This window comes from Thermobia domestica, chromosome 6 (assembly GCF_964235325.1).
Source record: "Thermobia domestica chromosome 6, izTheDome1.hap1.1, whole genome shotgun sequence".
In the NCBI taxonomy this organism is placed as follows: Eukaryota; Metazoa; Arthropoda; class Insecta; order Zygentoma; family Lepismatidae; genus Thermobia; species Thermobia domestica.
The window spans coordinates 276,607,393-276,679,481 of NC_137459.1; the positions used below are offsets into that span (position 1 = coordinate 276,607,393).

Here is a 72,089-nt window from a genome sequence, read left to right on the forward strand (position 1 = left end):
ATTTTGAAGTACAAAATATTCAATATTTTATTCTAATTTAATTTATTTACTAACGACAAAATATCATATAAATAATAATTATTATATTTATTTGGAATATAATATTCAGGCTGTGAAACGATTGTAATCGAGTTCTTGATATACCTTAGGGGGTCCGTGAAGGTAAACTAAAAGGTAACAAATGGAATCGAAGTTAATAAACAGGTTGGGCTAGGTTGTACCATTTGAATCACTTTCTTTGATGTCCCCCCAAATTTTACATGCCAGAGATACCAGTGCGTGAGATGGTGTCAAACATAATACGAATATATTTTCCAAGCATCTAGCCTACAAACGTGTTTATATTTCTTCAAGAATTGAACACTACACTACGCATACACACACACACACATGTCTTAATCGTTATGACTTATTGAAAATCCAGCGTTCACATGCATAGATGGGTCACATCACCAGGAGTTCCTTCTGACTATTTACCTAATCACATAGAATACAAGCTAGACACTGATAAGAAGGAAAGTGATGGGAACTCCTGTTTCTCCTTCATAAATACCGGATTAGTCATGTCACGAGCCAACGAGAAGTGAGAGGATCAGATCGCATTGAAACGGGGAATTATCATATATCAAGACCATGTGGGGATAATACCAAGTGGTAGATAAGCACTAATAATCTTGGAGGGAGAAAGCGTGTTTGTGAGCATATATTATTTGTAAAGCAACATGGAAAAAGAGGCGAAATAAATAAATAAAGGAATTGAAAATAAGATAAATGAAACAAAAACGAATCAATGAAAAGACGCATCATCATATGTTTACATGAAGAATGTAAAAAAGAAAAAAAAAAGAAAATAATAATAATAATAAAAAATACTTGAACGCAGAATTTCGACTAGTCATTGACAATAATTAAGAAAGTGGAAGAACAAACTGTTGATTTAGTTGGCAGCTTGTGCAAACAATCACAAGTTCAAAAGATGTCACGTATATGCAAGAACAGAAACATCAAAAATACACAGTTATACCAATATTCAACCTGTGCCTGTCCTATGCAGCAATTTTCAATCAAATGAGACATGTTGTGATTTTTGTCATCTGTCTACGAGGGACAGGAAAGTTAAATATAAAAGGACATGAGGGAGTAGGGTCCAGAAGAGAAGAGCAGGAGATATTTGAATGCATTTAAATTCAAAGGGCAAACACCGATAGCTGCACAAAGCCTTCTGTTCGTCGTCTGCTCTCTTTGGTCACTCGTGATGAGAGGAAACTACCGGCACGTTGCTGCGAGAGTTGATCCAATTTGGGGGCCAACCCATCACCACCCAAACCCCTCACTCACCATGATGTTTGAGGGAGAGATTTGTTAAGTTAGACAGCTGCCAGCTCAAAAAAAAAAAAAAAAAAAAAAAAACTCAAAGAAAAATTGAATCAAGGATGTTGTCGAATCGAAGTGCTACATTCGTTAGCCATCGAACATACTCGGCTTTGTCATGGTGAGGTCCAGCACTTGCTGACCATCTTGACACGTGACTCGGAAATTCAACAGTCCCTATACCGAGTTCATTTTTGCTCCACTTATTTCTATCCCTTCAGCAATCATTTCTTGACTTTTTTTTTTCATTTGTTTCTCCCTTTGTCTCTAGGTTAAATGACTTTTCCAGCAGAACGTGAGTTAAATTGTTGTAGAAAACAAACTGCTTTCAACCACCCCACCATTAAACCTCAAGGACTCGACATTGAGAGTCTTAAACTGTCAGCTGTTGGCATATTATATTATTCTTTGTTTTTAGTGGCATTTTTTATTAGTACTTCATTTTGTTTGGACAATAAAAGAATTTAAAACTGGCTGCAAAATAAATACAAGATTCAAGTATTTGAATTTTGTTATAACACGAATCAAGTAAAGATAAAGAAAATTGTTTGATCTTTTTATTGCTCTTTCTCTGTCAAGATTAGTACCTTTAAGGAAGTGCCATGTCAGCATTACCAGTTCTGTTAAGACTTTTTCTCCCTACCAGATCACTCTTCAAGCAGAATAAATAATTACAAACCGTATCGAGGTTCTTTGCTGTGACACGCAGTACTGGTTGAAAGCTCTGTGTACGAGGTATTTAACAGTGCCACCGCACTACTTTATTTATACTCTTGTTCCGCTATCAAGCATGTCACTGTGCTAAAAGCTCTTGAAAAGTTCGGTATTTTACTTTCTTTCATTACATTATTAAAGTAGTCGTTTAATTGCTTTTCAATGTTTAATGGGATTTAGTATCTTTTCTGTCGACATTTCTTCACGATATTATGCGAGAATGAAGTTGCAAATTTTTATGTGAAATTTTTAGACATCAGCCTAGCTGGGAGCTAACTCTAAGACAAAATATTAAGAAACTAAATAGAACGGTATCTAATACTGACATTGTCTGAGAATATCATATGCATCACAAATGTCTCACTAAGCGATATTTAATCTTTTCAATGCCTATTAAAAAGTTTCCATCTTTTATCAATATAATATCGTGGTAACTTTTCATAGTTGTCTTACGCACGACAGCTATACGTGATGATTTTATTTTTCAAAATATACTGTAGGTAGTGTTTAATTTTTATTCATGCAACGTTTTGGGAGGGCATGCAAAACTTATATATATATATATATATATATATATATATATATATATATATATATATATATATATATATATATATATATACAGGGTGCGAATTACCGGGGGATGAGGGGGATTTTCCCTCTCAATCACATCATGTTCCCCCCAAAGAAGTCAGCTGAAGTATCCCCACCGGGGATGCTCGCTTTCCCCAAAAAAACTATTTTTAGTATAACGTTAAATTTCACTGATTTTTGTCATTTCTTGTAAGTTTAATCTTCTATCTGTATTTCGAAATGAGCATGTAAACTATTCAGTTTTCGTCATTTCTAATATCCCCACTATTTTCACCGTTGTTTAGTTGAACTATATTATTATGTCTACGGCTGTTACTTGCAACCGCACCTTCGTACTCTTCAGTTCGTCATCGTTTTAAATTTGAATGTACTAATTGCTCATAACAAAGTCACATATGGATTTATAAATGCTCTTAGTGGTTGGCCAAGAAGTAAACAAATAACTTCTTCCACCATATTGGCGATGGTCGGACGTGTCATATTCATCCTCTACATTTGTATCGATTATCATCTTATTTATTTATTTATTTTTATATTGCATTCTCCAGTATATCATTTGTTAGTGCATGGTCCTAATTCCCTAATAGTTTGCGTGGATGCAACTCGAAATTTGCATTTAATTTGTGGTAGTTAGCATAGTAATCACTGCCTTTTACACTTTACGGAAATGAATTTTGAAACTGTACTCAAAATGTGAGATATATTCAGGGCCAGCGAGAGGGAGGAAAGGAGGGGCTAGAACTCTGGGGCCCGGGATCCCAAAGGGGGCCCGGCGGCCGAAGATAAAGAATTACTAAATGTTGTATATTCTTACTCTTGTTTTCTTATGGTTCTTTAAATTCTTTAATTAACGATAATTTGGAATTTCAATATTGGTCTATGTCTAGTGTCAGTCTTAGACGGGAAACGTTTTAATTTGTAATTGAATCTTATAATATTTTGAGTGACTTGAAATAATATCGTTTCCATTCTGATCCCTGAACTCTTATGTATTCTTACGAACGGATATATTTACTTTATTTATGAAGCTTTCCGTGTGTTAGTTATTCCTCGCTGTCTCGCATAGAAAATGATAACATAAAGACACGAAGTTTGGCACAGAAGTACTTTAGGACATGAGCTGGTGCACCTCAAAGCCGGATTTTCAATTTTTGTTTTGAGTCATTAATGAAAACATAATTACAACAATGTCGCGTATCCTACTGTATGTGTTGAAAATTAAAGACAATGGATTTAACGAACAAGAATGGATTTAACGACTAAACAACGTGTGGACGTGGTGAAAAGCCGCTCTTGTGTGTCTCATGTTTGACAGTGGTTTTACTCAACCAAACACGTATAATTGTATATCGGCGATTCAGTGACTGCTCAGAGTATGTTTCTGAATTAAGTGTTGTCTAAATGAACATATGTGTGATGAGGAAATTAGTGATTTTTGTCCCTTGCCTTGGTGCGTTTGAGTAAAGCACCTTCGTAATGGCAGCACCTTCGTAAATAGTGACCGACTCATAAAATAGTGATTTGGTATTGTGTGTCCTTGGTTCCTGTATATACATGGAATAGTTCTACCGAAGTGTCATCAGCTAACAACTACACATTCAATCACTTTTATATTTTAAAATTTATATGGTCTCCTAATGAAAAGATTTCACGTTTACTGGTCGGCCATTGCACGCTGCTAATTGGTAGATCTAACTTTGAGTTCTCCTACGACGGACATCATGGCTGCCACTTGTTGCAACCTTAGCATTACCCAGTTTTAGGAATAACACTGTCCCAGAATCATTTTACATGCTTATACGGGACACTCCATATTTTTGTAAGACATTATAATGTTCATCTTTCATGTAGCTACACACAACAGTTTAGCAATAAACTGTTTTCTTTAGTAGTTTCAGGGACGCAAGGGACGCTAGTTCGCCGCCATTTTTTTTTTTTACTTTCCCCATAGGAAGCACGCTCCTCTCGCATCACAGAATGCGGTTCTACAGTCATCGCACTTCTTGCATCGCCAGTATGGCCGGACCGCTTTACACTTAAAGTCTTTCCAGCCTTAGAACAAAGTAGACGTAAACAAAGCGAATCGTATTACTCCGCGGCTCACACGTGCTTCGGTAGTGAGAGAGACATGAAGAGCAAGATCGTCTGCTTACTGTCGTCGCATAATTTTCAAAGTGTAAGGCTACAGTTGGTTTAATTAACGCACTGACACTGACTACTGCTATGTTGGAAATATGTATGCTCTTAAATCCTTATATAACGAGATTGCCTCTGTTCCTGTTGTCCTCTTTTGTGTTTTATAACACGAGACGAAAATGGATTATTGTCACACATCATCGCCATGAAACTCTGCACTCTACAATAATTTTAAATGAGTGGGGTAGGCGCGCGAACGCATACGCATGTGCTGTAAATACCGTATGTCCAAATACGGGTGAGGTTGAAATAAAGCTACATCTGTTGTTAAATATTATATTTTATATATTGCGTTTATTATCACAAAATGCAGGACAAATTCAGATATCTTTATTTGAAATTATTATTTTAGTAGGGATTATATTGCGGTAGGATACTAGTGCAGTGAGACCAACAACCAACCACTGGTCATCGACCCACTGGTAGTCAAGTGGGTTTGTTTACATCTACTTTTTTCTAAGGCTGGAAATAGAATATTAAAACATGCCGTCTTCTACAGTATATGGTCCCTATGATTTCATAGTAAGTGAAGTGATTATAATTGAGCTGGTTGATATGGTGTTTGTTGGATAGACTCTCCAAAAACCCTGTTCTGTTGATGTGTGTAATATTAAATTACTATAAGTGAAAGGCCTTGCGCATATTTAAGTTCTTTATTAGCAGATTTGAAGATGATTCGTAATGAAGAATGGAATCCGATATTTAGTGAAGCTCTGGTAGTAGCTGAAAACATAGGTTAGCCCTAACATCTTCAAGAAGAACAGAAGAGAGGAAGGAAACGAAAGAGACTAGCTGATGAAGAAGAGGGCGATAATGCAGATGATGATCCTGATCCAAAACCAGTTTTTAAGCGTGAAATGTTTAATGTTATCCTGGACAGTGTCATAGGAGATATGCCAGTTCGCTTCCAATCAGTGCGCTCTTTGTGTAACAATTTTTGTGTACTGTGGTCTTTCAAAGAAATGACAGGTGACCAGATCCAAGAACAAGGAGCTGCACTAGTCCAGCGATACCCAAAAGATTTAGGAGATGATCTTTCTGATGAACTGCATAGACTGAAATTGATATATTCGGCCAATCTTGGTGAGAAAACGCTTTAACCAAACGCTCCTAAATAACATCAAAACTTTGAATCTAGAAACTTTATTTCCAAATCTGACAGTGGCCCTTCATATATTTGCCACAATCTCTGTTACCGTTGCTAGTGCAGAGCGCTCTTTCTCTGTGTTAAATAGATTTAAAAAATGTTTTACGTTCTACAATGTGTCAAGACAGATTACCAAGCTTATGAGTGTTGGCAGTGGAGACAGAAGTTGTCAAGTGTACCAATCTGGATGCTATCAATGATGAATTCGCCCTGAAAAAGGCCAGAAAATTAATTTTGTTGTAACTATACGTAGAAAAGGATTCATTATAACTTGTAAAAGTTGTCTAGTATTAATACACATAATAAATTCCTCTTACAGACAATTACTATTAATATCACATTATGAATCACACTATAATTACTTTTTGCAATAGACCCTATTTCATTGAAATAACTAAATTAGAGCTAATGCCTCATGTCTCTAGTTAAGGAAGACTAACTGCATAGCTTACTTCTATATAATTATTTATAGCAATAATTGTGCAAAGATATTCATAGTACAGGATAGGTTGGATGGTTGAGAACATTTACTTTCTCAACTTTTAATAACTATTTAATGCGTTCTTTCTGTATTTCATTCACAAATTATTTGATTGAGCATTGGAGGAGAACGTTTGCTATTACAAATATATAAGTTACTTTTTTCTGTATTTTGATACCATTGTTTTAAATATATTATTTTTTATTCATTTTAGTTTTGAAGCCTTCAAAAATCTTAGAACCAACAAATATAGGGTCTAAACAATGTCATAAATATAAAATTAATGAGTTTTTTTTTTTCAGCGAACAGTGAACATAGGCTAGGTTCAGAGTTCTTATTATTCACTTATTTGGAGATATAGCAATACTGTTTAACATGTAAATTAAACGCATTAACGGTCTAATAAAGAGTCTAAAATAAGCCTTAATGTTCATTTTAGTTTACCTCTGTCCTAAGTGGTAAGTACGTAAAAAGTCATAAGGGAACATGTAAGGGGCCCGGGATTGCTCAGCCCCGAGGCCCGCGACCGCTCTCGCCGGCCCTGGATATATTCTCTCGTGGCTATATGTGAACGTACATGCTGGGGATGCGTCACTAGTTAGCAGACATGTTAGTGAACGTGAGAAAGCGCATAATTCAAGCTTTGTTTCAGCGTTTGCTAATACGACTAGTTCTCCGTGTCATTGTCTGTCTGTGGAAGCATTTCAACTTTAGCGGGCTTTCTAAAGTTGACCCTTCATTTTTCCATCTTTTTTTTTAGCTGTACAGTTTGCTGTCCATGCCAATAATGTTGTCTGGAAAACTTCAATATTATGTTTATATTTCATTTGATAACGTAACACATAGTGAATCAACTCAGCTGTAACCTAACAGTAAAGTAATTGTAAATGTTGACTTCCTGAGCTCCCTCACGGAATAGATATTTGTAAAAACAATAGATGTGAACGCAGCATTAGCGAGGAGTAGAAGCGCAAGGTCGAAATTTGAGTTTTTTTTTTTTTTTTTTTTTTTAATATTTGGCCTTCGATTTTACTTTCATGTCAGATATTGGAAACAGCAACAATCCATTTCTCGTATGATAAATTAATACGTAGATTAAAAAAAAAAAGTGTAAGTCCGCTTTAACTAGGGGCGGATCCAGGCACAAGAGTGAGTACAACATTTAGACACATTCAGAAATGTTAGGTATGATGTGTGCATATCAGACAATACGGTATATACGTAGATAGTTGTTGTCGGTAGATTTGTTGAATTAATAAATCCCTTATTTATTACAGATGTCATATTTGTGTGTGGGGGGAGGGTAAGGCATTATTGTCTCATTTTGAATTATTACACCTTCAGACTTTACACCCTGTTGGCCTAATTTTATCCCCCCAATATATACAGATAACTTCAATGCATTAAAATTGACGTACAAAGTTGGTCGGAAGAAGACACTGTAACACTGTACTTTGGTCCCTGTTCGGTTGCGCCATTTCTTGTTACACTGGGGGTTCCGGTATTGGAAGCCAAGTTTTATAACGATTGAAAATTACTAACAATGAAAGGAAAATTTCTGCTCGGGCTGCCAAATAGAATTACTGCGTGATATTACGAATAAGCAGATCTTACGTATTCGGGCGACGAGGAATATGAAACGTATTGTTTTCGGAATTCGATTCCTTATCTCTAATTTGCATATTTAATCTGAACTAGAACGAATAATTAAGGCACTCACGGATGAGCCTAATATGCATCAGAGAAATGAATACCTGACCTTGTACTTGAAAAGTGAATGGTATTGATGAGCGACAACTCATCTGCCTATTACACAAATAAAAAAAAATGAATGAGAGTTTGGAGAATTGAAGTTGACTCCACGGGGCTCGAACTTCAGTTCTCCAAGGTAAAGATACAGTTTTGCTAAGATGGTTAGGAATTAAAAAAAATGATATATATAACGAAAGATGACCTAAGTCTAATCGATCCTGTTTTCCCCATAACGGTGTCTCCAAGGCGCTAGGAAAACAGGTGCGTAGTTAATGGTTAAGTGATTTAAACATGCGGAGCAAAAATCTCACAAGCTGCAAAGCTGAAAGAAAGATTTTTCGCTAATGGCTTGTTCAGTTGGCTACACTGACTATCACTCTGTCACCGAAGTGTGTGGAGATAGCAAAAATAGTTAAAAAAAAAGCAACAAATAAGGAAAGTTTAATTTAAAGTAAAAAAAAAATGAGTTAATTTAGATAAGAAATTTCTGATGGTCAATGTAACCGTATTTCAACTTTTTCAGTTCTTCTAGGTATGCTAATACCGGTTAAAGAAATAGGCATATCTTTGAAATAATAACCACATAAATGCTTTGGTTCTAACGTCAAATAGACTTTTAATAAATTTAACGAGAAAGAAGGTTATATTTACAAAAATCAATAAGAAAGTTAATTTGGATTTACAAAAAAATGAATTAATTGACTTTACTGAAAATGAATCAGACTTTTGACTGTTTTGACCAAATAATATGATTTCTCTTAACACATTCTTCACTGTACAACGTAATATTCAAATTATTTAATCTTGACTGTAAAATTTAGCAACAATCTATTTCTACTCAACTAAACTGACGATATTCGATTCTTTATAATTACCATGACGTAGTTATACAAACAAAAATTTCTATTAAACTGAATATTAATTAACAAAATGATTTATTGTTTTTCCCCTAGGCATAAACGACTATTAAGTAATTCGCCCACAGTTACTACCTCTTTTTATTAATAAAAGAAATGGAAATAAGTTTAAGAATCGGATTGCGGAATGAAAGAATTAATGATTTAGGTTGCTTGCAAGACTTACTGGAGAAATAGTTTAGAAGCGATAGTATGCTTTTGAGAAAATTTAGTGCACTGTTTCTAATGAACTCTACTGAATTTTCAATATTAAAAAAATTGCATAAACCAAACATAGCTTTGTATACATATTATATCAGTTGGAAAATAATACCATTCACAATAAAAATCGTTACACAACACTAACTACACAAATATTTCATATCCAAATGCACTACACAGAAATATATATATATATATAGTACTGCTATTATTATAATTTGGCCAATTGATCAAAATAATTACATTGTCGACGCTTTCTGATTTTCTCACTGATTCCTTATTTTGCGAATAAACGTTTCTCCATAGCTATGGACCCTATCTGCGTTCGTTGCTCAGATAGGTACCTCCGAAGGGATTTACTCGAGTATCTTAAATTTGTTTACCTTATTTACGAGACTCTAACGATATTACGGGATAAGAGTGTTTACACTTATTTGTCTGAAACTTACTCAACATAGCACGTCTTTGGAACCTTTATCTTGATTGTTTCTTTTAAGAATGAGTATAATAAAAATTGACAAGTTACAATAAAATCATATTAAGCCTGTTTACCGCTCTGACACATATTTCCCTAACACAACCTATACAAATGTTAAAATTTGAAAAACTAGACTTTGACGCTAAATCATAGTTTACTCAAAACAGAAATTACATTACATTCACACATCTTAAACGCGATTTATGTTTAAAAGAGAAATAATCCATACTTGATATAAATAAATACTGGATTGCATATAAATGATTATAATGACGGCTTCAAGGATCTAAATATTGACACATTACGATTACAAATAAATGCATGATTGAAGATCAAATCAAAGTATACAAATTTCACTAGTAAAATAATCAAAAATTTTATGGTACTTATTCAAGAATGAAATTAACAGTTCCTATATCAGTGAATTAATTTTGGAAATGCAACCAAGGCATTAGGCTATTTGTTTACTTCTTTTAAAAAGAAAGAAAAAAAAAATGCTCTAAATGTTTACGGACAGTTCCGTATGAATAAACAATGTCCCGAAGTTTCTAGGAAAAGGTGAGTATGGAGATCACGAATCACGGAAATATTGGCCATAGTCCTTCTTCAATAAAGAAAATAGCAGAATACTTTGTCCTACCTTAATAAGTCCTTCCGCTTATATTTCCACACTTCAGAAGAAAACTGCACTGTACTTAACTGACCGTCACAATGCTTCCTAATGTCCCTTCTCAGACCCCGCTGTCCTCTGGATTCAACTCCCGGAGAAGAGGTCCACGTTTGTCTGAAGCGTCTGGGTCTTCGTGTGGCAAGGCATCTGTTCCAAGTATCGGGGATCGAACCCGTGTCTCCGTCCTTCATCTCCATGTTGTTGAAATGCAACGATGCGTCACTTATCAAATCCATCTGCACTTAAATTTCACTCGCACAGTTTATATATATATCCGCCATACATCGCACTACTTTTCCTGTCTTTGCACTTTATGCGGGAAATCAACGTATATAGAATCACAGACTCACTTCAACATCACCATTTATGTAGCGTTACCGTAAGATGATAAGAATTATCTGTCGATGTTTTAAATATTTGTATAAATAATCTTGTAACGACGAAGTTGCTGTGGATAACGCGTGATTTAAGTAACTGGCTGCTAACGGGTGTCTAGCTAGCCATTTTTCTGAAATTTAAACACTTAAATATATATATATATATATGTACATATGAGTTGACGTACGCTTATGAATCGCGTGTTGGTGATGTTTTCACGATGAAGTGTCGACTTAGAGTAACATCCTTTCCGTGTAGGCGTTCTCCCAGCTTTCTTTATTTTTTTAAAAAAATAGACGCTTCATTCTTCTCTTTGTGAATTTTGAATTTCGGATTCTGATTCGCCGCTTTAAGTTCGTGACACCATTTCCCAAAAATCGGTTGATAATTTGGCTTGGGTTTCTAGCGTCTGTTCTGGGCTCGTACGTGATGTTAAAGCGTTTCATAAGCACTTGCGAAGATTGTAGATAAAAAATTTTGGTTCCTGTGTGTCTGTGACGTGATATTTGCGATATCGAGGTACTTAGGTAGTGCGACAGTATGGCTGGAGTAACAATACCATCGACTGGCGAGGTAGAAAAGTGGGTGGTCAATTAGTGCGGTTACCGTCTTATGTTTTTTTTTCTTTCTGAAAAGCAGAGAAACTTCTTTACCTGGGACAAATGAAAGAGGTTCGCTTGGCTGCTAAATGAAACAAAATAAAATTTTCCTTGACTTTTTAAAATAAATTGAATTTACATATAACGATGTTTTAATTTGAATATATGAACAATTAATTAAGTGTGTGAGCGTAATTGTCACAATACCCCCCTCCCAAGATGTAGCAAGTGCTGCAACAGAGTGAGGCACGGCTGCATCTAAGGAGAAGTAACATTTGATAAATATAAAAGTTCAAATTTTGACAAAAAGTACAAATACATGAAAATCCTAACCCTAATCTATGTTGAAGAAGAAAATTTATAAATTCACCAAAAATCCGAACCCTAATGTTAAAATTTCGTGCAAGCTGAGAGAGATAATCTCAATCTAGATGAGAGGTCTCAGGTATTGAGTTGTTGGTCAGTTCAAGCTGCTGGACACAAGCTTATGAGGCATGTTTTAAATAATATGACCTTATTCTTAATTGTCTCTTGGAGTTCTTCTTTATTTTCTATGCGCGGGATACGACTTCTTATATTTCTTCCAAAGTGCTGGCTGCCCTAGGTAATAAAACAACAAAACAACAATATTATATAATCTTCAGCGTCTTTTGTATCATCGGGAAAGAGAGCATTGGTTACAGAGGGTGGCATGGAGCTTCAATTCCTCCATGTGCGAGGGCAGAGCCACTGCTCGCACTTTTGCTTTTATTCTTCGGCCATGATTCATCTTCAGTACCATAACTTTAAAATATAAGGAGAGTAAAATTATTAAGGCAAAGTTCCATGTCGCGAACATCCAATTGTTGGAACTTGCAAACATCTTGGTGGAATTGTCATCTGCTCGCAGCTCGTAGCTCACTATTCTTAGGCTCGGCGCGTTCTCGCAGGTATCATCACCAAGGGGAATGGGTGCGTTGAGTCTCTGCTCTAAACGCAAAACTCCACTTCAGAGAGCTCAAATCGGGAATCCATCTCTACCGATTGCTCCGTATACAGGCACTTCTTCGTGCATAACAAAAATTACATCTCCTGGGCCGGTTTCAATGCTGGGTTGCGCACATTGGTGAACATCTTTTTCCAATCTTCCTCTGTAATTTTGATTGCCTCACATCCGATATCTGAAATAAAGTTAAAACAAATGCTGGTAAACAAGTTCATTTCTGGGCATTATGCTTCCATATAGTAGATATTCTTATTCTTTATGTTTAACTTCTAGGGTTAGCCGCTTGGATAGGAGATGCAGGTACATTCAACTGAGCTATAGACACAATTCTCTTATATTTCTTTCATCAGTTTCCTGCTAAGTTTTCTTTCTTCGCGCTAGTACTTTATTCTTGACTTATACTTTTCTTGCAGTATCTTCTTGCAATTTTTCTTTACTTCTTGCCTACAATCATTCTATTTCTGTGCTTCCATTAGTTTTCATGCCATTGTGTATCTTAGTCTGTTTTCCAGCAAGCTGTCACGTAACCTCGACTCGACCCTGGACCGTTGGAGTCAATTTTTAGTATGCAACTGTCATGGCCGGGTGAATGGTGACAATGCCGATACCATTCTTGTCATTTTCCAGGCTTTCCTTGGTACAATGTGAGTACTGCCAATTGTCATTGCTCATTTCCTGAGTGCTCACCACTTTCCTATTGGCAATCAATGTATCCTGTTGGCCACTTTTACATTCTGCTTCTGACTTGTGGTCTTCTTCTCTGGTGCCTTCATCATGAAAATAACTTCTTGGCGGATTTGCTTCGTTCTGCCAGTTGTCGTCACTTATCTCCTGTGTCTCTACTGCTCTGGCCTGACTGTGTATATCTTGCCGGTCACATGGACTTCTCTGGCCGTTGTAAGTTCTCCATGAATCTGGGTCCTCGAACTCAAGTACTCCTTTTCCTTCTTCATTTCTGGAGTCTTCTGCCCATTTTCTCCGTGTCTTCGGGTGATTATTCCTCCTGACATAGTTATGGCTGCGTTGCCATCCAGCACGTTTGTCGTGGAAACCTTTCATTCTTGTATTTTTGTTTCGTCTTGGTTGTATTCTTGTCCTCCCAGGGATCATTCTTCCACGCAGTTTACGTTTGCTCTTGAATTTTGGAGCGTTCACAGCGTTGGAAACACTTGTGCTTATCTCTGCAGGTGTGGGGGTCTGTTTGACCTCCTGGTGTGTATCCTGCACAATTGCTTCTGATGGAAGTTCCTCCAGTACTTCCGTGTTTGACTTCTCATGTTCGTCCAGTCTCCTGGCTTGCTCCTGTCGTTTCCTCGAGAGGTATTCTGCCAAATGGTCTTGTTTTTCCATGAACTTGTCAAGTTTTCTATCTAGTTCTTCTATTTTCTTCCTCTGTGCTTCTCGAAATTCTTCGTTTTTCTTGTTCTGTTCTTCTATATTCTTCCTCTGTTCTTCTATATTCTTCCTCTGTTCTTCTATAAATTCTTCGTTTTTCTTCCTCTGTTCTTCTCTAAATTCTTCGTTTTTCTTGTTTTCTTCTTTTAGTTGTCTCATGAACTCATGTAACGCTGATAGAAGAGATTCCTGAAAATCGCCATTAGTGCTGTTCGGCCTGTGATGCTGTTGAATGTTGTCTCTACTTCCTTGAGTGACATCATTTTCCATAACTGGACTTGTATTCCTCTGGTCACCACATTCAGGACAATTTTGAGCCTCATCCGTGGGATCCAAATCCTGTTCCCATAGGTCACGTCCACACGTGCGACAACGTTGTGCTTCTTCCATGGCAGACATCCTGTTTCTTGGTCGTTGCCTCAAGGTAGATGGCCTCAACTGTGGCATCTGCAAGTAGACTTAAATAACTGGATTGTCAGAATAATTCTTATTAATATTTGTCTAAAATTAATTCTAATTATCTGACCTATGCTGTCAATCACTCTAAATTTCGTACTCTAAGTTCACCTTAATACGCAAAAATATTACTATTTCATCAATGTAGCATGCCAAGCTACTTTAGCACCACACGTTTTCCACAACAACTTAGTTCATTCTTTTTTTTTTTTTTTTTTTACTATATTCATATGTATATTTATGTGTATATACAAATAGTATATTAATTAACAGATAACATGTCTAAAACACAATAATATGTAAGTAATAAAATGCATGTGTAAATAAAAGTATTATATCTAACCTATTCTAAACATATATCTATATATGACTATATAATTATATTAATACTAATGTTATTCACTAGAAACAAACTTAGCTAAATTTATGCATCAATATGCCAAGAATTTGCATGTTCACTTATATTAGTCGCTTACCTGGTGCATTACCTTTTTGTTTTCTTCTTTCCTTCTTTTCTTCTTCTTTTTTTTTAACAAAGAAAATGGTGTATCTCTTTTCTCTTCCAATCACACAAACCAACAAACAAACATGAGGTAAGAACAATTATTATTATTATTATTATTATTATTATTTACGCATGTGCTGAAATGAAATAAAATTGGTTGCGAGGGGGAGTAGAACGCTTAATCGTTCCCTACGGGTAATCTCGAAATAATGCTTCTTTGAATACAAAGTTACCTAATTTCCTATCACGCTTCCCATTCTTAATTTTAGTATTACGGAATAGACTTGATTACTGTTTTCGTTCGCTGTTCGAAATTTACTATGTAAGCTTCTCCAAACTAGATTTCCTACTTTTTTTTTTTAACGCTTACTACGCTTTTCGGTCCTGAAAGAAAATTAACTACGCATGTTGGTCCTTCAAATGAGATTAACTACGCATTCGGGTTCCTGAAATAAGATTAACTACGCATTCGGGTCCTTTAAATAAAATTAACTACGCATTCGGGTCCCTGTTCGGGAAGCCATTTCTTGTAACACTATACTTTGGTCCCTGTTCGGGCGCCATTTCTTGTAACACTGTACTTTGGTCCCTGTTCGGTTGCGCCATTTCTTGTTACACTGGGGGTTCCGGTATTGGAAGCCAAGTTTTATAACGATTGAAAATTACTAACAATGAAAGGAAAATTTCTGCTCGGGCTGCCAAATAGAATTACTGCGTGATATTACGAATAAGCAGATCTTACGTATTCGGGCGACGAGGAATATGAAACGTATTGTTTTCGGAATTCGATTCCTTATCTCTAATTTGCATATTTAATCTGAACTAGAACGAATAATTAAGGCACTCATGGATGAGCCTAATATGCATCAGAGAAATGAATACCTGACCTTGTACTTGAAAAGTGAATGGTATTGATGAGCGACAACTCATCTGCCTATTACACAAATAAAAAAAAATGAATGAGAGTTTGGAGAATTGAAGTTGACTCCACGGGGCTCGAACTTCAGTTCTCCAAGGTAAAGATACAGTTTTGCTAAGATGGTTAGGAATTAAAAAAATGATATATATAACGAAAGATGACCTAAGTCTAATCGATCCTGTTTTCCCCATAACGGTGTCTCCAAGGCGCTAGGAAAACAGGTGCGTAGTTAATGGTTAAGTGATTTAAACATGCGGAGCAAAAATCTCACAAGCTGCAAAGCTGAAAGAAAGATTTTTCGCTAATGGCTTGTTCAGTTGGCTACACTGACTATCACTCTGTCACCGAAGTGTGTGGAGATAGCAAAAATAGTTAAAAAAAAAGCAACAAATAAGGAAAGTTTAATTTAAAGTAAAAAAAAAATGAGTTAATTTAGATAAGAAATTTCTGATGGTCAATGTAACCGTATTTCAACTTTTTCAGTTCTTCTAGGTATGCTAATACCGGTTAAAGAAATAGGCATATCTTTGAAATAATAACCACATAAATGCTTTGGTTCTAACGTCAAATAGACTTTTAATAAATTTAACGAGAAAGAAGGTTATATTTACAAAAATCAATAAGAAAGTTAATTTGGATTTACAAAAAAATGAATTAATTGACTTTACTGAAAATGAATCAGACTTTTGACTGTTTTGACCAAATAATATGATTTCTCTTAACACATTCTTCACTGTACAACGTAATATTCAAATTATTTAATCTTGACTGTAAAATTTAGCAACAATCTATTTCTACTCAACTAAACTGACGATATTCGATTCTTTATAATTACCATGACGTAGTTATACAAACAAAAATTTCTATTAAACTGAATATTAATTAACAAAATGATTTATTGTTTTTCCCCTAGGCATAAACGACTATTAAGTAATTCGCCCACAGTTACTACCTCTTTTTATTAATAAAAGAAATGGAAATAAGTTTAAGAATCGGATTGCGGAATGAAAGAATTAATGATTTAGGTTGCTTGCAAGACTTACTGGAGAAATAGTTTAGAAGCGATAGTATGCTTTTGAGAAAATTTAGTGCACTGTTTCTAATGAACTCTACTGAATTTTCAATATTAAAAAAATTGCATAAACCAAACATAGCTTTGTATACATATTATATCAGTTGGAAAATAATACCATTCACAATAAAAATCGTTACACAACACTAACTACACAAATATTTCATATCCAAATGCACTACACAGAAATATATATATATATATAGTACTGCTATTATTATAATTTGGCCAATTGATCAAAATAATTACATTGTCGACGCTTTCTGATTTTCTCACTGATTCCTTATTTTGCGAATAAACGTTTCTCCATAGCCATGGACCCTATCTGCGTTCGTTGCTCAGATAGGTACCTCCGAAGGGATTTACTCGAGTATCTTAAATTTGTTTACCTTATTTACGAGACTCTAACGATATTACGGGATAAGAGTGTTTACACTTATTTGTCTGAAACTTACTCAACATAGCACGTCTTTGGAACCTTTATCTTGATTGTTTCTTTTAAGAATGAGTATAATAAAAATTGACAAGTTACAATAAAATCATATTAAGCCTGTTTACCGCTCTGACACATATTTCCCTAACACAACCTATACAAATGTTAAAATTTGAAAAACTAGACTTTGACGCTAAATCATAGTTTACTCAAAACAGAAATTACATTACATTCACACATCTTAAACGCGATTTATGTTTAAAAGAGAAATAATCCATACTTGATATAAATAAATACTGGATTGCATATAAATGATTATAATGACGGCTTCAAGGATCTAAATATTGACACATTACGATTACAAATAAATGCATGATTGAAGATCAAATCAAAGTATACAAATTTCACTAGTAAAATAATCAAAAATTTTATGGTACTTATTCAAGAATGAAATTAACAGTTCCTATATCAGTGAATTAATTTTGGAAATGCAACCAAGGCATTAGGCTATTTGTTTACTTCTTTTAAAAAGAAAGAAAAAAAAATGCTCTAAATGTTTACGGACAGTTCCGTATGAATAAACAATGTCCCGAAGTTTCTAGGAAAAGGTGAGTATGGAGATCACGAATCACGGAAATATTGGCCATAGTCCTTCTTCAATAAAGAAAATAGCAGAATACTTTGTCCTACCTTAATAAGTCCTTCCGCTTATATTTCCACACTTCAGAAGAAAACTGCACTGTACTTAACTGACCGTCACAATGCTTCCTAATGTCCCTTCTCAGACCCCGCTGTCCTCTGGATTCAACTCCCGGAGAAGAGGTCCACGTTTGTCTGAAGCGTCTGGGTCTTCGTGTGGCAAGGCATCTGTTCCAAGTATCGGGGATCGAACCCGTGTCTCCGTCCTTCATCTCCATGTTGTTGAAATGCAACGATGCGTCACTTATCAAATCCATCTGCACTTAAATTTCACTCGCACAGTTTATATATATATCCGCCATACATCGCACTACTTTTCCTGTCTTTGCACTTTATGCGGGAAATCAACGTATATAGAATCACAGACTCACTTCAACATCACCATTTATGTAGCGTTACCGTAAGATGATAAGAATTATCTGTCGATGTTTTAAATATTTGTATAAATAATCTTGTAACGACGAAGTTGCTGTGGATAACGCGTGATTTAAGTAACTGGCTGCTAACGGGTGTCTAGCTAGCCATTTTTCTGAAATTTAAACACTTAAATATATATATATATATATGTACATATGAGTTGACGTACGCTTATGAATCGCGTGTTGGTGATGTTTTCACGATGAAGTGTCGACTTAGAGTAACATCCTTTCCGTGTAGGCGTTCTCCCAGCTTTCTTTATTTTTTTAAAAAAATAGACGCTTCATTCTTCTCTTTGTGAATTTTGAATTTCGGATTCTGATTCGCCGCTTTAAGTTCGTGACACCATTTCCCAAAAATCGGTTGATAATTTGGCTTGGGTTTCTAGCGTCTGTTCTGGGCTCGTACGTGATGTTAAAGCGTTTCATAAGCACTTGCGAAGATTGTAGATAAAAAATTTTGGTTCCTGTGTGTCTGTGACGTGATATTTGCGATATCGAGGTACTTAGGTAGTGCGACAGTATGGCTGGAGTAACAATACCATCGACTGGCGAGGTAGAAAAGTGGGTGGTCAATTAGTGCGGTTACCGTCTTATGTTTTTTTTCTTTCTGAAAAGCAGAGAAACTTCTTTACCTGGGACAAATGAAAGAGGTTCGCTTGGCTGCTAAATGAAACAAAATAAAATTTTCCTTGACTTTTTAAAATAAATTGAATTTACATATAACGATGTTTTAATTTGAATATATGAACAATTAATTAAGTGTGTGAGCGTAATTGTCACAACACTGAGTCTCAATAAATGACAGATCATATTACGATGTTGCCACGTCAGTTTCGTAGAGAAAAGTGATTAGACACGAAGACATTTTATACACAATTTACTAGGAAGAGAAATTCATTTTTTTTTATCTGCTTTTGTTCTACGCAACGCTTTCAAGCTATTAATTAACTATATTCTATAAGCAAAAATTATTTTCCAAAGAATGAAACCTTATAAATTTATCTACAACTAATAAGCACATTATATAACGGTGGGAGTCAACACAACACAACGCAACGCAAAATTTGCGATTTAGTTTGTAATCGTTATAGTAGTTATACTGACATTTAGAATTTTGCGTTGCGTTAATGTGTGTAGAAATTTGCTAAGACAGCTATGGAGTGTGGCCCTCAACACATTTGTGGTGCTGAATAAGAAAGGTGTAGCGATGCAAAATATTTACACAAGCCGTCATTTCGACAAAACAGTACATTTAAAAAAAAAAAAAAAAAAAAACAATGGTATTTCATAAGCTATGTTGCACTCCTCTGTGCAGTTTACCTTATGGGACATAATCATTATGGCTATAAACACATCGATTAGTGAGCAAATTTGGACTCAAACTACATTAAAGGGGCGCACCAATATGAAATCATTACACATGTCTCGCCTTTCGAACAACATAGAATATTAATGCCCTCAAAAAATTGATTTCATAAGCAATGGTGCATTTCTCGGTCCAGGTTCACGTTAATGCGGTATTATACTCGAACTATAAATGCAATGCAGCGATTTCTGGTCAAAGCTTGACTCAAAATGCATTAAGGTGAACTAAAATCATATTTTGCGAAATTTTCTCAGAAAACGGTAAATAAGAGCTGTGCATTTATCTACAATTAAGTACCTCTAAGATACAAATTAAGAATAGGAATATCAACACGAAATCATTACCTATGTATCTCGCTGTGTGTGCAAAAATTTCGTATTATCCTAAAATATACAGGGTGCTACAAAGTAACACCGACAACGTTTGGGAGGTGATTCGTGACACTAAGAAAGACGAAAAGTGTAGGTGTTGAGTGTATTTTTTTCTTTACAAAATATTAAGTCTGAACAGCTATAACGTAACAGAATAGATGCCAGGCTATGGTCAGTGTCCTTGGCTCCCTTCGCTCTCGGAGGGTGGCCTTTTTTCTCCCCTTCCTTTTTTTGTAGAAAGTGAACATGAGCCGCCACGAAGGGCAGTGTGTGTGTGTGTTTTTTGACAGTTGAAACGTGTGTGTGGATGTGTCTTGTGTCGAACTATTGTAGTGCAATAAAAACATTCAGTGAGAACTTCACATACAGTACATACCTGTGTCCACTAATGTATATTAAATAGTTTGTTAATTAAATTAGCTATATTTTAACCAGGTTCCGATCATTCCTCTAAACAAACAACAAGTAACGAGACGCAGGGAAGGTTTAGTAAATAATAGGAAATGCTTTCGTGCATGCATCCCGAACATTTGGTCCTCCGGGCTGGATTTTGCTATTACAAAAAATCGTAAAGAATAAAACAGAGCAATATTTTGAACTGTGTGTATATATGGTATTGTCTTTTTAGTGTGTTTCAAAGAAGAAAGAAAAGTGAAATTGTAAAGAACACCAGCGTAATTTGTGCAACAGCTGAACTGCCTGTGTCTCGTCCCCCCCCCCTCCTTGTTTGTTTAGCCGTGCAGTGAAGAGTGACCAATGATGGAACAATTACTTGCTTCCAAAACTGTCACCAAACGCGAAATAACGCGTTTGGAGAATAAAATAAACAGTGAGTCCTTCAATAAAGCATTAGTTAATACTTACATAGAGAAGGCGAATCAACTAGCAGATGACTGTAAAAAACTTGTGTTAGATCTTACAAGAACCTGTGATCAAGAGACATTTGATACGTACGACAAAGAAATAGAAACAATGCAAGACAGAGTGGACGAATTATTTGATAAATTGGTGGCAATGAAACAATCAGAAAGTGTTTCATCAACATCAAATGAAAACGTAACCTGTTCAAAACTGAGTGAAGTGCGATTACCGAAGTTGGAATTACCAACATTTGATGGTTCCTTAAAAGATTGACTGTCGTTTCGGGATCTTTTCGTGGCATCCGTGGATAGTAATACATTACTGAGTGGAGCGCAATAGCTTCAGTATTTGAAGGCATCTTTGCGTGGCGAAGCGGCAATACTTGTACAATCATTGTCGGTGACCGATCAAAATTACACAGAGGCGTGGGAAATAATCAATGCTCGGTACCAGAATAAACGCGAACTCGTAAATGATACAATACAAAGACTGATTCGTCAACCGTGTGCAGTAGCCGATTCACCAGCTTCTCTAAGACGGCTTGTGGATACAACTAATGAATGTGTGCGAGTTCTGAAAGTGTTCGACATTCCTGTGGAGCATTGGGATGCTATACTAGTGTACCACATAACTGAAAAACTGGATAGTGATTCGCGAGAACAATGGGAGCTATCAATTAACTCGAACGAACTTCCAACTTTCGCAGACTTATCGCAGTTTCTCAACCAGAGATCGCGCACACTCGCGGCTTCCGCGACAAGCAAATCGAATAAACCTCAGGCTCATAAATCGGCAAGTTCGTCCGGAAAGAGCAGGACAGTGGCGTATCATGCTTCGGCAGATGTGACATGTGTGAAGTGTGGACTGCAGCACGCGCTGCATAAATGCAAGGATTTCGTTCAAATGTCAGTAGACGACAGACATTCCTTTGTAAAAGGTAAGCTTTTGTGCTTCAATTGCCTAAAAGGAACACATAAACTTGCTCAGTGTAAATCAGGTGGGTATCATCGCTGTACAAAGCTGCATCGTACGTTACTACATTTTGACAGGAAGCCCGAAGGTGATTCTTACTCCCAGTGCGCTCAAGATGTGTCTTCCCACGTAGCAGCTGATGGGGGAACAATGATAACTGTTCTTCCTCAAGTGTTGCTGTCCACAGCAGTGGTAAAGGTTAAAAACAACAGAAGGCAATTTCAATCTTTTCGAGCATTACTTGGCTGTGTATCAGAGGTAAGTTTTGTATCTGAACGGTGTGCTCAAGCGCTGGGACTCCCAAGACGTAGTGCAAATATAACTATTTCGGGAATAGCTTCCAGTAGTGCATGCAATTCACGTGCAGTTATAGATCTTGCTTTTAAGTCAAGATACAATAACGGTGAATATTCAACAACAGTGACTGGAGATATGCCTAGACAGGCTCTCACTAGGGTTAATGAGTGGGTCCATATCAAGGATTTAGATCTGGCTGATCCGGGGTTCTACAAAACAAGTGGTGTGGACATACTACTCGGTGCGGACGTGTTTCCATTACTCGTCCAAGGAGGCAAACGCATGGGCTCTCAAGGTGCGCCCATCGCATTGGAAACGGCACTGGGTTGGGTGTTATCGGGGAAAGTGAATTGCAGTGGTTCATCGGCAGTATCCGCATTTCATGTGTGCTGTGATCTAGATGTATCATTGAGGCGATTGTGGGAGATCGAAGAAGTACCGTTTGTGCGTCCCTTAACAGTAGAAGAAAAGGAATGTGAAGAACATTTTGCAGCGACGCATCGAAGAGTTATTGGTCGATATGAAGTTAGCCTACCGTTCAAGACCAATCACTCTGACCTTGGCTATTCTCGTGATATAGCAGTGAAACGACTCCATCAACAAGAGAGAAAGTTTGTACAGTGGCCTGGCTATCAGGAAAAATATTGCAGGTTTATGGCAGAATATTTAGAACTCGGTCACATGGAAACTATTTCACCAAGTGAAGACAGTGTGTCCCCAACAACAAGTTGCTACCTTCCTCACCATACCGTTTTAAAGGAGAGTAGCACAACTACTAAACTGCGTGTAGTGTTCGATGCTAGTGCAAAAACCACGACAGGTGTGTCATTGAATGAAACTCTCATGGTCGGTCCAAGGTTGCAAGAGGATCTCACGTCTATTGTGCTGCGTTTTCGAACTCACCCGGTGGCCCTATGTGCAGACGCAAAAATGATGTTCAGGCAAATTCGCGTGAAGCAAGAAGACGCAAACTTTCAACGCATTGTGTGGAGATCGGATCCGAAACAGCCTATTCAAGACTACAGGTTCCTCACAGTCACATATGGGACCGCATGAGCACCATTCTTAGCAACAAAATGTCTCCAGCAGCTGGCCGTCGACGAAGGACACAACTTCCCGTTAGCATCACCAGTTGTGCTTAACGATTTCTTCATGGATGATTGTCTAACTGGGAGTAACTCGGTGACAGAAGCAATTCATCTGCATTCACAACTAGTACAACTGTTAGAAAAGGGAGGGTTTGAATTGCGCAAGTGGGCGAGTAATGAACCAAGTGTTTTAGAGTCCATTCCAAGTCATTTAAGAGAAACAAACGCGATAGATCCTTGGGATGATAATGATGCTATCAAGGCATTAGGAGTGCAGTGGTGTCCGTCTCAATATACATTCTGCTTCAAAATCACCGTACCAAAGACTCGTAATAGTGTTACGAAGAGACAGTTATTTTCTGGCTTGGCCAAACTATTTGATCCATTGGGGTGGCTAGCTCCTACTACCATAAAGGCCAAACTTCTCATGCAGGAGATCTCGAAGCTAGGAATTGGCTGGGATGACCCACTTCCAAGCAACATCATCAAACAATGGCATGACTATTGCGATGAACTTCCACTGCTGCAGGAAGTGAGAATCCAAAGATGTGCCATTCCACACGATACAAGGGAAGTCCATCTCGTTGGGTTCTGTGACGCGTCAGAGACTGCGTATGCTGCTGTAGTGTATGTGAGATGTGTGCGAAATGACGGAAGCATTGCAGTGAACATGCTAAGTGCAAAAACAAAGGTGGCCCCTATCAAAAGACAAACGCTGCCACGTCTTGAACTATGTGCCGCAGTGCTCCTAGTGAAAGTAATAGACTTTGTATCTCAATCCCTTAAAGTCGAAATAGTCAGCACGAGTGCCTATTCTGATTCGACGGTAGCCCTTGCTTGGATTGCGTCATGCCCAAGTAGATGGAAGACATTCGTGGCAAATCGAGTAAGTGAAGTGCAACAAAGAAGTAACATCAAGTGGTATCACGTGAACAGTGAGACCAATCCTGCAGACTGTGCGAGTCGTGGTGTTAGACCGTCCGAGCTGATCAATCATCGATTGTGGTGGACGGGCCCAGAGTGGTTAGCAGCAGAAACAGTGCCAGCTGTAGATGTTAACGATGAAACCTCAGATGCAGTGATTGTTGAACAAAAGACGTCAGTTACTACAATGCACGCCAAGGCAGATATTAGCCTTCTTTCAAACTACTCTTCGGTAGCAAGATTAAACCGTGTGACAGCTTGGTGCAAACGATTTATAAATAATTCAAGGAGTAAACCTGACGCAAGGCTACACGGACCCTTGACTGCGAGTGAGTTAGAGGAAGCATTGTTTTGCTGGATTCGGTTGGTACAAGAGGAGGAATTTTCTCTAGAGCTGAAATGTCTTAAGGAAAACGGTGACGTACCAGCACAAAGTAAATTACTTTGTCTGCATCCATTCATAGGCAATAAGGGTCTGCTTAGGGCAGGAGGAAGGCTGCAAAGGACACAATTAGATTTTGACGAGAAGCATCCTATTCTACTGCCACGGAAACATACTTTAACCGAACTCATTGTGCGTGACGAACATGTAAAAAGTTTGTATGCTGGTCAACAGCTACTTCTGTCAGTTCTTCGACAGAAGTACTGGATACTAAGAGGAAGAGATAAGGTGCGCCTGATTGTGAGGCAGTGTATAACCTGCCACTGATTCTCTCGAGCTAATACAACTTAGCTCATGGGACAATTGCCCGCTGGGCGTGTAACTCCAAGTAGGCCGTTTAACCAGTGTGGGGTAGATTACACTGGCCCAGTGTTGTTGAAGAACACAAAGGGGAGGTCTGCCAAGACATATAAGGGGTATATTACATTGTTTGTATGCTTCAGTACAAAGGCCGTGCATATTGAACTAGTGACCGAAGCATCTACTTCAGCCTTTCTCGCTGCGCTTAAACGTTGCATGGCGCGTAGAGGGAAGCCAAGTGACATATACAGTGACTGCGGAACAAACTTTGTAGGTGCGAATCGTGAGTTGAAGGATCTTTTGACAATAGTGGCGCCGACAGGAGTTTCAAATTCAACAAGTGATTATTTGAGTTCACTTGGAATCCAGTGGCATTTCAACCCTCCAGCCTCACCTCATTTTGGGGGATTGTGGGAATCCAACATCAAGTCGATGAAGTATAATTTGAAACGCATTTTGAAGAATGCAGTGCTGACATACGAAGAGATGATAACTGTGCTAGTTCAGGTGGAAGGATGTCTTAATTCGCGACCACTAACCCCCATGTCAGCTGATCCTAGTGATCTTAGGGCCCTCACACCCGGTCATTTTTTAACTGGCGACGCATTGTTAGCTCCACTACAAGCGGATTTCATAGGTACAAAGGTGAATCGTCTCACAATATGGCAACTGACTCAACAACTAACGCAGCACTTTTGGAGACGGTGATCTTCCGAGTATTTGTCGCAACTTCAACGAAGACCAAAATGGTGCAAAGAAACTGCCAACCTCAAACCAAATGACATGGTGATCCTTCGCGAGACCAACCAACCCCCGCAACTGTGGAAACTTGGCAGCATCGTTGAGATTCACCCAGGAAAAGATGGTCTCGTGCGTACGGTGACAGTGAAAACATCTGACAGACTCTACAAGAGGCCGATAGTGAAGTTGTCCCTATTGCCTTTCGACGAAACGGAGTCATCAACAGTTTAATCTGAAGACAAGTAATTGCTCATTTAGTATGTTTATTCTAGCATTTATTTGCGTAGTATTGTAACTTTAGTATTTTTATTTCATCTATTGTCAATATTAAGATCTTCGATACTGGGATTTGTGTTGAAATATGGATATTTCAAGGTGGGCGGCGTATGTTGAGTGTATTTTTTTTTCTTTACAAAATATTAAGTCTGAACAGCTATAACGTAACAGAATAGATGCCAGGCTATGGTCAGTGTCCTTGGCTCCCTTCGCTCTCGGAGGGTGGCCTTTTTTCTCCCCCCTTTTTTTTGTAGAAAGTGAACATGAGCCGCCACGAAGGGCAGTGTGTGTGTGTTTTTTTAGACAGTTGAAACGTGTGTGGTGGATGTGTCTTGTGTCGAACTATTGTGGTGCAATAAAAACATTCAGTGAGAACTTCACATACAGTACATACCTGTGTCCACTAATGTATATTAAATAGTTTGTTAATTAAATTAGCTATATTTTAACCAGGTTCCGATTCATTCCTCTAAACAAACAACAAATGCTTTCGTGCATGCATCCCGAACAGTAGGACACTTTTGCACAAACGCTTCTTTTCGGAGTTATAGTCTCAGGTAATAATTTTTCTGTTAAAAAATATTTTTATTTGTTGTCGAGCCTGATGAGTGCGGTGCACAAGGTTTGTTGGACTGTGCAGCAAAGGCTATCCAGAAATTTCAGAAACTCTGCATACAGAAGCTCTTCTAGGGCTAACTACAGATGGTGAATCTGCGAACACAAGGAAGGACGGAGGATTATGGCAACTTGCAAGAAATTACGTACGGCACAATACCCTTATTGTTTGGTGTGTTTGCTACAGATCCGATCTTGCAATGGAGGACATGTTGGTCTGTGTCTGAAATGACACATTGGCTGCCAAGTTTGAAAAGTGTTGCAATGTACTTTAGAACATCGAAAATAAAAACAAAAAATGCTGCACAAAACAATGCCTAATTTCCATACTTTTCCTGTCTACTTCGAGGTATGACTTGCTGAACGCCTGCATACATGGATTACCGCCGTACTCCACAAGTTACCTGAATAAAAGATGGTTTGGGAGGCAGTTGTCAGGGAAAGGGGAACGAAGGATTGAGCTGCTGCCAAAGGAACGTTAGACGCGTGAGCCGAAAATTCAATGCAGTTTAAGTTAACAGTTCACATGTGTGACATCACCAGTATTTTCCAATAGATGCAGAAAATTCTTCAACGGTCTAATCTTCTACTGTCTGATATCCTTATAGCAAGGGATGCAGCATTAAGGAAACTGAATTGAATGTTGGAGTATCTCTTTCCCGCTGAAAAGGAGGACTGCGTAGTTAGCAACAACGTGGATGACAATGAACAGAGGCGACAGTGACGCACAACTCATAATATGCATGTGACTCACCGCAACAGAAACTGGGAAGCTGTTCGAAGAGAAATAGTGCAGTCTTGCTTAAACTTCCTTGGTATTCAACTGAACATAGAAGATGACGACATTCTGAACTCCATTCAAATTACTTTATCCGCATCTTCAGTACAGTCGATGATAAATGCTGCTCGTCCATTAGTAGGAGCAATATTTGGAAAAGAACAAGTACAGACTTTTGCCTCAAATGTATGCGATAGCTGGCCAGGAATTTAAGAAGTACCATTACTAGTGGATAGTGCTGATGCAGTAATGAAATATTCTGTGAGACTGAGGAGACTATTACCAGGCTCCCCTGGAATCCTGCAGAAACTTCTTGCTGCCTTACTTGCAATATCGTCTCACAGAATGTCAGTCGAACGAGCTGTTTCACACTACAACCAGCTTCGAAGTATTCATTTTTGTCGATAAGTGAAAACATGACTAATGATCTGCTTATGATATCGCTAAATGGAGCAGGTGCTGCAAACTATGACCCAAGATCGGCTGTAGCGGAGTTCTTGAAGCAATAGGACAGACTGGAGAGCAGGCCTGATAGTGGTATGTATAAAAAGAGGTAGTTTGTGAAGTTTTCTCTACTTGAATATGCTGTTATATTCAAAATCAAAATATTTATATCGCATAGGCCTCTGTTGTGATATGTTATCAGACAGTGTCCTTTATTCGGTCTGTGACAGTAATACAGGTGTTAACACTGCTAATAGCATTAACGGCTCCGTCAAACCTATGGTAACTAGATAAGAAACTTACTCAATTATATTCTAAACATGAAAAAAAAAATCAGGAGACATTCAGGTATAGAATGTGAAAACAATAGCAGGAGTATAATTAATAACAACTGGGATAACACGCTTTAAAGCACGTGATAAGCCAAATAGTGTGAAACAGGTTCAGCTTTAAAGTGTGAAAGTAATAACAATAGTATAACTATTAATAAATAGCCTAAAACGCTTCAATACAGGTAAGAAACCAAATACTATGAGACAGGTTAAAATTTGAAGTGTGAAAATAATACTAGAAAATAACCAATTACACATAGAATAACACGCTTTAAAACAGGAGAGGAATCAAACAATGCGAAACAGATTGAGATTTAAAGTGTTTAAAAATTATGGCATAAGTGGAACCACTAACAAAAATACTTGCATGCTATGATTTAAACCATAAATATAAATTTTTGATTACATTGTTTCTTAAAAAAATAAAGTATTGGTGATAATATTTAGTATTGAATACATAAGTATGCACATAAAATGATTTCGTTAGGGAAATGTTTAGTCAAGTTGACGTATTGTTATTTCTTTGGTCAGTAGTTTGTGTCTTGCATTCTGTGTTTTGTATCCTCTCCATCTGTACCAGTAGCGTTTCTTTGTCCTTGTCCTGTGTATGTCCAACTTAAAAAAAAGGATATAAAAAATAAATGATGAAGTAAAATATCTCGTTACGATAGCAAAGTATGGTTTTATCTTTAAGCACCGGTGAAGGCGGATCTGACAGTGAGCCAAAATGTAAAGAAGACAATGTCCGCTCCTGTATTGATGGCGATGTGTTGAATCGGAAACGAAACGGTTAGTAGAAGCCTGACAAATACATCATTTTGTATGCCATTATTTCAAAAGTGTACATTATACAAAAATGCACTTTCAAAAATCTCTATGCGTTTCAATTTTGCCAACTATTTCAATGGCCCTTTTGTGCCTGGATTCCCAGTAGCGATTTCTTAAAAAAATGCACTGATTATATCAATTATATTATACGATTTGCGTACATAATGCATTATTTCCTTACATACTCCATACGAAAAAAAAAAAAAACAGGTACTGATCATACATAAGTTAGAAAATGGTTTAAATAAACTGAAAATATCAAATTTAAAACAATTAAGTAACTATATTTGTAAACATATGCTTTGATTCAGGGTAACTTCTATTTCCCATAATTCTCTCATTCCAACATATTTTCAGTCAGTTAGTTAATATTCTTTCATGCAAGTCTAAAGGAAGCACTAAGGCCTTATGAAGAGATTATCATTACTTAAGTTAATTAATTGTGTTAATCAAATTTGATTATTCAAATAATTGTTATTGTGATTCTATTACTATTTTATTATTATTATTAACGATCATAGCAGCCCCTTTCGTTTCACAGATTCAACCTTTATTTATTACTTATTGTGAAGTAAAATAAAATGCGACTTGTGCAAGAAATATATATATATATATATATATATATATATATATATATATATATATATATATATATATATATATATATATATATATATATTGCAAGAGATGCAATTTTCAGTTACAATACCGTACCAGAGATCATGAAATGCGTAAGTCCAAATTTGGCGAAAATTATTTAAAACTAGTTTTGTATGTCTTTCGGAGGTCTACAACGAATGGTTGGCTGTATTTTGTTGCATACGGGTTGATGTAATAAAGCAAGTATATAATGTACTATGTCCAAAATGTATTTAGTGCTAAAATAAAATAAGTTCTGTTACTACAATTTAGCTCTATCTGATTTTGTGTAAAGGAAAGCGCCAGTCAGTTTATTATTTTTTTTTCTGGCTCGTAAGTTTTATAATTTTTAAATTGCGTAAGTACATGTTGGCTTAGTAATCTCTCTCTCTGTGTATATATTTATAATTGAATATATCTTTGTTTGTGAATCTATCTCCTGAACCGCTCCACCGATCTCGATCAAATTTGTAACATGGATGAGTTTTAAGGCTGGGCTGGTTTTAGGCTATTCGCCTTGATGGTAGAACTGAGGGGAGGGGGAGGGGAGGGGGAAGGAGAAAAATAATAAATAAGACTTAATAACTCCTGAACCACTAGACCGATTTTAATCAAATTTTCAACATAGATCAGGTTGAGGCCTGGAATCGTTTTTATGATTTAAGTTTGACGGAACCACCTGGGGTTGGAGAAGAAGGGGGAGATATATAAAAATCAATTTATATAAGACTGAAAGTGACTAGTTTTGTAACTTAATAACTCTTGAACTATCTGACCGATCTCAATCAAATTTCAAGATATATGAGGTTTAAATCTGGGAACATTTCTGTAATTTCACTTTAACGGCACATCCTAGGGTAGAGGGAGGGGAGGGGGACGCATAAATAAAAACGAATAAAACCTAATAATTTTGAACCACGCAACCAATCTCGATCAAATTTCCAACATGTATGAGGGTCGTACCTTGGGTGCTTTTATCGTTTCACTATGATGAGTCAACGTAGGGGAAGGGGAGGGGGATATATATATGTGAAAAAATTAAAATAAAAATAACTGCATTTGTGACTTCATCACTCTTGAACTACCCGACCGATTTCAATCAAATTTTCAACATACATGAGTTTAGGAGCAGGGATTGCTTCAGGCTATTCACTTTGACGATGCAACGTAGGGGAGGGGGAGATAAATTTTGAAGTGATCAAAAATGACCGATATTAGTGTTGAATCCATAGTTTTCGGGGTCGATGAGAGAAACAGTGACACTTCTGATGCTGTTTCAATACAAGTTCAGAATGATACTTGGGAGGGGGTACAACGTAGGGGGTAAACATTTAAAATGATCGAAAATGACTAATTTTAGTGTCGAATCCATAGTTTTAGGAGTAGCTGAGATTAACAGTGACAATTCTGATGCCGTCTGGCGCAGCACGGAGGAGGGTGAGAGGAAGCTTTATATAATGATAATAAAAAATGACCAATATTAGTGTCTAATCCATAGTTTTCGGGATCATTATGATGAACAGTGACATTTCCGATCCGGTTTAAATCGAAAATCAGCCCCGCCACTTGGGGGAGGGGAGAAAGAAATATATAAAATTGATCAAAAATGACCACTATCAGTGTCGAATTTATACTTTCCTGGGTCGCTTAGATGAACGGTAAAACTTTCGATCCCGTTTAAATTCAAATTCAACCCTGCAACTTGGGGGAAGGGAGGGAGACATATTTAAAATGATCGAAAAAGACCGATATTAGTGTTGAATCCGCATTTTTTGGGGGTCGCTGAGTTGAACGGTGACACTTCCGATGCCATGGCCCGCAACATGGGGAGGGATATATATATATATATATATAAATGATCGAAAATGACCAATATTAGTGTCGAATCCATAGTTCTGGGGGTGGCTGAGATGATCAATGATCTTTCCGAGGCTGTTTAAATCGATGTGATTAAAAACGAAAACAGCATATTTCACGGATACTAAACACATGAGATAGGGAGTTGCGCATTTAAATTTTCATTTCAACCCAGCGAAGCGGGTAATATATGCTAGTAAAATAATAAAACATTATGGGATTTATGCAGAATAGTTCTGACGCGTGATTAGTAGCATACTAAAGTGTTCGACTAACATATGTTTTCTGCAGTAGTCATGCATTTAGTATGAAGCTAATCATACGTCAAAACCACTCTGCATAAGGCGGTATGTGTTAGACAGTGGCTAACAGGCGTAGTTCACAGGCGTTTGAAAATTATAATTCTGCAATTATTTCAGTATTCTAAATAAGAATAACAATAAAAATCAACAATTAACTATATATATATATATATATATATATATATATATATATATATATATATATATATATATATATATATATATACAGGGTGTTAGTGAAGTATACCGACAAACTGTAACAGGTGATTCCTTACAACAAAATAAGAGAAAAAGTTTATATGGACCTATGGCGAAAAGTGCATGGCTGTCCAAATTCGTGAAAAATCCAAATTTGAAGAGATCCTATTTCGAATTCTTGAAACTATGGTTGGTAGTCCTTACTAGCGTAAAGGAAATCACGCATACGTATTCCAAAAATGCATATTTCATTAATGCTCAATGGGTGTACAAAGTATTCAATATAGGGTGAAATTCCCTGGCATGCCATCAACCGAATTTTGATATATGCTCTGACTTTATGATTGGTACGAAGTAAGCAAACGATAAGCCTTGATAGCAAAGAACATGGAATCCTTTTGCACGATGTCGGAAGTGTTTAGAATTATCAGCAGCATGGCCAGCAGGAGAAAGCATTCTGAAATGGTTTCCTTCACGTTTAGAGGTGAAGAAAACGTGAAACATACCGTCACGAAATACATCGCATCACACGTTATTCAAAACACAAAACGACATGAAGCTGCTGGTTCCTAACACTTCCGACTTCCTTCCGAAGCATTGGATGTCCATAGTTGTGAAGGCTTACCTCCAGTACTTTGGGCCCTACATGAAATCAGGGTATATCTGAAAACTCTATTGAGAGTATATGCGAGAATTACACCCTGCAGGGAATGCCCTGTACACTTATTGAAAATTGACGAAATATGCACTTTTGGATTATGTATGCGTGGCTTCCTTTACACTGCTAAGGACTACCATCCACAGTTTCTGGAATTCGAAGTAGGACTTTTTTTGAAATTTAGTTCTTGCGCGACTTTGGACACCCTAGCTCTGAAACTATGCACTTTTCGCCTAGGTCCATATATAGGGATGTGCAGGAGACGAGTCGAGACAGGATTTTCCTGACAAAATTCGAGTCGAGACACGGTTCTTCCAATAGAGAAACATACATTTTTCGAGTCGAGACATCAATTTACAGCACATTTTCGAGACGAGACAGACACAAATCTTGTCTCGTGCACATCCCTATCCATATGAACTTTTTCTCTTATTTTGATGTGAGGAATCACCTCTTACAGTTTGTCGGTATAGTTCATTAACACCCTGTATATACTTTCATATAAAAATAAGTACTCACATAAAGAAATGCTCAATTTCATTCGTACATGAAATCACTTTTCATGTTCTTCTGGGCAATCAATCTGTCAATAACTATTTTGAAGTTTAGTTTTTACTTTTTTTTCTCACTCGATTAGTGATGAGCGCAAGAGTCTTGGTCTTGCAGTTTTTGCAAGAGTCTTGCATGCAAGACCAAGACCAAGACTCTCGCTCAAGAATCTTACACAAGTACCGGTACTACATGATTTTTTACATAGAATGTAAAAAAGCATACAAAAAATCATTACATCTCTTACTTGAATTTATTGGCTTCAGTAAAAATCCGTGTGAGTCAATCTGCCTCTGTAGCATATAGATACAGTATATCGTTTTCTGAGTTGGTTGTTCGCGTTTTCAGTAGATATTGCTCATTTTCAAGAGACACAGGTGTCATCTTGCGTCATGAGACCTATTTTGGTGAACAAACACTGTGTGCGTGGGTTTTCTAAAAGTTTTTTTCCGTTTTCTCAGACATTCTTCATTCCACCATTTTAGTCATTTCTCATCATCATTGTCTCCCTTAGCCGTGGTGCATAAACGTGGGACGTTAAACTAGACACTTCATTTCATTTCAAAGCATATTAGTGGTGTTCTGTTTCCAAAACTAAAGAGAAATGTAGTATTGAACATCGGTAACTTCCCTACACCATAGGTGCCGACCACATGGGTATGGCCTTGGCTCCGAGACTCAATATCCGTTGGAAACTTTTAAATGTGTGCTCATAAAATTAATATCGAAATAACACTTTCATGACATTGACAAAAAATGTAGTGCATATGACCGCAAATTTGATTTCATGGGCGGATGCTTATACGTTGAATAATTGTTTATCAATATAACTTTTAGCCTCTTTAGGTATACGGCACATCGAGGATTGAGCGATATAACATTATACTACAACAGTAAACCTATATTATAAAATTGAAAGTGACTATGTTTGTGACTCCTAATCTCTTGAACCACCCTCTCGATTTCGACCAAAGTTTCAACATTGATTAGGTTCGGGACAGGGAGTGTTTTCATCATTTCACTTTGACGATAAAACTTAGGGGAGGGGGAGGAAGTTAGTTACAAAATAATAAATAAAACTTAATAACTCTTGAACTAAACGACAAATCTCGATCAAAGTTCAACATAGATGAGGTTCAAGCCTGGAATGTTATCTGTCAGTTCACTTTGACGGAGCAACGTAGGGGAGGAGATGTACAAAAAACAATATAAATAAAAACAAAAGTGACTAAGTTTGTGAGTTAATAGCTCTTGAACCACCCAACCAATCTTAATCAAAATTTTAACATGTATGAGGTACGGAACTCAAAAGTTTTTTTTTTGTTTTTATTTGTTTATTTTTTTTTTATAGTTTCACTTTGATGATAGAACCTAGGGAGGGAGAAGTATACATAAAAATAAATAAAACTTAATAACTCTTGAAAAACCCGACCGATCTCGATCAAATTTTCAACATGGATGAAGCACAGGTTTGGAATTATTTTTGTCAATTTACTTTGACGGCGCAACGTAGGGGAGGGGGAAGGAGAGAGATACATATGGAAAAATTAAAAATATAAGTGACTGTCTTTGTGACTTCATCACTCTTGAATCAGCCAATCGATCTCAATCAAATTTTCAACATAGGTGAGGTTCTGACCTGCGATTGGTTTCTGATATATCACTTTGACGGTGCAGCTTAGAGGAGGGTGAGAGAACAGATATTTAAAAATGATCGAAAATTACCGATATTAGAGTGGAATCTATAGTTTTAGAGGCTTTTGAGATAAACAGTGAAACTTCCGATGCTGTTTAAATCCAAATTCAGCCCCATAGCTTGGCGGAGGGGAGGGGAGGGGAAATATATAAAATGATCAAAAATGCCGAATATTAGTGTCGAATTCGTAGTCTTCGAGGTCGCTGAGTGAATGCTGACACTTGAAATACCGTTAATGACCAAATTCAGCCCGTAACTGGGGGATACATAAAAATGATCAATAGATGACCAAATATTAGTATTGAATCCCTACTTTTTTGAGTCGCTAAAGTGAGCAGTGATAGTTCAGATCCCGTTTAAATGCAAGTTCAGCACCACAACTTGGGGAGGGGGAGGAAGGAGATACATAAAAACGATTGAAGATGACTTATTATCAATGTTGAATCCATGGTTTTTGAGGTTGAGATAAACAGTGAAATTTCCGATGCCGTGCGCTGCAACATGGGTGAGAAGGAGATATAGACATTTATTGAAAGTGACCGATATTAGTGCCGAATCCATAGTTTTCGGGGTCTCTAAGATAAGCAGTGACACTTCCGATGCCCTTTAAATCCAAATTCAGCCCTGCAACTTGGGGAGGAAGAGGCGAGATAAATATAACAATCATCGAAAATCACGGATATTAGAGAGCGCTTTAGTGATAGTAAAAATGACTGACTAACGAAACATATTATTATTATTATTATTATTTAACCCAACGAAGTTGGTAATTGATGCTAGTAATCCATATTCATAAATGAGACTGATTTTGTACAGTTATTTCAAATAACTTGGAGTTTGATGTCGTTATCTTGTATTTCTAATATGGGTCAAAAGTATTTATATAAATTGAGTTTACAAAAGGGATATACACAGTGGAGTCGTTTTCAATTTCCACTCAAATTATTCTAAAATATTGAGAGTTTTGATTATGATAATTATTATTTTAATTTCTCTCTCTCTTTTTTTTGTGAATATTGCTAAACATATCATCATCATAGCTATTCTGCCATTATTAGCAGGTTACTTGCTACAACTGAGAAACTTCGATGTACGGTGGTCCTCAGCTAGTCTCTTCGTCTTGACGTAGCAATTTTCAGTTTTAATACTGTACCTTCCTTCAACTACCGTCTCCTTTGCTCCTTCCCTCTCTTACCTTCCACCATACCCTCTAGCACGTCCTCCTCAGCCAATATCCCAAACAGTTCCTCTTCCTCCTCTTATCAATATATAAAATTCTTCTTTTCTCCCCTATTGCTAACATTTCTAACACCCTATCATTCGTTTTCCGTTCAACACAGCTACTTCTCTCCCTTTTGCTCCATGCTGATGTTTCAAAAGTCTGCATTTCTTTCATTGATTTTGCGTAATGTCCATGTTTGTGCCCCATAGAGTACATATTGTAATCAGTAAAACAAAATCTCAATATTTAATTGGAAGTTTGTTTAATAGAAGAATTAGCTAATTGTGGTTGAAAACAAAAATTTGATGCCTTTAGAGTGCAAACGTAGTTTTGCAGTTCATAGTATCTCAATAATCTGTGTCGTCTTGATTTTCTTTCATGTGTCTAAGGGATAGCTTCCCCAGTTTTGGAACCAAAGGCGTGTTGGATCTGTTAAAAAAATGTATAAATATTACCAAACGTTGTGATTTATCTTACAAGTAGTGATGCGTGAACACCAATTAAAAAAAAAAAAAATAAAATCATCGTCTATGTTGTATACTATCATCATACTTACACGAAGGTAAACTGTGTTACATTTAGAAACATACATTGTATTTCTATTATTATTGGCACATTGTAGAATGTATTATCCCTCATGTCCAGAGTAAAATTTACCTATGAAAAGTATAAGATCTTTTAAAGGCAAGACTAGCAAGATTCTTGCAAGCAAGACCAAGACCAAGACCAAGATCAATTGCTCTAATGCAAGACCAATACCAAAACGGGATGTGGAAGACCAAGACCAAGACCAAGGCCACCCGGGAAAAAAATAACTTACAAGTTGATTGCATCCTTCCGGAAAGCACTTAGACTATTCCTAATCATACACCATTAGCTAGCATTTATAATGAACACTTTTTAAAAAAGACTTCAAGAAAAAACAAAATTAATTTGCGTAACATTACACCCGAACTTGAAGCAGTGATGGCGATGCAGTGTAATACTGTATTTGAAAATGCTGGTGTAGGAAATGCATTGTTGGAGTGATGGATCGACGAAAGCCCTCTTTCGGTGGAGATGGACAGAACAAAGCGCGTCGCCCCTGGCAGTTTGGAGGAAGACACAGGAGAAGTAAGAGGAAAGAACTCAGGACCCATCATATTCGTCGCGCAGGCACGAAACAAGGAAACGTAAGGACCTATGTGTATGTGTGGTCAGCGCAGTGGCAACGACGAAAGGTAAGACCCACCTAAATTATTTTATTGCGTTGAAAGGCCGATTCTCAGCAATAAATAAAGATGCAAGACGTTCTCTAAAGAAATTAAAGCCGGAAATAGTTGATATGTCGAAACGTGATATGATCGCATTGAGAATAGGTACTTTAATTCGAACTTTGGCTAGCAAAGATTAGAATTGTTACCTTAAAGTAGGCTTACCCTGAACTATAGAGACACTTTCGTAATTGTATTACTAAATATGTTATGTGATATTAGTGACCACATCGTTCTCATTCAAGACAGATTAATTCCCATAATTTTTCCGTTTGTCAATTATGATTCATAATTGTGGATAAGTGGATAAAGAAAGAGAAACTAAATGTAAACAAAATGACGTGTAGATTTTTAGTAGCTCGAATTACATTTTTTTTTATATATAAAAGAAGGTAATCTAAGTACTTAATTTAGAATATTTATACTTGCATGAAGTGAAATTGCGTCATCTACGCTATTTACAAGCGCTCTTTGAATGTAAGATAATCAGAAACAAAGCCGGATATATTTTCTAGAAGTGCGATTAGTGTATTGATTAAAATTATTTAAAATCACTATGTTTGTAAAGTTATTCATCTAGGAGTTGGTAACTTAATTAATTTGTTTCAATATGCTAATAAGAGTTTAATGAACGATCTGCTGTCATGTACACCGTATCAATAAAAATATTTTACGTAGAGAACTCAAAGGTTAATCAGTGATTAGAGAAACGTAAATAGTCTTACGATCAGCCATTTTTTTTGTTAGATATGGAATTCGTCAATAAAACGGAACAGATATTATATTGTCACGAGGAATACATTTTGACTAATAACGATGAAGTAGGCTAAGCAAAGCCGCTTATAATGTATCATTCTGATCCTCTAAACAATAGAGCGATCGGAAGTCTATGCGCATAGATCACACTAATGACGACACCCTACGGCTAGATGCATATACTACCGTTGCAACATAAGAAAAATCATGAAAACTAGGCATACTTGTCCGAGAATCTCTTAAAAGACGTCTTTGCATTTAACATGAATATTTGAGCATTAATTGTATTTTGTGTATGTATGACTGCCTATATTTATAACTTATCTATACATATTTGTGTCTTGATATTTTTCTATATTCACCAATGTGTGTGTATATGTTATGCATGGTTAAATAACAAGATTACTCGCATTGGTATTAAGTATGTATGATATGTTCTTGTTGTTTATGTTGATATCAAATTTTATACCTGTTGTAATTATCTCCTAATCTCAGTTATTATTAGAAACGATTAGAAGTCAGGCATAAGCTTACTTAGTTTTCCTAGGTCATTCCATTTTTCTTTCAAAAATTTCTCACTAAATCTTAAATCAAATTCATGACATATTTCAACTTATTTCGACTTATTTCAACTTATTTCCCCTTATCCACGGATTCTAGATTATTTCACTTATTTTTTACGCAACCTAAATCGTAGGTATTTAAATTCATTTTTCGCAACCTAAATCGTAGGAATTTAAATTCAGATCCCATCAAACTATATAATTCTTAAATTCATAATCCTGGAAATATCATTAATCATAAAGTATCAGCTGATCAACGTTAATCATATGTTTATTATCCAATGTCACATGACTAAGCATTTTGAAATGTAAGGCTGTAAATTAACCAATTTTCTATTGTACAAAATTATAAGAGCAATTTAGCAAGGATAAACAATCATAAATTTCACCTAGGACTGGTTAAGGATATTGGTTTAATTAGTTTGTTCATGTGTGTCAGGTTACTAATAATAAATCATGCAAGATATAAGTCAAGAAAGAAAACAGAAATGTAATTTACTTAACTCAAATCGATTTTGGTTCTAAGGCCTTATGCCTTATTCTTTATATATGTTATCATAAAATTCCAAATTCAGTGTTAGTTTTGTCATAATTGATTTTTAAACATATTTTTTGTTTGTTTTCTACTCATTAAATGTTTTATTATGTTGTTAACCTAAATTCGTGAACTTTTTCTTTCATAAACAAATTGTATCCCTAACCCCAGGAATGGCATTGGTTGTCAAGAGTATGTTAGGCTAAACTAATAAGGCATTGTTAGCAATTTCCTAATTATATCTACCATGGACTGAATTGAACCGATTTTCATGATTTTCAATCAAAATTTTAAATTCAAGACATTTGCTCATTTCTTGCAATGCTATTATTATTATTATTATTATTATTATTATTATTATTATTATTATTATTATTATTATTATTATTATTATTATTATTATTATGCAATTTTCATGGGAAGTGAAAATCAGTCTAGTTCGTCCCTACAAACCAGAAATTAGAGCAACATTCTTTTTTAAGGATTGCAGCATGTGAATACACGGATACAGATGCAAAAAAAATAATTTTTCGTTTGCTCTAGGTTCAGGGGATCTTATTCCTCTAAAGCCCTTGGATACCGCGAGGAGATAGGATTTGCAAACCGTAAAACCAGTCTTCATGGAGACATAAACCTTTTTAGTTCGCGGAACGGAGACTTCAACGGTGGGGCACATGACAAATTGTGGCACCCGGAACACAAACCCAACACCCCACTCATTTTTCTTAAGGTCTACAAAATTTGGCGCTCCGAACAACCACCCATACATCTCTTTCTATTTTTAAATTTTCACAAACATGGCGCCTGAACAGGGACTCGAAAAAGAAAAGAAAAATGTTTTAAGAACTCGAAAAATAAATGTTTATGGACTCGATAAATGTTTAAGAACTCGATAGCCGTTCACGGACTCGAAAATCATTTTTTTTTAATCCGAAATCCATTTCTAAAATTCGAACACCATTTATCAACTTTCGATAACTGTTTAGGAAACCGAGTACCATTTATTAAGTCGATAACTGTTTATAGAAGTCAGCAAAAAAAAAAAAAAAAAAATCAGAAACTTTTTGCTAAGATTATTATCAGCTTCATAATGAGCTTTGGAATCGAACAATACTCAATGGAAGTCGAACAGTACTTCTAGGAAAGGTCAACGTTCTCCCCCCTAACTTTATTTCTTTTTCCGCTAAGAGAAAATACCAAGTTATTGTTAATCTAAAGAAAGAAAACCTACACCAGGGTTTTACGTTGAGCTAGAAATAGAGAACATTTGTTTGCAGGATTTATTTCTTATTGACAGTCGGTGACTGAACTGAAGAAAAAAGAAGCAAGAGAAGAAAAATGAGGTAACCAGGTGAGGAAATAGAAATAGGTCAATGACTACAAGATGCTAAAATTTTTACAATTCAGTCTTGTTTTAAAAAAATCGAACCTGTTACCATTCATCTATTTGTGGGATAGTCATTTATATTTATACATTTGCATACAGAAACTTTTCTTTTATTGATTAGCATTTAATATATGCATGTATTTGTTTACTCTTTAAATATTTGTTATGCATTAGGTAAAATAGAAACATATCAGCGCTAATGTAGCAGGAGCGTCATTTCAGATTTTGCTTTGGGGGGGCAAGACCCCTTGATATAAGTAAAATTTCGCATTTTTCTCTGATTTACTACCATTCTATTGATAAAATCTATATACATCTCAAACTCAGGGAGGGGCAAATTCCCCTCCCTGCCCCCCTAAATGACGCCCCTGTAATGTAGATTAAGTATAGCACATAATAAATTTTAAGAAATGAAGATTTAGTGTGTAAATGGCTGTACGTTAGAAAATGTTGCTGAATATCGAACACTATGGCTCATTTTATGAATAAAGAAATAAATAACGTAAACATGTTGTGTGTGCGTATGAATAGAAGCTACGAAATTTAAGATTTTAATATTGAATGCAAGAACACTACTTTCATTATTAAATTAGTAATTAATAAATATATATTTTTGTTAAGTGGAGAGCAGCAGAATTGCCCAGATTATGGCAGATATGTGTGGGAAAAAGATATAACCCCATCCTCTTCCAACCTGGCATGTGTTGCTTACGGCGTCCTAAACGCAACAGTGGCGTCTACCGAGGAGAGGCGATCTCAAACAACTGATGAAGCGTCAGGAAGAACCGGCAAACAGACAGACGATTCTAACAGAAGTTCCACAGGTACTAAAATGTTCACCATGCTACAGACATTCATAGAAAATATAAACAATAAGTTCGACGAACAAAAAAAAAAAAAAAAAAAGAGGGAGAGAGAGATTAATTAATATTAGCAAACAAAAAAAAAGCCGAATCGCGAAGTACTTTCTTCTCAAATACTTAAGAATCGATCTCATATGCATTGAATTTATCTTCGTTCTCTCAATATATTACACGCACCATGAGCTGCTTTTATTGTAACTATTTTTGAGTTTATTTAAAGCGCTTTGAAGCAAGTAATATAGAATATTTTCAAAAAAAGTTCAAATATGACATGTTACCCTGGCGACTGACATGTTTTGCTTAAGCAAACACACATTATATTAGCTTCCGAGAATTATGAAAATTGCTTTCATTTTGTACTTCTTATGATTACATTTATTTAACACATTAGTAATCAACCGCCTTTATTGCTGATCACAAACACATATAAACAATGCTGAAAAGTATAATATTTTCTTTAGAAATGATAATAATCACAATGGCAATGAACATGTTATAACAGTATCACTTTCTCAGACTAAATCATCATCCATGTGCGTATTGGATGTATGCAAACTAAATAGCAACGGAAATAGTAAGTTAACTTGATACAAAATACCTAAAACAACTATCAAATTGATTTGTTTTATTTCTTCACAATTCATCACACAACTATTTTGCGTTTACCATATCTCAACAGCCAAATACAAATAATGGGCCATTTTAACGTCCTTGAATCACCTGCTGATTTATGAATAACCGTTGTTATTCACCTGCTCTCCTAATGCACTAAATTATATTGTATGTAAGTTTGCACGCATTTTTATTCTTCTTATTTTCAGAAAGTATGTGCTACAATGTACTCCCATGGGCAAAAAAAAAAAAAAAAAAAAAAATGCGCGTATACTGTAACTGAAGATTTTTCGTATTTATTAAATTTTCCTTACGTTTATAGGTAAAATTCTGTTATTAGTATGTGGAGATAATAGAAAGCAATCCATCTAAGGAGATATTTCCAAAAAAAATATAATAAAATAATAAAAATATAAGCAAAAAACAAAATTATGCTCGGTTTTGTGTATACTGGCAACGATGATTTCTAGGGATTTTTTTTTCAGTAGCAGAGCATGATTGCGGAGGGAATTCAGTAGGGGAGTCGAGGAGTTGGACAAGGAACTGGATAGTGGACTAAAATGTTGCATTTATTGGTTAAAACCTAGTGTGTAGATTGCCTGCCAAATATAAATTAGCTTCTGTAACTAAGATGTCGTACGAAAATATAGAATTAAACAGAAAAACTCTTATCTTAAGGTTCGAAGCGATACGCACCATGGCTATGAAGATTATTTCTTTAAAAAAAGAGCCAATACAACGTAATCTCAGTGGTTAGGTGGATAGAGTGGCGGACGTATAGTTTTTTTATTACTATTTTGACACCACATCGAATCCCATTCCATCCCATTCTTTTTTTTTTTTACAAAACATTATAATTTTCATGTTAATAAGAACCGAAGCAATATAATAAGGACAACTTACTGATATTTTGCTGTAATGACGTATTTATCCAGGATTAGAGAACTATTGTTAATAGCTATTGTTTTCTGTTCATGCTGTTGTATAGCTTCTCTCATCCTGTTTTCTTGGGGAAAGAACAATTTTGTCTCCAACAAAGTGTGAAGGATATATACGGACAGAAAAAGACATCTTAGCACCAAAAGTGATTTATCGTGATGAAATGGACTAGTTTGCCATTATTATTAAAAAAAAACTAAATTATTGAACTTGGCTTTTCTTTAGGTTTTAGCTAAAAAAAATATTTTTTTCTTTATAAGACTATACTTTATGAGGCAAGGTGTGTGATCATACCCACAAATTTAGCTAGGGAGTGAAAGATAATTGTTTATACAAACATTTTACAGGTTTAGGTGCGTGAAACACCAATACACCATGGTCTCGCTTATCCGACCATCCTTTGTTCCACATACCGAATGATGCGATATATCATTGCTAATAGCACCAATCAGCAAAAAGAACTGCAAGTTGTGGTCTTAATCTATTTTTCATGCTCTGGAGTCTATCACTTCGACTCCGCCCTAGCGCGCCCTCTACACTTTGACTCATACGTCTATCATTCAGTGCAGACACGTATACAGGTTTTCTATTCGGAGTGGGCCCAACACGTATGATTCTAATTACGTAGAATTACGTCCTCGTAAGCACGTAATTCTAATGTTTTAAAAATATCAATATCAATAATAATAATAATAATAATAATAATGCAACAGTTATGTACTTCTCTTAAACTTTTTCCTACTTTTCATTTATAAACCGCTTTACTTTGGAAACTGCATTATAGCACAAACAAAATGAAACATATTTTCGAGAAAATGTAACTAAAGAAAACTGTCTGCTACGTATATCGCATAACAAAAATAGCAAGAAGACATTGAGTGTATCGTTCTAATATATTAAAGTTAAAAACAGAACGGAAAAGAAATGTTAATCCTATTTAAAACTGTTCTTTAATTCCACCTGGTATAATGGCATTATGGTATGTTCTTAGAATTATAACAAGACAACAGCACATTGCCCAAAGTTTGGACACTGACTACTAGTAAACTGATATAAAAGAACCTCAAAAGGGTAAAAAAAAGTTTATTAAAAAGTGCTTGAGTTTCGGAGAGGGACAGCCCTCAGGCTCTCACGCTGGATACGTCCCTGATTCAGTGCAGTGCAGTTATTTGTTATAAAACATTATTATTAGATGCGTAATATGTTATTATATCATAAGTTTTACTTTTAGTAGGTCTTTTCTTAACACATCCATATTATCCAGCGTTCTGCCTGCCTGTTTATGTCCAGATAAGCGAAACTCTACTGTATTTCCAAAGCTAGCATATACATGAACTAGAATTGTATCATCCTAGAACAGACAATAGTGTGAAATGCTTATATTAAAAAGGCAGGAATAAAAAAAAGCGTAAGTACTGTTTTGGTAGCGTGAGAACAAATTAAAAACAATTGAATATATTTCATAGGTATCAGATTATCATCTTATTGTGTCGATGTGTATTCTTTTTTAAACATTGTTTTAAGTCATACCATTCGCAATATTCCTAAGGAAATCGAAAGAAAAACTCCTATGTGCTTCTTATGGCAAAGCGGCTTAAGTGCCTGGTCCGAAACCGATTCCCACGTTAAGGTATAGATAAAGTTCCCGTACTTCAAAAATGCAAATCCGGGACGCTACTAAATTACGAGAATCTTTGAAATGCTTAAAATTGAAAGAAGTGTTGAATACTAATTTACTTTCCTCCATTAGATAGAGTTATTCAAGTATTACGTTATCACATTTTTATTCATTTCACTAGACCTTCCAAGGACGCCAATTTCTCTTAAATAGGGGGGGGGGCATTCAAATGCAGAAGATATATATATGAGGATTTTAAGACAAATTACACTCAAATTATGTCAAATATTGTATATTCATAAATACAAAGGAGGCCTACATGAGCTTTGGGCAGGCCCGGCCCGGCCCCCCAGGATCGGCGCCCTTGCCTTCTTCCTAGTTAAGAAAACGTATGCAGATGATTTACTCCCTCCACCTGGTAAGCATTTTTTCCCCTCAAGATCTGTTGTGTTTCGTGAAATAACAGCAGGAATTTCCTGATTACTTAACCATCTAAATGAATGTTTTCACTTAGAGCCATCCCGTCGATTCGCGTTGCCTAGGACTAAAATAAATTAAGGGTCAATAATGAAGATGAGACTTCCATATCAAACATGAAGAGACATGTGGATCGAAGATCTTTCTTTGTTCCAACTTTGATTTTTTTCAAATCCATAATGGGAAATTATATTATGAGTACAATTTTCGAAATTAATAGTATACAATCGTAAAAAATATCTTACAAAACGATGGTTTATTGTAAAATACTTTGACTCAAAGAATGAATTACAAGTAATAAACTTGTTACTTTTCCTGAAGAGTCTAAGACTTGAATGAGACGGAAGCTCTCGAGCGTAGTGCTTGGAACGATTGCCTCACTTGTTCTACCTTCCCATGGCGCAGCCTTGATTCGACTTGATCCTAAAGGTATTATTCAGAAGTCGAAGTCGGAAGATGTTTCCCATTTTTCCAAAACACTCTTGGTCGATTATAATCTGCCTCACTCGTGAGGGGAAAATCCCATGCCGTAAGCGTCGGTGGACCACCGATAGGCAACTAGTGACATGTCCCCAAAAAATGGCGGTCCCGCAGCCAAAAATTGGTAACACTTCCGTTTTGAAAATTATACCACCACCGGCAGAGAAGCGACGGGACGCCAACGAACCACAAAATTATTCCCCTAAAATATGTTAAATCGCCTATATGCGTAATTTCTTTGCATCAAGGTGTCTAAAAACATTTTTTAAAAAAATAAAACAAAAGTGCCGTGAGGTGGGCATGAACCATCAACCTTAGGGTTACTAGTTGCGTAATCTTCCGAACTCGCCACCGAGGCGACTATGAAGACACAGCTTGTAGAGTGATAAATCGTTGAAGTCTTTTTAATATTTCTAATCAGAGTGCTCCTTTAACCGTGTATACTTGAAGATAACTGGAATCAGATCAAATGCACTCGTCATGTAATTTTATAACACAATGGCAAGCGTCTATTTACTTTTTTCATAGTTCTCCCGTATTCACTTGCTAGTGATCGGCGACAGTTGCCAACTAAATTCATACAATTATACGCACCCATCTCAAGATTTTTCACTTCATGATGTAAAGGCAGGAGTTACTCTTGACCCCCGGAGTTTAAGTATTCTTCTTATAATAACAATTCGTCAGCGAAAAATAATATATAACAATAACCGCATGCACATGACTGGTGATAGTTCATGTTGGCCCCTTTACGATTCTCCGTGACAAATCAAACGAGCGCGGACCAAAATGAAGTCCTCGTTCTTACGTGGTGGTAACTTCAATACCCCCGATTTTTTTTTAATCTGCCTCTTCAGTTTCGGCATCTGAAGACTTTAACCGAAACGGGCTATCATCATCGCATTTTGTTTTTCTTTAGCCTTTTTCATCATCCTTTATTTGCAATAATTGGAAAGAAGACAGGGAACAAGGAAAACGGTGGGAAGGACGAGACCGCAACACTCAACATCCAACAACAATGAACAACAAATAAAACAAAATTTTAAAAACAAAAAGAAAAACGAAAAGAAAAACAAAAGGACTTGAGCTATCTAATCAATATTAACTAACTAAACAAAAATTAAATTACTATCTAATTCCTACCTAATTTTATTATCGTATTACATAACAAATTTGATTGCTATCTAGCTACTACCTAAACTGTCATATATAGTAGTAAGTTGACAATTGTTTAATATTTCCAAAACATACATTTTCTATTTTCGTCTTATTGATTTTAAGAGTTTATTAAATAACACAAAAAATTCCTGTTATCACACTCTGATAACTTCGGTGTCTGATTACTGCTGACTGCTGATACTCTTCCTAATCTTGGTTTCTCACCTAAATGATTTTCACCTGTATGTGCGTTCCTCTCCTGTGTCACGGTTTCCCCTGTGTGGTTAATAATCACTATGTACACATTACTTCACTAAACACTACACTACACATCACTTCACTAACACACCACTTTTCTATAATGCATTTAAGTGTCATATCGATAAAGTTGGTTCACTGATTTTTTTTAAAAATTTTGATTATGGCTGTATTTGTTGATGTAGCTGTATTATTCATTGATCTCGGTTCATCCTACACATCAGAAACGGACCGTGAGTATCGACATGAGGCCCAGGACACACTCGGAGCACTTAGTGCGGCCGCTGGTCAGTTGTGTCCCGCCACCGCGTACCCACGGACCGAAAGTCGCACGCTATCGTAACCGAATCGCGAAGCGGCTTCGAGATGATGCTCTATTTCCGAGTCTTCATGTCAAAATTGGGATATTTTTATATGATTGTTTCTATTACATATTAGTATATATTTATTCCCACGGCTCTAGATTTAACACTCATTCCGTCACCATCGCATCACACATACGCTCCCAGAACATCCGGAGTTCCTTACCAGTCAAAGACCGAGAATGCTCTAGGCACTCACACACCATCACTCAACCTCCTTCCTGGGGCCGCGGAGATCCAGCGCTTCCAGAAGTTTCCTTCGGTCCAGGAGGGAGGAATACTCATTCATTCTGTTTTCCATATTTTATGTTCATTTAGTTTGTGTTTTCTCTGTAAAATGTTTTCTGCATAGTTCTGAGTATTCCTCTGCTACATGTGCCAGGATTCTATAATCCTCTTCATCTTGCAAGATAGCTTTTATATCTTTCTGTCTAATTTGGTCACGAATTCGCAAGTACTCCTCCAGGAACGGGCACCACAGAACACTGTGTTCAGGTGTCCCTTGTTCTCCACATTCACAGCTGTCATGTTCTTTTTTGTTGATTCTATGAAGATGGGTTGGAAAGGGACCATGTCCTGTTAGGAAATGAATTAATCCTTTGTTGGGATTGAAGTAATTCCATTTGAGTCGCGTTCCAACGTCTGGAATAAACGTGAATAATCTTCTTGATGTTTTGTCTACTTGCCAGTCCTGTATCCATTTTTGTTGAATTTGTCTTTCTATTTCATCGAGTTTTTGTGCTTTGGTCCCTAAAAGTTCTTTCGTCTTATTTAAATTTCCTTTTTTATATTAATTCGTTGCCGCTCTCTGGATTACTGTTAAATACATTGGTTTGAAACCCATCAAAATACACAACGCGCTGTGCGGTGTCGTGCTGAAGGCGCCAATGAGCCGAATTAAAAGGTTTCTTTGTGGGCGATTTATTTTCGCTTTTAAGGAGTTATTCTCTAATAATCGATGTGCCCATACGCTGGAAGCATAGTTCATCGAGGCGCTTAGGATTACCTCCTGATAAGTCTTAATTAATTTTCTCGGTAGCCTATAATTTGTTTGAGCCAATGAAATGAGTTTATTAGTTATTTTATGACCCTTTTGAGTAACATAATTAATATGCTCTCCAAAATTCAGTTTATCGTCTATTATAATCCCTAAATATTTAAATACTGATACCCTCTCGATCTTACTGTTGCCTATTTTAATTATTGGTCCTCTTAATAATTTACTTCCAAAAACCATGTATTTCGTTTTCCTCTCAGAGATTTTTAGCTTAGACTTTCCACACCAATCAAGTAATTCGTTTATAATTCGTGCTGATTTTCTTTCCAATTCTATGCTAGAGTTTGCTGAGATTATTACAGCCAAATCATCAGCAAAAGCAATTACTCGTTCAGTTTCCTCTAATTAGTTTAGTCTTTCTAAACACGGCTGGTATTCCAAATCCCACATCAATGGTAATAAGATCGATCCTTGCGGACATCCCTTTTGTGCAGTAACTTTGATATTTCCCAGGTTTTCATGGATGATGATCTGTCTATTCAAGAAGTAATCCCTAACTATATTTACTAAATATTGTGATATATTTAGCTCTTTTAACCTTTCAATGAGAGATGGTGTCCATAAGTTATCAAACGCCCCCTCTATGTCAAAAAACAGGGCCAGTGCATATTTTCTTTCCATGATACTTTCCTTAACTTGATACACAAATGCATTTAAGGCATCTTCCGTAGATTTGCCCTTTCTGAAACCATATTGTAAACTATCATCTTCGATATTCCTATGCTTTCGTCGAATTCTATTTGCTATTATCCTTTCTAATAATTTTGAGATGTTTCTCAAAAGGCAGATTGGACGGTAAGAACTCACTTCTGTTAAATCTTTATCCTGACTTTTTAACAAAATTAGCAATTTCGATTCTTTCCACAACGAGGGAAATATCTGCTTCTTAAGTAGGGTGTTGAACAATTTTGTTAGATATGGAGTCCAAATATCCTTTTTATTTTTGTAGATCTCATTTACTATACCATCTAATCCTGGAGCTTTTTTAGTTTTTAGTTTCTTAATTATTGTTTCAACTTCCTCGTTGTCCGTTAGTTCGATATCTTCCTCTGCTGTCAATGCGATGGGTTGCAAATATTTTCTTCCCGATACCCCCGATTCTAGATATCTGCTTTGACTCGACGAAACCCTGCCACTAGTGGCACACTAGCGGCAATCCTTCGACGATCGCCATTTACCGGCAAGTGGGCCACTAGGAGTTGGCGACGTTTACGGCATGGGGAAGCTAATAAACAAACAAAAATATAAATCTAAAGCCTTATAAAAAGTTTTCCGAAAATTTACATCTAGCAAAATCATTTGTTGGTATTCCAGAACTGTGAATTCATCTTTATTCATAATTTATTTCTATCGTAGTTTTGATATGAGAATGATATGTCTGAAACTGTAACACAGGTCATTAATACTTTTTTTTTTTGTCTTACTCAGATTTAGCAGTTTTACTTAACAGTCAGTCAATTTGGATCTGTGATATCAGAGTTTTAGAGATTTCCTTAAATTTTTCATTTCTAAAACAGTTTGCAACTAACACCATTAACGTATCTCTTTCGATATTTCCATATGTAACGGCTTGGTCACTCCCAGTATATTTCAAACAATAAACTATTTACGGTGTCTTACTCCATTAATCCGAACTACATTTTATATCCAACAACTCTGTGTATTTTCCCTTAAATCTGCAAACTTTCTATTAGGTTAAAACTCAGTATTTTCTATTTTCTTCCTTTCTTGCTAAAACCTAAGTGTTCTTTAGGCAACCTGAAATGATGACTCTATACTACATTATGTTGCATAGGGCATTTTATGTAGCATATCATTTGAAAGTTGGACACTTTCTTCGTATATTGAAAGCAACAGGGATTAAGTCCTTCTACACTTACATGAGAAGTAAACACATTCTTTTTAATTCGTGGAATTGTGCCAATGCACTAGGTCCAGAGAGTTTCTAATAATAATAATAATAATAATAATAATAATAATAATAATAATAATAATAATAATAATAATAATAATAATAATAATAATTATTATTATTATTATTATTATTATTATTATTATTATTATTATTATTATTTTATTGACAGGTTTTTCTGAATATTAAGCAATATTTCTCAAAAAGCTGGTATTTTTAAACAAATGTGTTCGATATCAAGTTTTCATGAAGTAGTCACTCTCTCCTATAAATAATTTCAGAGGGGCCGCGGTGGTTCAGTGATAAAGCATTCACCTTTGGCGCATGGGATCCTTGGTTCGACCCCAGCTCGCACCAAGTGAATTTTGTGGTGGAGAAACACCAAGTGCATGGGTTTTCTCGGGGTTCTCCCGTTTTCTCCCACTTTTTTCATTCCACCATTGCATTCATTTCTCATCACCGTGTCCTTTAGCCTAGCCGATATAACCGTGGGTCGTAAAACTTAAAGATTTGACTTCAAATAATTCCAACCCAAACAGTTGCAGGAAGTATGTCATTTCGAATAAAACAAACTACTGTATAAAATTCTGAGTATTATTATTTTTTATATATAAAATTTTAGCGGACCTTATTTCTAAATCGAAGGGTAAGAAGATTGAATTCACTCTCTTATTATTATAAATTCGTTTCAATTGCAGCAGTTAAAATAGTTGGGAAAAATTAGAAAGCCATACCCTATATTCCAGTGTGCCACAACCGTATAACGGGGCACACTGGCGTGCCCAGCAAAATGAATAGTGTGACGCAAACTTTTACCTATTATTTACAAGAATATTTGTGGAGTTTATTTTATTTATTATTATGAACGATTCTTCCACGGATCAGCTGTCTGTATACAGTTAAACAAACAAGTGTCACATTGAGGGAATGAGTGTAATTATTTACTTTAATAGTAATAGAAATGTATATTTTCTTGTATTTTCTACCGGAAATAACTGCATCCGGTCTAGAAAGCTGCGACTAACAACAAAGGAACCCGATGTGCCAAACACACACCACCTACGCACTTCAATACACCAACAAAAGGTGCAGACTATTCATGAGTTAAAGTCTCTCACCCAATGTATGCTCCTAACATGTCTCTCAGCGATTACAACATTTTTTTGTATCTCAATCACTTCCTAGTAGGATAGCTTTACCTAGAGACCACTGATTAACCTGGTATTGGATGTTTCACTTTTTTACCTTTGGAGTTGACAGTCATCGTTTGGATATCTCACACGCAAATATCTAATATTAACAACGTTTCTTCTATAATTTCGTAATATTGTATTATTTCTTTGTATTATTCATTAGCTTGGTTAAGCTTGTTTAAACACTTTTCTCTTTGCACCTACTTATTACCTATACCTTAACGTTGTATAAAAATACACTAACTCTCACCGAGAATCAAATCCAGAACCAATGCACTTGAACCATTTGGCCACAACAAGGCAAATTTAAATAGAAGTTTCGATTTTGTTAGGAAAATTGTGATTAGGTGTAACATTTAAAAATATATTTAAGAATGAAAATGAAATGAAATCTTTGAGTTTTACGTCCCACGGTTATGCCGATTAGGCTAAAGGAGACGGTGATAATGAGAGACGAGTGAAATGGTGGAATGAAGAAAGTGGGAGGAAACGGGAGAACCCCGAGGAAACCCACGAGCACAGTGTTTGTCCACCACAAAGTTCACTTGGCGGGGGCTGGGATCGAACCCGAGACCCCAAGCACCAGAGGTGAACGCTCTACCACTTTTTTTAAAACTTCCTGACTATTTTTTCAATTTTAACCACTTCTCAGGACTACTGGACACGACAGGGACACGAACACAGAAACATCGAGGACAGTTAAAATTCCACCCTTGCTCTTCAGAGGGACTCGAACCCCCAATGGGCTTCACCTTACGATCATCAGCCTAACGCCTAGTACGTTCGGCTACACCCACCTGCTACCACTGAGCCACCGCGCCCCCCATATTTAAGAATGGGTACGGATGAAACGCACTGATTTTTCTCGCTCGAATTTCTTAAACTGACTCGTGTTAGTCTGCAGCTATTACTGAAACATTTATTTGGGAAATGCGAATAAAATAATGTGTTTTGGAAACTTTGTTCAAAGCAACTTATGCCCAAAAGTAAAGTACCCATTGGTCATATTTCTGTTAGAAATAACATATGCCATATATTAGAATTATTAAGGAAATAATTGTATGTGAACTATGAGCAAAAGCGTCTGAGTACTTTCTGCGAAATCGTCAAAAAAGTCATCCCGAAAAATAAAATATCCCTTGTGTATCTTTTCAGGACAAACGAGTTATGCTATTTATGAAATACGAACAAAATTGCCAGAGTCATTCTCGACAAAATCGTAGGGTAATCGTAGGGTAATTACTTGCTCTGAAAAGTTATATACCACTTCTAGCTTTTTAGGATGATGGAATTATACCATATCGTTAGGTTATTTATGCAACATTTATTTATTAAATATGAACAAAATTGCGTCCGGCGTTAATGGGAAAATCGTCGGAGAAGAGTAAACTACCCCTTCTGAATGTTTACAGGACGAACGAGTTGTCATATTGTTAGGTTATTAATGATACAATTATTTATGAAATGTGATTGAGAAAATTGTTCGAAAAAAACGCATCCCATACAGTAAATTACACCTTATGTATTTTTTTTCAGAGCAATGATTCATACTATACTTGTGAAAAAAATAAGCAAAATCTTTACAGCTGTTTTTGAAACAATTTAATTATTTTAAATTTTCATTCATCAGTAAACTACCCTTATTTTTAGGTGTCGGAGGATATAGAATTCGGAACTATAAAGTGTTATAAAAAATTCATGTCTAGAATTCGGTCCAGATACGTCGAACAGTATGGCCTCTATTTGAATGCATGCAAAAGCGTGACGAACCGACAAACGAACAGATTGACAGACATCAAAATAACTTTTTCGATATGTGGGGACGTGAAACTTGAAGTCATTGAAATCTCGAATTCGATTTTTATCACTATTACTACAATTTCTTCTTTCGTCGCTTGAAAAAGAATAGGAATACAACGACACGTAAGGTGATAATTTGTAATTCCCAAAATTTAATGAGTTACGTTTAATGTGTTGCCATGCTAGAAAAAAGCTTATGCCTGTTTGTTATATCATTTTAATATCAGTTTTTCACGCTACTATATAATGCAGAAATATGGTATGATTATCGTTCATATTCATGCTATCGTTTGGAAATATTCGTGTTCCGCATACATAGATCTGTATAATTTAGTTACGTTCAACGAAAGCATTCTTGCACTTGTGGATATGAAGAAAAAGAGATAGAGAAAGTCAATACTCTAAAAAGCAAAAAAACACAAGCACACACACACATAAACGATAATTTAACATCAGGTCGATGTAACAAGGGGTAAGACTGGATAGGCTGTCAAGGTTGCGTATGTTCTTTTTCCTGTTCCAGACACACAAACCCGAAGTGAGTTGTCTGCTGTTCAAGAACGGGAAGTAACATACAAGACTATAAACTGAAAACAATAACTGTTTCCAATAGTACACGTATTCAAATACAGAATAAATACGTCGATTAAAGGATACTATCAATAAATTATTTCCTTATTATATTGTTTCGGTTCTTATTAACATCAAAATTATACACTTCCTATAATGTTTTGTAAAAAAAAAAAAAAATGGGATGGGATGGGATTCGATGTGGTGTCAAAATAATGAAATAACTACAAGTCCGCCACTCTATCCACCTAACCACGGAGGTTACGTCGTGTTGGCTCTTTTTTTTTTTTTTTTAAGAAGTAATCTTCATAATCATGGTGCGTATCGCTTCGAACCTTAAGATAAGAGTTTTTCTGTTTAATTCTATATTTTCGTACGACATCTTAGTTACAGAAGCTAATTTGTATTTGGCAGGCAATCTACACACTAGGTTTTAACCAATAAATGCAACATTTTAGTCCACTATCCAGTTTCTTGATCCAACTCTTCGACTCCCCTACTGAATTCCCTCCGCAATCATGCTCTGCTACTGAAAAAATCCCTAGAAATCATCGTTGCCAGTATACACAAAACCGAGCATATTTTTTTTTTGCTTATATTTTTATTATTTTATTATATTTTTTTGGAAATATCTCCTTAGATGGATTGCTTTCTATTATCTCCACATACTAATAACTGAATTTTACCTATAAACGTAAGGAAAATGGAATAAATACGAAAAATCTTCAGTTACAGTATACGCGCATTTTTTTTTTTTTTTTTTTTTTTTTTTTGCGCATGGGATTACGTTCGAATTAGAAGAAAAAATGGAAAATTTACAAAATAAAATCAAGAAATACTTTCCATAAACCTATGAGGATTTTTTTTTATTTTTAAAATTTTTATGCTGGAGCTTCATACATTGTCGCAAAATCAATACTTTTCTCATGGAAATTGTAGAGGATTCATACTGATATATATATATATACATGCTCATTTTATACAAAATGGTAATTTCCACTTTTTAAAACGAAAGCACAATTATAAGTGGAAATACACTTAATAATTCCAATTTCGCTATACATGACGTTGCCCGTTAATACTTATTCCGATATGGTTTTATCAGAAATTATCAATACAAATAGCTCTTACTGATGCACTTTCCTAAATAAATGCTAAGACCTGAGTAAAGCCTCTCAGCGAAGCGCAAGATAAACTGCGAACCTGTCACACAGAACAAACGTTACATTTCCTATAAAGTAGATGTAAGGTGGGAGAGACACTGGAAGAAAAGTAAGACAAACATGCAGTTTATAACATTCATATTATCTTAATAACAACAGTAAACAAACATATGTAAGGAAGTGGAAGTTGCCAATCTTTCCAGCGGGAGTTTACCCCCAACAACACAGAAAGATAAGATACTGTTTTCTGTGCGTGTTAATATTGCACGAGCGTCACTTTGTCATAGAAAATTGCTCTATTTTCCATGGCAAAGTCACGACATCTGACCGTTTTACTTTCTGAAATAGAGATACAGGCAAGATTTCACGCAAAATGTCAAGATGGTGCATTGGCCACACATATTATCCAGCAAACTTCGGCTTTGTGTCATTGACTAGTATTAGATAAGGGCGCAACTTGCCCATGCCCGACACGTCTTAATAAAAGAAAGAAAAGAAACGTTTATTCGACCATATTCCGTTTCCTTTCATTTGTCCATTGGAGGTTTACCTGATAACAAGACCTGCTCTTTGTAGTAAATTATATCTTATCTGTAAGTCGTTGAATATTGAACCAAGAGAAACAAGGACATTACTAGTGTTCTGTTATCAATATATTACAAAAAGGAAAAAGAAAAAAAAGCCATAAATAAGTAGATGCAAAATATGGTATTCTCGGATATATAAACATTTTTTTTTAATTCACTGAAATATCACCCAAATCTAATTATACAATGTATATATATATATATATATATATATATATATATATATATATATATATATATAGCGTTTTATTTTTAAAAATAAAGGCGCCGGTACGCTGGACCTCAGGTTCATAATGATTGATAGGTTGCATACGTATCAGGGTATTATTAATAATAATAATAATAATAATAATAATAATAATAATAATAATAATAATAATGTTCCTAGCAATCACTGCAGTCTTGAAACTAAAAACTTGCTACATATATAAAGACACCTTAAAAATGTCTTATTCTTACATCTTAATTTTATAATAATAATAAAAAAAAACATAGTGATAACCAATATATTTTAGTGATTTGTTTCTTGCTTTTTTTCTCTCTTTTTCCAAATGAGCGAAATAAGCTTCTACTGTTTGTTTTAAAAAGGCATCAACAGTTCAACAAATACTGAATTTCAATAAAAACACACACACACAGTACATTGTTCTCATAGTGTTCTTCAGGATATAAACCATGCTAGCAAGATGTTCTACAAACCTCTACTAAATTAATAGATAAACTTTACGAAAAAATCTAGGGGATATTTTCACTTAATCCTTTTTCTAATCTATATTATAAAACTGAAAGTGACTATGTTTGTGACTCTTAGTCTTTTGAACTACCCGACTGATCTCGATCAGATTTTCAACATAGATAAAAGTTCGGGCGTGAGATGTTTTATTTCATTTTACTTTGACACAGCAACGTAGGGTTTGGGGAGGAGGGGAAGATATACAAAAATCAATATACAGTATATAAAAATAAAAGTGACTATGTTCGTGAGCTAGTTACTTATGAACCATCCGATCGATCTCAATCGAATTTATATCATAGATGAAGTTCGAACCTGGGAAGTTTTTTTTTTTTTTTTTTTTACCATTTCACTTTGACGGTAGATCTTAGGTGAAGGGAGGGGAGGTAGGGAAATATATTAAAATGAATAAAACTTAATAACTCTTGAACTATCCGACCGATCTCGATATAACTTTCAACATAGATAAGGTTGAACGTTTTTCTCGCTGCATAGATTCAAGATCAGGAAAACTGACCTCGTCATTACCACGTATCTTTTTTGCCTTACAAGCACATCAGCTTTAAACATACTAATACGAATTATATATACAGGGTGAGTCAAAAGTCCTTGGAAACCTGCATAAGTTTGAAAATCGACGGGAAAAGTAAATAGTGATCATGGGAACATATGTTTGATAAGGGGCCGCAACTTTTGGAGTGTATGTCATTCATGGCAGCCATCTTGAAATCCGCCATTTTGGATTCAAGTCATTTTTAAATGGGAAGGGGGTGTATGACACATCAAATTACACTAACTTCAACTCAGGAATTTAGTGGTGTAATTTGTTTTTTTTTTTTCTATCTTGTACAGTTTAGAAGTTATTAATGTTCAAAGGTGGGAAATTACCTTGATACTGAATGCTACATGTTCTACGTGTTGTCCATTCCATGCAATGTACAACTGTAGTCACCGCAACCACTCTGACTGCACGCGGAGGAGAATGTCTCCTGAAATTTGGTCACAGGCTTGTTGGATGCCTTCCTCCAGGTGTCTCAAATCACGGATTGTCTCAGCATACACTATCTGCTTAAGATGTCCCAATAGATAAAAATCCAGGGGCGTTAAGTGAGGGGATCTGGGCGGCCACTCAACGGGACCACGGCGGCCAATCCACTTCCCTGGCAGTTGTTCATCCAACCAAGTCCATAGTGTGGAGGGGCTCCATCGTGCTGAAAATAAGATGGGAAAATGCCGTCAGCGTTCAGTGTGGCAGGGAACACAAGGTCCTGCATCAGCATCAGATACTGTGGTGCAGTTAAGGTGTAAATGTAAAATGGTTCAATGATGCGGGTGTCCCATATGCCACACCACACCTTCGCTGGACTATGTTCTCGACTCAGGTCAACCCAATTAGGATTTGCGTCACACCAGTATCGACAATTATGTCGATTAACCTCCCCGTTCAAAGTGAAATACGCCTCGTCACTGAACAGTATGCCCTTGGCAAACACAGTATCCATTTCGTGTTGTTCAGTAGCCCACATACAGAACTCCAACCGGCGAACAGGGTCATCCTCCTTCAGTTTATGTTGCATGGGCAGCTTGTATGGATGCCACTAATTGGCGTGCAATATCCGGACAACGGATGATTGGCTTATTGCACATGCTAGGGACACACGACGGGTACTTCGTTTAGGACTTTTCACAAAAGACGCAACAACCGCCGTTGCAGTTTCCTCATTGGTGACAGTCTTTGGTCGCCCCCTACGTGTCCTATCTTGAACAGAGCCTGTCTCCCGGAATTTGGTGATCACGTGAGCCACCGTGCTGTGCAATACCGGTTCTCTGTCTGGGTGCCGTCTGCTGTAGTCAGCTGCTATTGTTCGGTAGCTGTGTTCCCCTGATACAAAGATGATTTCGATCTTCTGTTCACGTGTCAGACCCATTTTAGATCACCTGGAACAAAGAGAGAACTGGGTCAGTATAAACTTCTAAACTGTACAAGATAGAAAAAAAAAAGAACAAATTACACCAATAAATTCTTGAGCTCAAGCTAGTGTTATTTGATGTATCACACACTACCCTTCCCATTGAAAAACATGACTTGAATACAAAATGGCGGATTTCAAGATGGCGGCCGTGAATGACATACACTCCAAAAGTTGCGCGTATAATGTTATAAACTGCATGTTTGTCTTACTTTTCTTCCAGTGTTTCTCCTACCTTGCATCTACTTTATAGGAAATGTAACGTTTGTTCTGTGTGACAGGTTCGCAGTTTATCTTGCGCTTCACTGAGAGGCTTTACTCAGGTCTTAACATTTATTTAGGAAAGTGCATCAGTAAGAGCTATTTGTATTGATAATTTCTGGTAAAACCATATCGGATTAAGTACTAACGGACAACGTCATGTATAGCAAAATTATTTAAAATTAATAAGTGTATTTCCACTTATAATTGTGCTTTCGTTTTAAAAAGTGGAAGTTACCATTTCGTACGAAATTGACATGTATATACGTCAGTGGCGGATCCAAGAGGGGGTATAGGGGCTATAGCCCCCCCTTGACGCTCAGGTATACACTGGATAAAATGGGCTTCAATCCTGCTTTACACTGGATAAAACGGCAAAATATGGTTTAGCCCCTCCCTTGATCATATCCTGGATCCGCCCCTGTATATATATATATATATATATATATATATATATATATATATATATATATATATATATATATATATATATATATTATCACTAGTAGATTTTGTTTTGAGTACAACTGAGTATACTTCATTGCCATGCTATTGTTGAAACATGTGATTATGAACAAAATCGCATTAGTCATTTCTGACAAAATCGTCCGAAAAGAATTCACTCCAAGAATAAAGTACGGTATCCCTTCTAGTTCTTACAAGAAAACCCTCTTACGGCACATAACAGGTTTGTTTATGAAAAATATAGTTATGAAGTATAAAATAAATCAATAGAGCCATTTCTGAGAAAATCACATTTTCATTTATTTATTTATTTATATTTATTTATTATTTTTTTTCTTTTTGTAAAATTTTTACCCGTAAGTAAACTACGCTTATTTTTAGAGACAGGAAGCAGGTTCAGAATCCTCCCCTGGTGGATTACATAAAAACCTTGGGTCTTATGCATATTCGTTTTGACTCCTAATTTGTGCCATACTAAAGAGTTCGACTAGCATGTGTTTCCTGCAGTAGTAAGGGATTTAGTATGATGCTAATCATATGTTAAAACGCCTCTGCATAAGGCCCCTAAAGTTTAAAATTTGGGTGAGATACGTTGGATAGTATAGCCTGTAGGTGAGTGTACGTCAATGCGAAAGGACGAACGGATGGACATGTGTCGAAAAGTAACTGTTTTGTTGTCCATGGACAATGAAACGTGCAGATTCGTTGACATCTTGAATTCGATGCTTTTAACAACCACCGTACTTTCTCATCTCCTTTCGTCGTTTGAAAGTAAAAAATTAAAACGTCGATTAAATGACAGCGAAAAAAAGTAAGAAAGACTTTCATAAATGTGATAAGTAGTTAATTTGGAGATACCAAAGCCAAAAACATCATTTAGCTTGTGGACAAACTTATAACAGCACACGGGAAAATAGGAAGCAGTATGACCCTTAAAGTACATGTTCTCCATTTCTCGCTTGACAAATCCCTTGAATTACGATGCTTTCATTGATGAACGTGCTGAGATATTTTATCATGACATCACATCTAAAAGCATTATAGAGAAAAAAAAAAAATGAAACTGAGGGATTTCCGGCAAAATCCCCATATCAACAAAAATCGTAATATTGGGAAAGTGAATAGAAAATGCACATCTTTATCCCGTAAGTACTGAATTTTGTGATTTTGCGTCTAAATACTCTGTAGGCATAAGGAATTTTATCGAAATGCATTGAATGATACCAAATGACATGCCTTAGCTGTGAGGATGAAAAATGCATAGAACTAGTTTTATTTTTTTCTCTTTATAGAATATTTCTTTCCTGTTATTTCTATTTCATTCTTTTTTCTCTTTTTTTTCGGAATTAAATAAAAATGCCACTATCCAATGCATATTAATACTAGTGGACCTACATACTAGGTGCCTCACGTTAGCGAACTGAAAATGGCGTCCCGAGGCGTGCCGCCATTTTGAAAATAATCCGCCATTTTGAAATTGTCCATCCGATCGCCACCAAACTCTATAAGGCAAACTTAGAGTAAATAATGCTTCTTCTCACAAAATTTAGAGTTATGGTGTAAAAATGGCTCCCTGTAGCCTGGATGCCCTCAATTGTGAAAAATGATGCAATTTTGAAATATTCCGACAGATCGCTCTCAAAAGTCATACAACTGTTAAGTGTCTCGTGCTTCTATCCTCAAAATACCCTGTTAAGAGAAAGAAAATATCGCCCTGAAACGTGGATGGCCGCCATTTTGAAAACTGGCCTATTTATTGAAATTTTGTATCTTATCGCCACCAAAATGTATAGAACAAATTTTGAGTGTCCTGTTTTTCCACTGTGAAAATTGGAAGTTAACATTTCGAAAATGTCATCACATTTCGTGGACATCTTCAATTTTGAAAAAAAAAAAAAACACCATCTTGATTTTTTTCTCGTATCGCCGTCAAAATCTATACCGCATATTTAAAGCATCTTGTGCTACTACCCTCAAAATTTCTAGCTCAAGATTGAAAATTTCCTCTGTAGCGTGGATGCCCTCCAGTTTAAAACAATAACCGCCATTTGGACATTGTACGCCGAATTGATACAAAAAGCTATACAGCAAATTTCGGATGTCGTTTGCTTTCACTCTCAAAACTTCAAGTTAAAAGATTGACAATTGTGCCCTGCCGACAGTCAGGCAGACAGACAAACAGACAAACGATCAAAAATGTAGATCAAGTCGTCCCAAGAGCCTCGTGTTGGGAAGAGCGCTCTCGCGATAGCTGCATGAAGCACCATTGACTTGTAGATTTTGTTTTCCCAATCACCGGTTTTTTTAGAGGCTTCTAGAATACGACCTGTGGCGTTTTTGACAAAATCGGTTGTTTAATCCTATGAGTAATGCTGCAAACTATTTATACATGAACTCACCTGACTCTCTCCAGATTTTTTTTTTATTAAATTTATTGAGTGTTTGCCGGAAACCCTTCAACTATGTAATGTTGGCGGATTACTGCTGGATGATCCCGACACATGCTCTGCAGACGGAATAGAGGACACAAGCAAAACACCACAAAATTGAAACTGGTGCGTGAATTTCTACCAAGAAAAGATCGTCGTGACATTTCATAAGTATGTATTTGTCATTTCATTCTATTTGCTTGTTTTGTCTTGCTTAATAAAGTATTTGCTGGCGGTAAAAACAAGTTCCAACATGGGAATCGTAAAACAAATGCCCTAGTGTCGTTCTAGGTTTAGAAACACTTTCATTTCCTTAAATTTATGCAAATTTTGCCACTTTGTTTCGAATATAGTAGTATAACTTTGTGCATTAAAAATGATCTAGTATTGCAATGATAAATGTATAGGATTGTAAAGATAGTTAAAGTTTCTTATGAAAATCGAACAGAAAAATCAGATTTTGTCAGGTCTAAATACACTTATCTTTATTTACTTTTTATTTTCTCTATTTTTTGTATGTTTTTGCATTTGCTTTCGAACAAAGTGGCATATGCTTTATGCATACAAATAGTCTGAATGTATTGGTGCAAGTGGTTACATACTTTAGAGTAACCGATTACATATAGTAGAGTAAGTGCACCACATAAGTGGTTACTTACTTTCATACTTTAATAGAAGTTGTGAACATATTGGGAGCTTTGTTATGAAAACCACAGAAATATATTAATTTTTCACTATACTAATTTTTTTGTTTTTTAAATTTTTCTTCTGAACCGTCAAAATAGGATCCAACCTCGGTTTTTCATTGCCATTTTTGTGTTCAGCACCTTAAAATTATCCTAAAATGACTGTTTGCGTTTCAGTTACTTCCTAAATGTGTATAACAGTGTATCTTTTTTTTTATTTGATTCGAAGAAGGATCTTCCTAGAGAATGACGAATGTAACAATTATACTTCGCTGCAGTAAAAAAAAAAATAATAAAATAAATAAATAAATAAATAAATAAATCATCTTGGCGATTGAACTGAAGTTTTGCAAACATAATAGAATTGGTCATTGCAGAAAGGGCACATGTTACAAAATCATGTTTTCGAGAAAAAGGAAACAAAAACATTTAGTTCGTACGTGTGTGCTGTTACCGAAATCGCATGTCATGTGGTTTGATAGTGAATGTTCAAGCGTGGATCAAATATAAACGGGATTTTATTATTTTTTTTTATTTAAATTCATTTATTCAATACCACAAGACACTTACAATTTATTTTTTCACATAGTTTCCTCCTTTGGAAATGCATTTGTCCCAGCGTATGGGCAGCTTTTCGATGACCTCATCGTAAAAAGAACAGGGTCGTGTCACCAGCCAGTTGCGCACGAACTCTTCCACACTCTCGTCATCTTCAAATCGTTGCCCTCCTAGAGCTTCTTCAAGCGGTCCGAACAAATGGAAATCTTAGGGCGATAAGTCCGGGCTGTAAGGAGGATGTTCAAGTAGAGTCCAGTGCATTTCCTGTAGCTTCGAGACAGTTCGAGCTGCAGTATGGAGTCGCGCATTGTCGTGCAGGAGAAGGATCTGTCGAATCGATTGGTCTCGTTTTTTGCGGCGATATGCAATTCTCGCCTTGTTCAACAGCTCGCAGTAGTATTCAGCATACGTGTCCGTCGCTCATATAAAAAGTCAATCAGCAAAATGCCTCGTCGATCAAAAAAAAAAAAAAAACGGTTGAAAGAATCTTGTCAACTGACAGTCGAGTCTTAGCTTTCACCGGTGCTGCCTCCCCTTTCCTTCGCCACTCTTCACTGGCTTATTTGGATTCAGAAATGTAGTGGTGAACCCATGTTCCGTCGCAGGTGACGATCCGACTCAAAAATGCATCGCCTTCTTCCACAAACCTTGCTTTAAGCGTCTGACAGATCTTCAAGCGTCTCAACTTCAGATTCTTGGACAAAAGGTGAGGGACCTATCTGGAACACACTTTTTGGATCTGTAGGTCGTTTCTGATGATTGCTTGACAATTCTCATAGCTGATTCCGACTTGTTCTGTAATTTCTGATATTGTTACTCGTCGATCGTCGTCAATAATGCCTTTAACTGTACGAATGTTTTCGTCAGTAATGTTGGTCCGAGGACGGCGATCGTTTGCTGATTTTCCACATGTTCTCGTCCTTTCTTGAACTTTTTATGCCAGGCATACACACGCGTTCTTGACAATATTTGATTACCGAACAGTGCAGTCAACCTCTGGCAAATTTCTGCCGCTGTAACTCCTTCACGATCAAGAAATTTTATAACTATGCGTTGCGCAGTGGAGGGGTGCACCTGTTGTTCCGACATATTGAGCGGTACTGACGAAATGATGGGAAATGTCTAACAGCACGCTCTCTCCATTCTCAGCGGTCCCGCCTAAACATAGCAGAAGCGCATGGCCAGTCCTACCAACTGTTGATGTTCAGAAACAAAAATCCCGTTTATATTTGATCCACCCTCGTATGCTACTATTTTGTGTGAAAAAAATATTTCTCGATCGCTGTCCATTTTTCTAATAGGCAAGCTTGCAATTTTTCAAATGTGCTCTTTCTGCACTGAGTGAACTAAGAATGAAACAATAAATTATTATTAGTTAGTAACCTACGAATATTATATGGTCTACGAAGAGTACAAACAATATACTATTTCGCAAATTGCTTTGAAAAATAAATAAATATTAACTTAACGTAACCTAAGGCAATATAGTTGAGGTTTGAAAGAAGATATCCTAATAAATCTTTGGAGTATCAATGCCTTTAAAAATTACTCTCGAATACAATGACCAATCTAAGTTACTGTAAGACCAACAATACTATAGGTTATTGCTAATAATAAATGCGGAGGTTTTTGTTTTACAGGTTTTCACTATTTATGTAATATACAGTAGAAAACATTGAAAGTCGACTGAGAAAACATGGTAATAAAGCCACGTGAAAAAAAAGTCAAAAGAACATACTCGAAATACAAGACGAATAAAATAAACAAAACTCGTTTGGTTCATAATATGAAAATAAAAACATTATTTTGGATATCAGTCTTTTTACTCATTCCGCTCCATCCTTACTGTCGTCATTCATGCATTGCTGTACATCTTCATGAGTTCTCAGCCACTGCTGCAATCGATAATAAAACTCGGAATATCTGACTTTGGAGATAGCCATCATGAGAATCGCTGGTTTCTAATGAAAGAAAATAAGCCAGTTTACTGCAGTGCAAACTTTCGGTAATGTTTAAAAAGCGTTTTAATCTACACCGGCAAACATCACCTGTTCTTACAGCTGGAATATACTTGTCAGAATATGATGTATGTGGCAGTCCTTTAACTTTAGCTTGTTTCATGGCATTTTTCTGGTACTTCTCTCAGTGTGCCGAATTATTTTCCGTTTCTTGGTCTGCAAAGATTCATTGTCGCTAGTTCCAGACATGGCAAAGTCAGCACTACTAATCACAACACAAAGGTGGCTCAGTGGTAGAGCGTTCACCTCTGGTGCTTGGGGTCCCGGGCTCGATCCCAGCCCCCGCCAAATGAACTTTGTGGTGGACAAACGCCGTGTGTGGGGGTTTTCTCGGGGTTCTCCCGTTTCCTCCCACTATCTTCATTCCATCATTTCATTCATTTCTCATAGTCACCGTCTCATTTAGCCTAACCGGCATAGCTGTTGGACGTAAAACTAAAGATTTCATTTTATTTTTTTTTCATTCAGCGAGTTTTTGTTGAAACTTGTTGGCAACACTGCCATTAAGGACTCGTTCTCATTCTCGCAGTTCCAGCGGTAGGAAGCGGTGTTGTCAGATGGTGGAAATTTCCCGCAAAACGGGAAATTCTTAGCATTGGCGGGAATGCGGTAAATTCTTTTTAATAATTTGAAATTCTGTCAACTTTTCTGCTTTTTATGGCATATCTTCCTAACTGCTTGTGTACATGGAATAATATGTCGAAAGGTCAAAAGAACCACAACAGCAAGAAATGTTTATAAACCAAACCAAATGGAACTGATAGTTAATCGCGCCAATATCCATTTTTTGCGAGAAGAAAGAAGGGAGAGAGAGGTTTATTACCATTTGCTTACTATATTTGTTGAGGCTAGTCATTCACGGAATGTTAAGGTGAAGTGAGGGAGAGGAGGTAAGAATATAATGCTTGGAAGTAGCACACACACACACAAGTGTATATTTCTTTCCATACCAAATAAACTATATATAGAAAATAGAAGGATGGCCCTATAATAGATTTATTTTTCCGTAGGAAAAAAGTGTACTTCTGATTCATTGTTCATTGTTATCTGATTTTAATTTGAAATTATTAATATAATTAATATAATGATTAATTTGGTTAATATTCTTTCTTGGCGGGAAATTTTGAAAGCGTTAGGGAAATTTCAGAGCTTACAAGTAAGGGACCATATGGTTGTCGCGCAAATCAGATGCAGACATACGCCATCTGATTGAGCATGAAAAGATATGGAGAACACAGAAATTTAAGGTGCTAAGGGCCATAGGGAGCGGAGCAAGGAAAGAGGAAACATTGAATGTCGGCAAAATTGAAGAAAGTCAGGAATGACGGGAAAAGTTAATTTCGTGCAAACAAGGAAAGAAAGTCAACTAAAAGAACGAAACTAAACATAACAAGGGCATCAAGGACGAAGAAAGATCATAATCAGGGTTGCCATCCGGACCGCAGTGTTGCCAGCGCTGCATAACATTGATATGGAAGATATAGCACAGTATAGGAATTCATGCACAGGGAAAAATATTAGTAACACAAAAGACAATTGAAAAGACTGTACACGTGCGTAAAAAGGTTTAACGATAGTTGGGAGTGAATAATGTACATGAGGGAGGACAAATATAGACATGAAAGTGAAGGGGGGTACACATGATAACACAGAAATGAAGGTGTTTGGGAGCATCGTTCCATGCTGATGATGATGGTCGCTGAATTCCCCAATGTGAAAGCATATGCAAGCAGATCAGCGAATATGACCAAACGGGATTTGCAAATCTTCCTGGAAGAAGTTTTGTGGCCCGATCTTTAGGGTAAGGATCGTGTTTCGCTTTTGGTTGACTCCTGGAATCCAAACAAGGATGACACTCTTTTCAACATGACAGTCCCTGGCGGTATTCAGTTCTAGAAAAAGCTGATTCCTCCGAAATGTACAGGCCTTATACAGCCTGCCGATGTGTGCTTCTTTCGTCCATTCAAAAACATGGTGAAGTTCATCACAGATACGTTAGTGTTCTCCAGCATTAATGTGTGGCAACGTGAGAACTTTCACCGCCTTCAGTCATTTGTTCATTACCAGTTTTCCTCTAGGTGATTCCAAAAGATGATACGCTTTGCGTTTTTCAAATGTGGCTACTCCAATGAACATCCTGGACAGTTTGAAACACCTTCCGCATATTGCTTTGAAAAAGGACTCACAGAGGAATGCTGCAGAGACGCGTGTGACAAGCTTGCTTTCATTCGTGATCTTCACGTCAACTGCAATTAAACTACAAATGGTGCGTACTGTTCTTTATTTTCCTCCATTTGTTTTCACGCGGGTGTAATATTTACTCACGACTACGTTAAACCTTTCTACGCACGTGTACAGAGTCTTTTCAATTGTCTTTTGTGTTACTAATATTTTACCCTGTGCATGAATTCCTATACTGTGCTATATCTTCCATATCAATGTTATGCAGCGCTGGTAACACTGCGGTCCGGATGGCAACCCTGATTATGATCATTCTTCGTCCTTGATGCCCTTGTTATGTTTAGTTTCGTTCTTTTTGTTGACTTTCTTTCCCTGTTTGCAAGAAATTAACTTTTCCCGTCATTTCTGACTTTCTCCAATTTTGCCGACATTTAATGTTTCCTCTTTCCTCGCTCCGCTCCCTATGGCCCTTAGCACCTTAAATTTCTGTGTTCTCCATATCTTTTCATGCTCAATCAGATGGCGTATGTCTGCATCTGATTTGCGCGACAACCATATGGTCCCTTACTTGTTAGAGCGGGAAGTCTGTTATTCTGAATCTGACAACACTGGTAGGAAGCAGCAAAGCTCCAGCAGCCGGTGCCAGGATAGAGGAGCAGTAGAGACCTGCACGGGCCGAATTTTTCGGCCCGAGCCCAATCCAGCCCGAACGTACCTAGGCCCGGCCCAGCCCGGGCCCGAAAAGTTTTGGAGATTTTCGGCCCGGGCCCGGCCCGGCCCGATAAGTCTTTTAAAATTCTTGGCCCAAGCCCGGCCCGGGCCTGATAAATTTTAAAAGTTTTTGGCCCGACCCCGGCCCGATATATATATATATATATATTTTAATTAGCTCGAGCCCCAATCTTTCTCAAAATTTAGTACTAAATTTGACCTAACCTCAGAAACATTTTGTAAACTCTGGTTCACAACCTGACGCTTGCCTCCTGAATGGTACCATTGCCTCCTAGAACTTTGTCTGTCATCGAGAGAACAAAAACTCCATTCCCTGTAACAAAAATCTAACTTAATTGATTTTTAGCATAAAGTGAAGATGGCAATATTGTTTACCGACAGGCAAAATATTCCCACCCCTTCTTGTTATATTTTGAGTTCAGTGAAGATCAAGGTCAGAGCTCAATTTACCGCATAATGCCTGCAATCTTCTATAGTGAAAGTGGAGCCGCTAAGCAACACAAACTGTAAATAGCTATTGCATTCTTTGTAACATTTTTCACGGACACACTTCAACGTTTGGCTTTATTCCAATTATCGTTTAACGAAAGTCAATAATTATTAAAGAATTGCAATTGATCGGCCCCAGCCCAGCCCGACCTGAAGAGAAATCAGTGTCGGTCAGCCCAAGCCCGGCCCGGTCCAAAGAAATAACAGTGTCGGCCCGCCCAAGCCCGGCCCGGCCCAAAGAAATAACAGAGTCGGCCCGCCCAAGCCCGGCCCGTGCAGGTCTCTAAGGAGCAGGTAGTTGAAACAAGAGGCCACATGGACTCGAAGTGATTCCAAGGGAGGGGACACCAAAGAAGATATCCTACCAGCATACGCATTAGAAAAACGTATCGTAACATTTCTTTTATCATTTAACCTGCAATGGGAGCCCTCAGCTCAAAACTTTCTTTTGTAATCTCAGCTCCAATAGTTTTTGATTCATATACACTTTCTGTTTATCCTAAAAATTTGTTTATTTTGCCCTAAAGGATTCTTGTGATTGTGTTTGACAATGTCTTTTTGCGTACTGCTGAGGCAAATACACCCTCGTATTAATTAGAATACGACGGTCACAAGCCATCCCGAGTCAGATTTTTCTGGGCTTTCCTCACACCAGGCAAACATGGGACAATACCTAGAACCACATTGCCACGTTAAATCAATCTTGTAGCTTCATAAAAAAAAAAAAAAAAAAAAAAAAAAAAAAAAAAAAAAAAACTCAACCCGATCTTTCTATTTACATTACAACTTATTGAAGGCAAGAAAGGTTTCTCCACACATGCAGCACTGCACTCTAGTGGACAAACAGTGAGTCTCCTCATTAAAAAACGTGTATTTTGGCGCATTTCCCCTCCCTGTCCAAAAGAATCCGTTGTTTCGGAAGCGGCGAAACTTTTTTTTTCTTTCCTTTATGTCAGCGGGAGGGCGATAACAGGTAGCAAGCAAGACGTCCCAGAAAGTTGAGCATCATTCAACTCCTTGCAAGATGGAAAAAATGTTTTATGACTCTATCAAGACTATGTGTATACGATGAAATATGGTAAGGTTTCAAGATTTTATTATTATTATTATTATTATTATTTTTTTTTGGCAGCTACAAGTTCTTCTAACGTGAAAATGTGGCTTAACATACAGGTTCCAGATCGCTCCCTTTCTCCTCGTTATCTGGATATTCTGCTCGCCAAGGGACGTAATTTCTGGTACCTGACGGGCTTAAAGTCATAGATATCAGTAATACCCAGGAGAGTGTATAAATACATAAAATAAATAGAAACTACAAAAATAAATTATAATATTATTATTTCATATCTGAACTATTTTGAAATAAAATGGGGATGTGACTGATGCGTTTAATGTTCAATGATCTGCCACCAGCAATTGAACCCGGGACTTCGTAAACTAAGTTTGAAAGTGTGAAAGTAAAAACGTTCCTTTGGTATCTCAGACAAAAGTAACTAATAACTTGAGAAGTAATCGACACAGATAATTAACTTGTTTTGGGAACATTTCGAACCTAGGAAGCGTCAGGTAACAAAAGAATATTAACCCTTAAGGGACCCGCGGTTTTTGGGGTATTTTTTAGACTTTCAGTCAAGCAGCTACTGCATCGTCACTATTTATCCTAGGATCATGGTTCATACTTCATTCCTTCAGAATAAAGCTGGCTTTCAAATTGTACCACTTGCATGCCCATATCATATACCAGAAGAGGGAAAATTGATGTCAAAGAAAATTTCGGAGGGAATTTTTTCACACTTTGGGCCTCTCTGGAGCGGCCCTGTGTGAACGTACATATCTCAAAAAATAATAATAAATAGTATTTGGTAGGCTAAATGCGTATACCAAATTTCAAGTTTCTATCTTGAATACTAAGGGCGGGAGAAATTTTATCAAGAATCCCCACAATGCCCCAAATTACCGCAAAAGACCATGATCTCAGGTAAAAAATTTCCTGAGACATCCCTAATTACCCTAGGGTCATGTTTCGCCCATCATTTTCTTCAGAATAGAACTGCCTTTGAGAGGTATGACTCACGTGTCTCCATCATGTATCTAAGGCTGGAAAATCCCGAAGAAAGGGATTTTTGGGTCTAAATATCCCTTTTTCAACTTTTGCCCCTCTGAACCCCCCTATTTTAACGCAGAAATCTAAGACAATCTGGTAAATACTACTCGGTAGACTGAATGTTTGTGCACAATTTCAATTTTCTACGTGCAAAAATAAGCCCGCCAAAAAAAAAAAATACCGAAAATTTCCAATATTCCCCTATACAGAAGTATATTTTGATAAAAATTCCCTGAGACATCCCTAATTACCTTAGGGTCATGTTTCGCCCATAATTCTCTTCAGAATAGAACTGCCTTTCAGACGGTATGACTCACGTATTTCCATCATATATCTAAGGCGGGAAAATTTTGAAGAAATGGATTTTTGGTAAAAATATCCCTTTTTTCAACTCTTTTCCCCTCTGGGTCCCTCCTGTTTTAACGCAGAAATCTGGAAAATAATTCTGGTAAATACTACTCGATGTACTGAATGTTTGTGCAAAATTTCAATCTTCTACGTGCAAAAATAAGCCCGCAAAAAAATAATGAGCATAGGCTTAATAAGAGAAAATATATATTTTAAAATTATGATGTCATCACCTCCTATGTCTGGACGCAGGAAGGTGTGAAACCATACGTAAGGCCTTCTACAATGCCTCTGGACTTGAAAAAAAAAAAAAAAAGCTCAAATAGAAGAGTTGTAATGCATTGTACGATGAAACACCCGTATGGTACAAATTGTACCATCGGATCCCTTAGGATTTAAACAAAGATCAGAGCTAAGAAATTTGGATTGTAGAAGAAACATTAAAAACTTAGAGACAGAATAATGGAAACTGAATTCCACCGTAGAAAGGAAAATAGCATATGTCTAGCGAATTAAGAAGGAAAGTCAACAAAGTCAGCGAGTTAATGTAATTGCAGTGATACGACAGGACAATTTCAGCAACATATTTTGTTGAGTTAGATTCAATGGAAATAGAAATAAAGAAAGAAAATAACTACGACAGTATAGAAATTAAGGATAGAAACGCCTTTAGTGAGCGAGGCATATTCTGAGGCAGATAAATATGATTCTTTGAAAAGTTAGGTGACATCAATAATGAGCTGTGTATTTCAGACTTTTAAAAATGAAAATGAAGTGAGCACCAACTGAAAAGTATTTGCGATAGCGAGGAATAAGTTTAATTAAAAATAGCAAAGTACAGAACAGAAAGACAGTTACATACATTAAGAATATAGGGGAAGAAATATGAAGAATTTGTAATAAAATGAGAAAAAAATCACCACAAAAATTGTTAGAAAAACTTAAGGTAATATTAGTTAAAAAAAGAAAAAAAAATAGATGCAAGATGTGAAGATTGAGAAACTATTAGCTTTAAATAACATTCAGGTAAAATTCAACTTTGAATAGGAAAGAATAATGAAAATAAAAAAAAAATAACTATAGATGAAGAAGTTAGAAGTTAATTGAAAACATCTTTACTATCAAGCAATATTAGAAGTTCTGGTTTAAAACACGCCAATCACTCTTAGTTTCTCCAAGTTGGACCCTTTTAATAGAACTGATAGTGATCAACACAGGCAGCTTTCACAGTGTTATGAAAAAAGAGTTTCCTTAATGAACTACATAGGAACAAAAGCATTTGAAATGTATTGAACAATTAGCACAGTTTAATTTAATCTTAATAACTTCTGAAAATTTAAAATTGATTATAAAATGAATGCTTAATTGCATTAGGTGAATATAAACCATGCGTGTCTACAGAAAACAACCATCTAGCACTTTCATAAGAAAAGAA

General features: G+C 36.4%; 3 protein-coding genes across 3 annotated transcripts; all 3 read left to right on the forward strand.

Moving 5' to 3' along the window:
* The first annotated feature begins 20,877 nt into the window (after positions 1 to 20,877).
* Positions 20,878 to 23,304, forward strand: LOC145687554 (uncharacterized). Its single transcript, XM_081761020.1, has 2 exons — positions 20,878 to 21,174; positions 21,319 to 23,304. Exons 1-2 carry the CDS (start codon positions 20,878 to 20,880, stop codon positions 23,302 to 23,304), a joined length of 2,283 nt encoding a protein of 760 aa, XP_081617146.1.
* A 96-nt stretch (positions 23,305 to 23,400) lies between these two features.
* LOC145687555 (uncharacterized) lies at positions 23,401 to 24,969 on the forward strand. The gene has a single exon (XM_081761021.1). The coding sequence runs from the start codon at positions 23,401 to 23,403 to the stop codon at positions 24,967 to 24,969; it is 1,569 nt and encodes a 522-aa protein (XP_081617147.1).
* A 27-nt stretch (positions 24,970 to 24,996) lies between these two features.
* LOC145687556 (uncharacterized) lies at positions 24,997 to 25,710 on the forward strand. The gene has a single exon (XM_081761022.1). The coding sequence runs from the start codon at positions 24,997 to 24,999 to the stop codon at positions 25,708 to 25,710; it is 714 nt and encodes a 237-aa protein (XP_081617148.1).
* The last annotated feature ends 46,379 nt before the right edge of the window (positions 25,711 to 72,089 follow it).

Bases quoted from the DNA above. Each gene is read 5' to 3' on its own strand.
- LOC145687556 (XM_081761022.1), top strand. From the start codon at position 24,997: ATGGGACAATTGCCCGCTGGGCGTGTAACTCCAAGTAGGCCGTTTAAC.
- LOC145687554 (XM_081761020.1), top strand. From the start codon at position 20,878: ATGGAACAATTACTTGCTTCCAAAACTGTCACCAAACGCGAAATAACG. The intron at 21,175-21,318 runs GTAACCTGTTCA...GGAGCGCAATAG, and splicing joins CATCAACATCAAATGAAAAC to CTTCAGTATTTGAAGGCATC.
- LOC145687555 (XM_081761021.1), top strand. From the start codon at position 23,401: ATGGATGATTGTCTAACTGGGAGTAACTCGGTGACAGAAGCAATTCAT.